General features: G+C 41.7%; 2 protein-coding genes across 3 annotated transcripts in view; one reads left to right on the forward strand and one right to left on the reverse strand.

Moving 5' to 3' along the window:
- Nucleotides 1-8,959: 8,959 nt before the first annotated feature.
- On the forward strand, nt 8,960-58,103 carry DAPP1 (dual adaptor of phosphotyrosine and 3-phosphoinositides 1). The gene is made up of 9 exons (XM_080797083.1): nt 8,960-9,167; nt 29,521-29,643; nt 33,422-33,555; nt 45,383-45,513; nt 49,855-49,902; nt 51,366-51,428; nt 52,837-52,922; nt 55,298-55,385; nt 56,339-58,103. The coding sequence occupies exons 1-9, from the start codon at nt 9,067-9,069 to the stop codon at nt 56,405-56,407; spliced, it is 843 nt and encodes a 280-aa protein (XP_080653209.1). The 5' UTR covers nt 8,960-9,066; the 3' UTR covers nt 56,408-58,103.
- Nucleotides 58,104-63,748: 5,645 nt separating this feature from the next.
- The window catches only part of LAMTOR3 (late endosomal/lysosomal adaptor, MAPK and MTOR activator 3), a 15,405-nt gene continuing 7,064 nt past the window's right edge, over nt 63,749-72,089 (reverse strand). For both annotated transcript variants that reach the window (XM_080797560.1, XM_080797559.1), the window contains exons 4-7: nt 69,560-69,618; nt 67,523-67,656; nt 66,383-66,446; nt 63,749-64,532 (exon numbers count right to left, since the gene is read on the reverse strand). In XM_080797560.1, coding sequence (XP_080653686.1) covers nt 64,459-64,532; nt 66,383-66,446; nt 67,523-67,656; nt 69,560-69,618 — 331 coding nt within the window. In that variant the 3' untranslated portion in view covers nt 63,749-64,458. The remainder of the gene's footprint in view (nt 64,533-66,382; nt 66,447-67,522; nt 67,657-69,559; nt 69,619-72,089) is intronic.

The raw sequence follows: 72,089 nt of genomic DNA on the forward strand, positions 1-72,089 counted from the left end.
CCTGTGCTGCCTGGATCTATCCCCGCCACCTGTCAGTGACCAGGTCTCTGTCATCCCCCTTCTGGACTCCGTCTTGGGGTTCCCAGCTGGGGAAGGGAGCGGCGCTGCTTCCCCTCTGCTCCAGCTCTTGCTCTCTTCTCGGGCAGGCTCTGTTTCCGGTCTCTGAAGTGGCAACGCTGCCACAGACATAGTCTCCAACCACCGACAGAAAAGGGGGTGTATTCCAGACCTCCGAGGCCCAGGGCAGCTTCAATCTGCTCTTCTGTTAGCTGGAGCCCTTGGCTATCTACTTCCTGGGCTCTAATATTCACCTCTCTTTCAAGCAAGAACATCTCCCTTCAAGTGGCCACCTCTTTTCTGGAGGGGGGGCCAGGAAGTGACAGGGTTGGGAGAAGAAAGGGGCCCCATGCAAGATGGTGAGAAGTGGTGGCCAGAGGGCAAAGCTGGTCCCCAGAGGATGCTCTGTGGAGATGGGGAAGAAGAAATTCAGCAGAGAGTCTGCTATTCCCTGTGAAGTTTCTTTCTGAGCTGTGCTATAGTAAGAACCTCCCTCCATTTCTCAAGCAAGGCTTTAGCAAAGTCTGCTGTCTCCATCTCCTTGGCAGAAGAACTGAGGTTCGGGGACCACGTCCTGCCTGCGGTCAGGTGGTGTGGTGAGAGGAGATAGTCCCTCACCCTAGAAGGCACATCAGGGGCCTGAGTGACCTCGATTTCGGGGGAAGCAAGAAGTCGAGGCCTGTAACTATGAAGTTGAGACCTGTAACTAAGCCCCCCAGATTTGTAGAGATCTTGGGGGAAAACCCTGTATTTGCCACAGAATATGGGATGGGCGAGCCTGGACAAATTACTTTTTTTAATTAAAGAATGAGTGCCCCCCGAAGGGACTTGGATCACCTAGGAAAGAGTGATACTACTGAACAGTTATACTTCCTGCCAGGACACAAAGGTTCTGGAGGGGAAGAAAGATTAGGTTGAATGGAGATCAGGAAAAACCACTGTGGGCCTGCCTGCATCCAGCCCTGAGGACCACCATTGTCAAATCTTGCTTCAACCCTTTCCCCTTGGCCCCTTCTCTGTCAGACACAAAGTATCTGTCTGAACCCGAAGTTCTAGAATCATTAGTGATATTGCATAATGCATAACCCCTAAGAAGATTCTGTCTGTGGAATGCACTTGGAGGATCTCCACAGGAACGACCACGTCCTGACACCTGCCTAGACGAGTCTCAGCTGAGCTGTGGAGACATGGCGGCAAGAGAGCTTGGGTTATCTTAGCTGGCCCTTGAAAGCATGGAAAGATCCCTGCCTTTCCTGTTTCCGGAAGATGGCCTCACTCTACCTACCCAGCGCACTGCCTGCCAGCACACACCAGAGGCCTCAAAGGAATGACCAAGCCTTCTTTGGTGCGGGAGTGTTGACTGGTGCAAACAGGTATGGTTGGGTAGGTCATGAGATGCTTGGTTGTCTTTGTTTAGTCTTGTAGCCCTCATTTCCCTAGAAGCCTGAAAAATCTATTCACACCACTCGTGGTCTGCGGGCTCTGCCTCCGTCTCCAATGGTGGTCAACCTTTGGAGGCCATAAGCATCAACTGGGGTGACTGTCAAAGATGCAGATGCCCGGGCCCTGAGCCCAGTTGGGATGTGGAGGCTGGTGGTCCGTGGACCCACGGGGAGAAGTCCTCCTCCTGTGCTTGGCCTTGGGCCATTCAGCGTGCCAACTCCAAGCTCCCCACCTTTCAGAGTCCTGAATTTCTGCTCCTCCCTGGACTGGGATGCTTAAACTCCCCTCAGGGCTAGGTTCATGCTTTTTGCTTCTGGCATATTCCTACTTTAAGAGCCACTTATTTGCCCTGCCTGGTCAGGTTCCTCTTTCTCAGTTTCTCTGACTTCTTCTCAATGTTTCCCCCTCAAATCCCTCACCTAGCTGCTTATAATTCTGCCCTTTCTGCTGCTTCCTCTCTCCACTTAACCTTCTGGAAATAATTCACTTTGGTAATAGTCCCTTTTATACAAACTGCTGAACTGACTGAAACACATTTACATTTAAAGGGAAACTTCTCTTTTCTCTCATTAACATATTTTAAATACCAAGACTCCATCTTTATTTGACTCCAGATCTATGGGCATGGAAGGAGCCCTGACAAACTTAACCTACCTCAAAATTGTTGCTGTGGCCAAATCACCAACCCCATAAGGGGGTGGGGGGTGGGTGGGAGGGGCGCCATCCATCTGCTTTCACCTTGGGAGCACCCAAAGAGGTCTCATTGTTCCCTGTCACCATTACAATGAAAGGAATAGTATCTTTTCATTGTAAATTTAGCAGTTCAATAGGGCCTACGTTCCTTATTTTAAATGAAAAAGAAAATACTTTGAAGATTTATATTTACTAAACGAGTGGAAAAAGTGCTTAAAATACATCATAATCACAGGAACAAAGAAATCATTTTTTAGGTATTAAATTGAAGTTTTAGATTCAAATCACTTTTTATTCATTCAGATTCTTTTGGTAAAGTCTCAAAGCTTTAAAGGAAAGGACGGCTTGCTGAATTAAGGATTGAACTGTTTAAAACTTAATGAGACAGATCATGAATGACATCTAAATCATTAAATAGTTTGGTTTTTAATGTATCTTCTATAAATGTGGTGTTGAGTAATACTCCGCTTTTTTTACTCAAGAGCTAAGCTGATAGGAGGAAAAAACCCAATGGAGCTAATCTCCACTCCAGAGAAAACAGTCATAGCTTCCAGAGCAGTGCGGTATGGCCGCCACCTAGTGGCAGCATATCCTCACCACAGAAGCCCTGCCTCGTGGAGGCAGAGGAGGGCTACCACAGGTGCCCAGACTGCAAGGCTAATTTACAAAGGAAAACCACCACGTGACTACAGTCGAGTGGTATTTGCCATCATGTCAACACTTAGAGCTTCTAGGGATACTTTAAGAAATATGTATTTGTTGATACAGTTTCAAAAGAAGTTTTCTAGGGACATGTAAATCAGGGTCTCCACTCTAAGAAATTTATCTTTATTTCACTGAGGCTCCAAATAGACTATATATATAGTCTATTTGGAACCATATATATATGCATATATATATATGGTTCAAATTTCTTCTCAGTTTCATTCTAGCCCAGGAAACACTTAGTGATTTAAAAAAGAAGAAGAAGAAGAAGAAGAAGAAGAAGAAGAAGAAGAAGAAGAAGAAGCAGTAAGGTTTGCTGATGTTTGTAGTATTGGAATCAGTTAAGGAAAGAATGTGAACTAAGTCAGCTTCACTTGGACCTGCTGTGGGACCTTAGGTGAGTATTTTATTACTTGTGAACCCATTTGCCCCACCTGTTAAGCAGAGGAGCTGAAATCGATTCTAAGATGCTCTCCATGAAAAGTTCCAAGACTTCTGTTTCTTAATTTCCACCCTACAGTGGACCAAAACGTTTGGAAACTTCAGCTAGGCTGCTCCGAGGGCCCTGCACCGGCTCCCACCCTCACAACCCCTGCACACACATTACTGTGGGTGATTTCAAAGCTGACCCATTTTCATAACCTGATTCTATCCCTTTTGGGAAATGAAGCATCACAGAAATATCTCAACTGGCCAGTTGGTTAAATCATCTTTGCTCCTGGTCATTTGCATCTATGGGCTTCTCAGATGAAGTTGGCTAAGAAGACAAAAGGCGTTGAATAAAGCCCACAAGATTGAAAAGCGTGTAACCCGACATAGTTTCATTTTGTGAAATGAATAGTGAGCAGCTACTTTTGCAAACTTAAAAACAAATGCTGGTGTGTTCAAGGTTTCATTTCAGTCCCCGCTTTCAGAATTCAGAAATCAGTGCCAACGATTAGGCATGACCTTTCCATACAGATGGTGCCTCCCTTCGCCGGTGCAAACAGCACCTGTCAGACCTACCCTGAAATGCAGATGTTTGCATATTTGTAAGACTAGTGTCTTAAAATGGAAAAAGGAGCGTCAGAGTCAAGGCTTTGCAGAAGGGAGCATCATATCACGTAATCTGTTCAAATGACTTGATAAGAAAGCCTCGCTGCAGTTCTAGGGAATTAGATGACATAAAATGAAGCCCTCCTCTTAAACCACATGCACGTGTGCTCTCTTAAAATTGTTGGATTCACGTACAAACCCTGCTGCGTCTTGAAGGCATGCTGATTCACTGTGAGAAGAGGTGTGTGGGAAATGTACGTGATCACCAGGCTTCAATACAAAGCAGAATGCATACTCAGAGTGCGTTGGGTAGCTTCCGCAATCCTGTATCATTGTTTCCCCAAAGTCCTAATATCTCACAGTTAAAAGGGATCTTAAAAGTTACTTCCTCCAAATTTAAGAATTCTTCACTAGTAGCTACAAGGCAGGGGTAAGGAAGGTTTGGTAGAGATCCAACCCCGAGAGTGGCCAAGAAGATTGAGAAACAAGAATAAACCTGTTGAGAAATCCATCTGTTTTTCTCACCAGTGACCCTCAAATCCAAACAATGTCAATGCTAAGATGCTGATCGAGGCAGGGGCAGACCACCTTCACTCCTCCACCCTGCCCGCCCCGCTGACTCCCAGGCTTTCTACACTCTCTGGCCTCTGACTTAATATTACGTGACTAAGACTGTACTCCTTTCTTTTTTTTTTCCAAAAGATTTTCTACTTTATACCTCCTAATTCTCAGAGTAATATTTTATAACTTAGAAGATATAAAAATGTGTCCATAATTCCCCTATCCAGAGATGCTTCCAGCCAACGAAAGGGGCTATTTCCTCCATGTCCTCCTTCCTATCGATTTTTCTTTATGTGATTTAGGTCATTTGTATATCTATAGTAAAGATCCTTTAAAAACACATTTCTCAAGCCTGCCTAATCATCCATTCTATTGGGCTGTGCTAAACCTCCTAGAACAGAGGCCCAGAGATCCCCTTCATGTACTGGATAGTGGAAGGGTCTCAGGTGTCTGGGAACAGCGTTGGCCAAGATGACTGGGGACATTCAGGGGTGCAGGGCAGTGGCTATTTAGAAACTTGGATGGAAGTATTTTAGTCTTTAAATAACCAACACTGAGTGTTTGACAAGCAGGAAGGGAGTGTGAGAGAACTGGAAGGATTGGCCAGGGGCAGAGGGGAAGCATTTTATTATGGTAGCTAAGGAAACTCCTTCTGAGAAGGTGACCTTTGAACAAAACACCTGAGTGAAGTGAAAGAGGAAACCACATGATATCTAGAGGGAGAGAAAACCAGGAAAAAGGAAAAGCAATTATAAACTCCCAAGGCAAAAATGAACCAAGTTCAAGAAGGAGCAAGGAGGATGGCAAAGCTAGGTTGAAGAGAGTGAGGAGAATGCCAAACATGTATGTCTAGGAGATACCCTATCCCTGTTTCAATAACACAGCAGCTGAAAATACTGGTAGGAATAGAGATGAAGTCCACAGCACCCATGAACTTGGTCCTTGCCCTTGGGACTTGGCTCGACCGTGGACTACAGTGGATGTGGGCACACGTATGGCCTTGGGGAAGTTCTGAAAGAATGAAGCTTTCCTGGGGGACGTACCACAGTGTGATTCCGAGGGAGCCTCTGTGCAAGACAAGGATTTCCCACCACTGCAGGGGACCCTTGATTCTCCACCTTCCCTGATGCGTTTTGTGAAGTGTCCTGCTATATTACTTCTGTACAACTTTCAAACACTGGTAGATGATATGAGGGAATGAAACCACACCACAAGCAAAAGAAACCAATATTTCACATTAGATAAAGAAGGCTGAGAACGGAGTTCAAGATTGACTATTGAAAATGAAAAGTAGGAAAGCAATAGAGAAAAGGGGAAATAAGAAAGAGGCAAGAGGAAGGGTTGGGAAGACCCGAGTAAATTTTATACCCTGAAGTTAGTGAGTTATAGCCATATCCAGACAGTCTATGCAACAAAGAACCTAGGACTGTTATAGACACGGGAAGAAAATAAAACAGGGTCTCAGTTAATTCAAGATGACCCAATTACCTAAGCCCTCGATACTGGATTAAACGATCACATAATTGTGGCAGAGAACACACAGGTGGTGGTTTCAAGCGAAACTAAATTGGCATATTTTTAAAAGCAATATGGCAGCTCTGAGCCTGATACAGAATTAAGGGAGAGCTGGAAGCCCTCCCGTTGGAGAGCTGGCCTGCAGCTGAAAAACGTGGTCAGTCCTTTCTTTCTCTGCTGTTTCTGTGCTCTAATTTAATATGAAATGGTGATTTTTTTTTTCTTTTCTTTTTCATGAGTTGGAAGAGCAGACAGTAGGAAACAGAGTAAGACTCCCTCAATCCCAAGCTATGGTTACCCCAGTCCATGGTTTCCCTTACAAAATGTATCCTTTATTTCTCACCAACATAAATGGTGAAGGGGAGATCATGTTTATTTAATAACACACTTAACTAAGGAAGCTGAAACACTGTTCCTTCTGTGAAGAGAATGAGTAGAATTGCCATTGCTAGGTAACCAGGTAAAAGCAGACATCATGATATTTAAGCTTTCTGTAGATCGCTTCTCGGCCTTTTGGCTAAGATCAAGTGTAAGCTTTCTGTAGAGAGAGAAAAAAAAAAAACAGAATAAGATCAAAAATGATCTTTAACTATATAGTCATTTTTTTAAAGTTCTCCTTAGAGTAGTCTCAAGTATTAGAAGCCTATTCTTCTAATAAAGAAATTCAAATCTAGACACAATACTTCTCCCAAATTCTCTTTATGAGACAATTAATGGTTTGGATATGATAATCATTCAAATAAAGGCCCAAGATTTCTTGACAAAGAAAAATTTTCCAACAAAGTATAAGATATTCCAGAATTGTTAAAACAGCTTGAATGTTTGTATTCATTTCTATGTTCAAAACCCATATGAAAGAATTCAGTGCTAGGAACCAGTACCACCGAAAAGAATATTGAAATAAGGGGCATCTGGGTGGCTGAGTCCTTAAGCATCTGCCTTTGGCTCAGGTCATGATCCCAGCATCCTGGGATAGAGCCCTGCATTGGGCTTCTGCTCAAGTAGGGAGTCTGCTTCCCCCTCTCCCACTTACCCTGCTTGTGCTCTCTCTCTCTCTGTCAAATAAATAAATAAAATCTTTAAAAAAAGAATATTGAAATAAGTCAAAAGTAAGTTATGTGCTATTAAATATATATATATATCATATTTGGAAGCAAAAGTTGCAGTTTCTTTAATAACATGTATGTATATGTGTATGTGTGTGTGTGTGTATACACACATATGTATATCCAAAAATATATTTATATCCAAACAATCTAATGTAAAATATATTACCAAATATTTTTATGAATACCCATCATTTTGTTGAAACCATCTTTTAACACTGCAGCAACTGGTACCACTCCAATACTGAACGTGTAGTTAGTGGAGCAGGGGGGTAGTAGGGAAGGAAGGGAGCCTGGGGAAAATGGGATAAGTGACAGAAAGAATCCTTGACCTCAAAGGAGAGGGTCACAGATGGGAAAGCAAAATGAGAAAAGGAGAAGGGCAGGAAGACTGAAAATGGGAAGAGGGTGATCTTAGCCAGTTTTGCTTCTTTCCTGAAAAAAACAAGGAGAGGTTAAGCAAAAGAAAAACCAGAATTTGCTAAAATGGGAACAAAATAGATACTGAAACACTGAACAAAACGCTCTAGAAAGAGAACAGGAAATCTCTGCCCAGCTGCTCCTATTTCTGCCGCTCGTACGCTCAGCCCCTCCCGGGCCAGGGCTGACATCTGTTTGCCAGTGGACCCTGTGCTCCTCTCCGTACAAGCTGTAGCAAAAAGAATTTTAAATGTTTCTGTACAATCGGTTACGTGTTATCAGGGCTGGAAAATCTCCCACGCAATCAGAGTAGCCCGGTCTCATAAGTCACTGACCAACAGAGAGGCTGGGAAGAACCTTAAGGAAGGTGAAATGATACCAGGTACAGATCCCCTCCTTTAGGAACAGCTCCTGTCTCTCGGTACCCTGTAAGACAGTCTCCTCAGACATTAACGGGCATGGGAGTCACCTTGGGGATCTTGTTTCAATGTGGGTGCTGGTTCCAATGGGCTGGGGCAGACATTGTGCATTGTAACAAGCCCTCGGCCATGCCAGTGCTGATGGTCTTCAGTTCCAGAGCAGCCTGGTGATCCCTGTGTGAGTGAGGGTGTGTGTGTGTGTATGTGTGTGTGAGAGAGAGAGAGAGAGAGAAGGGAAAGAATCCAGAAGCACATTCTTTCCTGCAAGAAGAGAGAATGAGAAGGCGGGAAGCTGGGCAGGTTCCTTGTTCATTCATTGCTGCCCTTTGCCCGACTCCCCAGCCTTCAGAGAGACAGCAGTTTTCCGTGAGCACTTGCAGGTGGGTGGGCTTTCTCGTGGAGCCACCCCGCAGGAAGCAGTGCCCATGTTGAGTCAGTCCAAAGAAGGATGTGGAGCTCAGAGACTCTGGGCACCGGGCTGGCCTCTCCAATCATTCCCTCCTCAGAGAAAACCGTGATTGTCTCTGAACCATGCCCATTTGAACGTTGAGAGTGTGTTGGAAAGCCTGGGTAATGGAGGCAGACATACTGATATGGTGCTAAAAACCAGACTTCAGAATCGAGGCTAGTGGTTTGACTGATTTCTTCACCCACCGTAAAGATGAACCGGATACAGAACCTTCCTCGGAGACCCTTGCATTTGGGAGACAGAAGGAGGGGGTGCTCGTGCCCTTTTCTCCAAGGCTAATAGCCCCTCGGAGAAACTGTGGTTGGCCTCGTGTAAAGAGTTGGAATGGTTAGTCCCAATCCCTGCTGGCGTGACCTCATCCTTATTTTCTTTGACAGAAACTACGTGTCATCCTCAGGGTAGCTACCTAAGTTTGCATACTTCCTGGCTGACGGAACACTCCTGCCCGTGCCTTGGGGCCAGGGTGGTGAGTGTCAGTGGGAGGAGTAACCAAGTTTCACTTCCTCGCTGGTTGGAGACTCAGCCGCAGCGGGCTCCTTTCTCAGAGGAGGAGAGAGTGAGGAGTAGTAGGACCCATCTCTCTCTCTCTCTCTGCCTCTTCCCGTAGCACCTGGCAGGGGCTCAGCAGACGTGAGGAGCGCGAATGGGCAGAGCAGAATCTCTAGAAGGGAAGATGAGCACCCAGGATCCTTCAGATCTGTGGAGCAGATCAGATGGAGAAGCTGAGCTGCTCCAGGACTTGGGGTAAGAAAGCAGGTCTTCTTTTCTTGGTATCGCTTGGGTGAGCCCTGACTGCCAACTCCCACCCAAAGGCTCGCCTTGGTTGATTTTCTTTAGCACCCTGCCATATCGGTCTTCTCTGCTTTCCGCAGCACTCATCTGAGCCCGTTAAGCATCTTATTGCTAGGGGCCAATCGCATTTCAAAAGCGTATAGTGTTTTCCCAAGGTGTGAAAACATCCAAGTGGAGAGAATGGGAAGAAAATCCAATGTTGGGTGTTCTTTTGAGCCTAGGGTCAGAATGGAGAGGTGTGAGTTGATGTTGCTTGGTTTCCTTGATATGGATCTGGTTTATGAATAAAAGCGCTGTTCAAATGTTTGGGGCTCTGAACTGTTGACAGTAAGAGGGCTGTCTTGCCAGTAAGATAAACAGCCCAGCCTACCGCTAGGGAAGGGACTTTTTCAAAAGAGAAAGAATGAGGAAGTGTCTGCCCTGTCCCATCTGGGTTTCTCTCTCCTGACACCACATTTGTGAGCTCATGTATGTATACGTCTGTATGCACAACTTTGAGCCTTTTAAATGCTAACGAATCAGGAAGAGGATAAAATTTATGCCTCAAGCAGGTTCTAAGTTTAAGTAGGTGGAGTCATCATAGTCCTGTCTTTAGTTTTTATTTTTATTTTTTCTTTTATTTTAAGGTTTTATTTATTGAGAGAGAGCGAATGAGAGAGAGCATGAGAAGGGGGAGGGTCAGAGGGAGAAGCAGACTCCCTGCTGAGTAGGGAGCCTGATGCAGGACTCGATCCTGGGACTCCAGGATCATGACCTGAGCCAAAGGCAGTTGCTTAACCAACTGAGCCACCCAGGTGTCCCGTAGTCCTGTCTTCAAGAAGGGACCAGATGAGACACCCCATCAGGGTATTTAATAAAAGAAGCAAGTATTACAGAAGAGAGGTGTAGGGGGTTTCTAGAGAAACTGGACCTTTACCCTAAAGCATCAGAAATATCCTAATGAGGCTGGCTTTGACACCTGTGCTTCACAAGGGACAAGACCAGAGCCTCTTTGTAAATAGCACTAACTCTGCAGCAACCCACGGGCATAGAAACTGTCATCTCCATCTTATAAAGGAAGAAAATGGCACCGAAGGGGTTGAAAAACTTGCCTACGTCACACATCAGCAAATGGCAAAGCTGGGATGGCAAGCTGCAAACTCCTGTGTTTACCAGAGAAAAACTGACACAGGGATGAAATCTCTGCATTAAGATGGCAGAGATTGTATCTTTTTGTGTGGTATAATTGTCAACGTTCTCAGTAAAGTCGTATCTTCAGATTTTAAAATGGAAGTCTCAGAATTCAACTCTACCTTCACAACGTAAATCAGATATAACAGCTAGAATTTTCTATAAAGTCAACTCCCCTTATTGGGAATTTGGAGTTTAGGATACCACTGTTCTTCCAGGCTGAAACTCCAAAGAGAAAGGGGCAAAATGCCCCTGAGCAGCCAAATGAGTGTCACCGATTCTGGGCACTAAAGCTAGATTTTGGGGCTCTCACTTATAGCCTTATTAAATTATCAAAGTATAAGTCTTTACGTGCTTCATTATCAATATTCCCAGCCCATGATCAGCAGGAAGCTCCAAAGGAGAAGAGAAACAAAGGAGGTATTCAATTCTGGTTCTTTAATTAAGCCATCCTGAGCCCACATTCTATGCTTGAGTGACATTGTCACCTCCTTGGATGACAAGGACAAGCTAGATGATGTCTCCTCTCTCCACCATATGCCCATAACAGGAAGTGACTGTGGGTAAAACCCACAAGGAAAACAGAATTCTGCCTTCCCTCCGTGGTCAGAGAATGGACGTTCAGTAGAACCCAGAAACATCCCAAAAAGGTGCATTTATGTCCAGACTTCTGTATTTCAGAAGGCCTGGAAATTTACTGAATATTTGAGAATGGTTTCCATAACAACAGACAAGCTACAATTAAATTGGAAAATCACTCTACAGTGGAGGTTCTCAACCTTAGCCATATACTAATATCACACAAGAAGTTTTTATTTAAAAAATTCTTTTCCAGGGGCACCTGGGTGGCTCAGTGTGTTAAGCGTCTGCCTTTGGCTCAGGTCATGATCTCAAGGTCCTGGGACCGAGCCCCACGTCGAGCCCCACATTGGGCTCCTTGCTCAGCAGGGAGTCTGTTTCTCCCTCTCTCTCTGCCTTTCTCCCCAACTTTTGCTCTCCTTTGTTCTCTCTCTCTCAAGTGAATAAATAACAATTAAAAAAAGAAATTCCTCTTCAGGCCACATGCCAGACAAATGACATTAGTATCATGGGAGTGAGCGTTTCCTTTTTACACTCCCCAAGTGATTCCAGAGAGAGACCAAGGTTTTGAGTCGCTGCATAAGGTATAAATCCAACAGAAGTGCTGAAAAAAATGAGGCTTTATTTTTCATTTATTGGATATGTCCCTGAATCCTTAAACCGTTAATAAATGTTGACATTTTATTTGTTGGTTTGGAAGCTTGCTTAACAATTTTATTGAGGTGCACTTTACAGATAAAACTCATTCATTTCAAGTGTACAAATCCACAATTTTTAGCAACTTTAAAGAGTCGTTCAAACATCACAAAAAAATCAATTTTAGAACATTTTCACCACCCCAATGAGAACCTTCAGGAGCATGGTTTTTTTTAATATAATTTTTAAAAATATAATAAGTCTATTTTTAAATATAATGGGGTGCTGATAAACCACTTGGACAAGCGGCGATTTCTAGAGTCTGCCTATTTCCCTGGTATAAACACTTCTACCGTGGGCAATTTCAAGCTGCCAACAGTTTAACAACCTAACTGTATAATTCCTGAAAATTTAATAACGCACTTGAGTGAGTACTTGCCCCTTCAGGACATGGCTGATAGACCTTTTGCAAGTGATAATATCTGAGAAAACATGAAAAGGACCAGTTGCCCCCAGCAAAATTCTGAATATAAATGAAACTTTTTCTTTGAAACTTTAAGTCACTGGTTAGGTACGATCTGTACCAAAACTTCAACCAAATTCAGTTTTTAAAAAGTGCCATAAAACCAAAATGATTTCATGTAGTTGATAAATAATAGGTGGCTGGTTTTAAAGATTTAATGTTTAAATTATTTTAAATATATCACTTGAATTGTTAGGTAGATTCTTATGTCGTATTTGGGGTAGATATAAACAGATGATGTGTTGGTTAGAATGATATCATACATCCTCGTTCTTGGGTCCCTATTTTTACTCAGGCTCTGGAATATTTGAGTTTTGAAAATTAAACCCTGAGCTTCAGCAAATTAATCTGTCACTTGCCTTTCTAGGACACACATGGCTTACTCAGAGCATCAATTTATTCTTTTCTAAAGTACCTAAATCAGGCAGCTCAGATGCATTTCTGAGTCTCATTTATAAAGCATCAATCTAAAAACACTTATTTTCTGGGGCACCTGGGTGGCTCAGTCAGCTAAGCATCTGCCTGTGCCTCAAGCCATGATCCCAGGGTCTGGGGATCCAGCCCCGCCCTGGGCTCCCTGCTCACCAGGGCTTCAGCCTCTCTCTCCCCCTCTGCCCCTCCCCATACTGGTGCTCTGTGCTTGTGTGCGTGCTCTCTCTCAAATAAATAAAATCTTTTAAAAAAATTTTTTCAAAAATAAAAACATTTATGTTCTTTAATCCTAAATGTATTAATGTGTCCAAAGCAAAGGAGAAATAACCCCATCTGTGATTGTCGCTCAGCTTTACTTACACTTTGGCGGGATGGGACTGGGGGAGGAGGTGGGCTGTGGGGAGGACAGGAGGGGCAAAGAGTGCTGAGAATGGTCAGTGATAAGGAAGAGGTGGGCTGGGAACAGTGAGGCTGTTTGTTGCTTTCAAAATGGAGCAATGGGGAAATGAAACAAATAGTGAATGCTAGAGAGGTGACCTCAATAAATAACTAGTTCTAAAATTGCTAGTTAGTTAACAATTTAAAGTTTCAGACAGTCTTTGATTATTATAACAAAGTTCGCTACAAGACAATGTAATCAATCCAACAGTAAGTCAGTAAGCAAGTTTCTAATTTCTCTACCACCGTACATATAAGAGAAGGTTAAACTAGATCAGGGGTCAGCAAGCTTTTTTTTTTTTTTTAAACAGATAATAAATTTTCCAGGCTTTGCAGGCTTTGTGATTTTGGCCACAGGTACTCACATCTGCCACTGACATGCAAAAACAGCCATAGATAACACAGAGACAAATGACCGTGACATTGCTCAGAGAAAACGTTATTTGTGGACACTGAAATTTGAATTTCATATTATCTTCATGAGTCACAAAATATTTTTCTATTTTTTTTCCTCCCATCATTTAAAAATGTAAGACCGTTCTTGTCTCTGAGTCTATACAAACTTGTACCCTGGCAGGAAATACAAAAACCTGTACCCTGGCGGGATTTGGCCCTCAGGTGGTGGTTTGCTGACTCAGGGAACAGATGATCATAACCAAAATGAGTCCTTGTTAGGAGCCAGACATTTTGCAAACACCGGCTGTGGTCTTCAGAAGGTACTAGCATTCCAACTTTATGTACAAGGAGACTCACTAGCAGCAAAATCACGTTGCCTGAAGTCCCATGGATTCTTGTGATAATTCATTTTTTACTGACCACACACTATGTGCCAGCACCGTGCCATTTCTGCCCATTATGTCACTTAGCTTTCCCAGTAACACTTTCAATGTGGTATGATTATACCCATTTCATAGAGACAGAGAGGGGCTTCAGACAAGTTCGGTGAACCGTGCAGGTTACAGAGCTCACAGTGGTGCAGCTGAGGAACACGCCTACAAGTCTACCCCAAAGCGATGCTCTTTGCACTATTTGAAGAAGCTCTGTGTTCTAATAATGGCAACAGGGAATTATTGGATGTCACTATGTGCCAGACACTGTTTTAAGTCCTTTGTATGTATGACTTATTAAATTTACGCATCACTGTGGAATAAATACTATATCATTTCCATTTACAAACAAGAAAAGTGAAGGATAGAGTTTTAGCACATGTCCAAGGTTACATGCTCAAAAACCTTTAAATCCAGGAGTTTGGCTCTGAGGCCCACATGCCTTCCCACTAATGCAACTTGCTACTTTTCATCACACATGTCTCCTCTTTTTATATTAGCACTGTTTGCTGATACTAATAAGAACTGAGAGACAAGAAGAAAGTTCTGTGATTACTACAGCCAACAAATGTTATTATCAAAAGACCTAAGTCTTGGGCGCCTGGGTGGCTCAGTGGGTTAAAGCCGCTTCCTTCAGCTCAGGTCATGATCCCAGCGTCCTGGGATCGAGCCCCACATCGGGCTCTCTGCTCAGCAGGGAGCCTGCTTCCTCCCTTCTCTCTCTGCTTACCTCTCTGCCTACTTGTGATCTGTCAAATAAATAAATAAAATCTTTAAAAAAAAAAAAAAGACCTAAGTCTTTTGTGTTCTTCACATAATATGCATGCTCATGCCTGCGAAGCCAGGCCAGTACCCTAATTAATCAAAGCTTTATTGGATTTCTTTTTTATAGATTTTATTTATTTATTTGAGTGAAGAGAGAGAGCATGAGCAGGAAGGAGTGGGAAAAGCAGACTCCCCACTGAGCAGGGAGCCCAATGTGGGTGTTGGTCCCAGGAACCTGGGACCATGACCTGAGCTGAAGGCAGACACCTAACTGACTGAGCCACGCAGGTGCCCCCCAAAAAACTTCATTGGATTTTTTGTAGATTCCATTTTTCAGAGTTAGACAAACAGAATAGGCTAAGAAAAGTGTAGTAAGGTCAAAGTTTTGCTTTTTGTTGGTTTTTTTTTGGTAGCGAGAAAGAGGGAGTGGGTAGGGAGGAGCAGAGGGGGACGGTGAGGGAGAACCCATCAGGCCCAGCATGGAGTCTGATGCGGGGCTCGATCTCACAACCCTGAGATCATGAACTGAACCAAAATTAAGAGTCAGAAGCTCAAGCCACCCAGGTGCTGCTGAAGTCAACGTTTTAAAGGAATCTGTTTACGGAGCTGTGATACCAAGTGGAGTTATAAAACTTGTTCCTCTTCTGTGCACAACTCTGTAATCTTGGATTCTGAAAATAGAAGGTGATTCTCTGGTAGCTGTATGAAAATATGTAACTGGTTTACAGTTTAATCTCTCCTTGACTCAAATGAATTTCCTCTTCGGTTGTTGTGTTTTCTGTTCCTCTATGAGTGATGGTGACTTCCTCCTACTTACGTGTGGAAATCTGTCCACAAACGTTCTTCACGTCGAGTGGGGTCACTTTGTTTCATCCATTCATAGATCCAGCTGTTCAATGATGACAAGGCAGGGTGGGGGTCACTAAAATGAAGAGGAAACGGCTGTCCCCTCAAGAGTTCACAGGGGAGAGGACAGAGAAAGCACACACATGTAGTTAGAATGCAGGGTGGAGAGACTGAAGGCCATGAGTGTATCTAGGTGAAGCGCACGGTGTATGGCAGGAAGGAAGGACACCACTGGTCGTGGACAATAGGGCTTTGGAACTGGTAGGTATTTGTCAGTTGACATCAGAAGAGATGACATTTGCTGAAGAGAAAATGGCGTGAATGAAGGAGTAGACGTGGCAAAACATGGGAGTATTCAGGAAATCAGAAGCCCACATGACTCAGCACCTCTCATCCCAGGGACCAGCAGTTAAGGAATGTGCTCGTTCAGTGGGTTCTGGGCTCTACGTCTCAGAGTGTCTGCCGGGAACCTCACTGTCTAAGAAATGTCCACCTGCTTTTCCTCTTCTAGTTTCTAGTGTCATAGCCAGAGCCTTGGCCTTTAAAAGAAGGAAAAAAGCCTGCGTTCATTTCTTGTTCCTCCCAACTCCCCTGGAGGTAAATTCCTATTCTGAGCCCACAGGCTTCTGGTTCCCTGGTACGGAACTGTCTAGAACCAGCACAGTCCACCTGGTGGACTCTTCTCCGTGTTGCTCCCTCAACTCCAGAGTCTCTGTGGGTCATACATTCTCCTTGATCACCTGCCCACTAGAGCCTGCCCGCATTACCTGTTTTCAGACTTTTTTGTTTAAAAATATCGATAACTTGGGCGCCTGGGTGGCTCAGTGGGTTAAGCCGCTGCCTTCGGCTCAGGTCATGATCTCAGGGTCCTGGGATCAAGTCCCACATCGGGCTCTCTGCTTGGCAGGGAACCTGCTTCCCCTTCTCTCTCTCTGCCTGCTTGTGATCTCTCTCTCTGTCAAATAAATAAATAAAATCTTTAAAAAAAATATTGATAACTTTAGGGGCACCTGGGTGGCTCAGTTGGTTAAGCATCAGACTCTTGATTTCAGCTCAGGTCATGATCTCAGGGTCTTGGGATTGAGCCCCATGTCAGGCTCTGCACTCAGCAAGGAGTCTGCTTGTCCCTTTTCCTCTGCCCTGCCGCCCCCCACAACGCTACCTTCTCTTTCTCTCAGATAAATAAGTAAAACCTTGTAAAAAATATTTATGACTTTAAAAACTGTAAGAGCAGTAAGTTAATTTGTTTTGATAAAAGTATGGTTAGGCAAGAGAATGTCACTTTTTAGAGATACATGCTGAACTACTTAAAGCATCATGATATCTATAATTAATTTTAAAATGTTCCTCCAAAAATATATAAAGAATATATGGCAAAAGTTTGAAAATTATTCTACCTAAAACATGGGTATTATTTAAATATGTGTATTACTTTTTCTATTACTTATGCTATTTTTCTACTTCCTGAAGTTATTCACAGTAAACAGTTAAAAATAATAACTATATGTATTAATTATTGAAAATTTGGAAAATAAAAGCACCCAAAAAGTCAGCCAGGTACAACCACCCAGAATGACATATTGTTCAACTTGTCTCCAGTCTTTTAAAAAATATTTTTCTGGGTGCACCTGGTTAAGCCTCTGACTTTGGCTCAGGTCATGATCTCAGGGTCCTGGGATCGAGCCCCACATCGGCTCTCTGCTCAGAAGGGAGCCTGCTTCCCCCTCTCTCTCTGCCTGCCTCTCTGCCTACTTGTGATCTCTCTCTGTCAAATAAATAAATAAAATCTTTAAAATATATATATATATTTTTCTGTAAATACACACACACACACGCGCGTGCACATGCTCGCAGATTGAATTATGGCCATAGCACATATACAATTTTTCTTTTGCTTTCTGGTAGGATATTTTTCCATCATCTATGTTTTAGTCTGTGTCAGAGCCTGTTCTGGGTCTGGCTTTTCCCCAGGTCAGCCTGTTTCCCTCTATTAAAGTTTGGATATTTAGGTTGGTCCAAATTCCAGAAGGCTTTATATAGATTAGGAGTTTGGACTTTGGTCAAACTCCCTTTGATAATATGGACTTACTGAATGCTTATAAGAATGTGGAATTACATGGCCATCATGTTTTGTTTTGAGATTAATCTGGTAGATGAATCTGGTAGTTGAGCACAATAAGTAACAATGGGACTAGAGCCAAGAAAGCTAATTAGTCAGGGACTTTACAGATTGGGGAATAAGGAACTAGAGTGACGACCTGGGAGAGCAAGAAAGGAACAGAGGTGGAAACCAGTCATTCCACTTCGGGAAGCACAGTAAGCGATTCACATCCAAATAAGAATGAGTTCTGCTTTCGTATGGTTCTTCAAAATAACGTCAAAGGAATTTTAAAAATCTTAATGCCATCAGTGTCTTTTAATTCATTCTTTGTTTACTTTACCATGGTGCACTTCTAAAGTTGTCTGGGGTTCATCTTATGGCTTGTAGGGTTCTGACTCACTGCCAGTACAAGTCTATGTTTTGGGTTTGATTCTCCAGATAGTAAGAATCATTTTGCAAATGTCAGTCCGAAAGCGCCAAGAGGTTTGTCCCCCTGCTCTAGGCTGAGCACAGTCAACTCCTTTCCATGGCGAGCTCCTTAGGAGCAAGACTGTAGCTTCTTCATCTCTGACTGTCCCACCCCAGACCACCACTCAGCAAAGAGCAGGTGTGCCTGAAGGTTTGAATTGCACCAAGCTAAGTCAAAGGCAAGACCAGAATTTAAGGTCCTTGACTTCAGCCCTCTACCCCACCAACCCTGACAATGTGTTTGTATGTATTACCCTCAGACTCCCTCTGTCCCCTTATACCCAAAAGTTTTTTCTGGTGGGACAAACCGATGTTGCTGAGAGGCCTCATCTGAACCATGCAACCTAGAAGAGAGAACTCAGAAAACAAGGATCTGTCTGTCTTTTTTTTTCATCCCCTAAAGTCTGGGGCTCTTTCCCATAGCTGTAAGTTGCTGAAAGTGGACCTCTCTGTCTCTGGTAGCAGACTGCAATGGCAGCTGGCCCGCAGCAAGGACGTGCCCGGGAAGCAGCATTTTAGGTGGTACAGATGACCAGAGCAATGAGAACGAGTGTGGAGGCCAGCGTGATTCCATCTGGGGATGAGTCCTCCTGAGAAAACCTCTGGTGTGGGTCTCTGCCGAGCCATTCCAGGCCTCTGCAAGTTCTTATCCATGAAGTAGTTTCACCAGTCCATCTCTGAGCTTTGGCTCTTCGTCCAAATCCAGCAGTCGCTAAGCTCCAACCCCTAGGGGACCAGTAACACTCTTGTAGTCTTGCGACCATTCCTGCCCCGTGGTGGCTGACCTGGGGACCGTATGGAAGGATCTGTGCTGGAATGAGACGCAGGTTGTCCCCCTGCCCCCCAGGCCATGGCACGGCTCCTCTGGTCTCTGCAAGTCCTTGTCTTCCCTGGTGTGTCGACCCACCTACGAGTCAGGCTCCGCAGGTCTCTATGTGTCTGTGTCCTCCTCTCTCTTTGGCTTCTCTGCCTCAGTCTCCTGAATACTGTGGGTCCCTCTGTCTCATGTGCCCTCAGCCACCGCCCCGTGTGTTTCTGCTATTTGTGTGAGCCACTGTGCCTTTCTAGCTGGCTCAGAGTTTTTCTGTCTCTCTGTCCACGGCTCTTCCCTTTTGTGTCTCTGACTCTTCGTGCCAGTCTGGGTCTCTGAATATCAGAGTCTCTGCCTCTGTCTCTGTGTGTCTTCCCTCTCACGGAATCGCGGGCCTCATTCCTCGGACTCCTTCAGGAACAGGTTTGCCCTGACCTCCAACCCCCACAGGATCCTCTGCTTCCTTTCCGTCCTGTTTGCCTTTAGCTGAGCCTTGACTCCCACCCAGAAAAAAACCTACAAACCTTGGGGCCCACCCTTAGTTCCTCGTTTGACCAGCTAGCCAGCACCCTGCCCCTGTCATCACTCAAGTATGTTTCCTAATTTCCCAGGGCCGCTGGCCTCACCATTTAGGTCCGCGATTCGCACATGGAAATGTGGGCACTCAGAATGGCAATATGAAGAGCCACAGACCAGCAGGTTCCATGACAGAAACCTCCTTACTGGAAGGACTGAGGGGAGCTGATCTTCAGCCTAACCTCAGCATCACACGTAACACCTCTCTTAGGCCTCATCTGAATGTTCAGAAACTTTGCAAAGCCCGTTTGATTCTCTCCACTGGGACAGGGCCAGTGGAAAAATACACTCACCTTTGCCAATAGGGGACTTCATGTATTTATATGGACAGCACTGTCTTATCCTAGACATTGTTGTGAGGTTAGTATAATATAAATTGCGGCACTGACAGCTCTTGAGTTGACAAGGTTTTTCCTTATCTGTAACCCACAATTTCTGATGGCGTAGAGGGCCAAGAACTTTATTTTTCACAAAACATCACAGTATTTAGGACCAACCATATGACCAGACGAGCATGAGGGAAATCAGCAGCCAAGCAGTCCTGCCGAACGACTCAAGTGCTAAGGACAGGTGAACCCAGGTTAAGATGGCTTGGAGTTGCACTGCCCTATGGTTTCATCCTCTGTTCTATCCCCATTGTGTTTGGAGGGATTCTGAGGCCCAAGTACATAACCTTAGCAAGAAAGAAAACGGATCAGTTGGTGCCATTATCCAAGGCCTTTATTTATTTTTTTATTTTTTACTTTTTATTTATTTTTATTTTTAATTAACATATAATGTATTATTTGTCCCAGGGGTACAGGTCTGTGAATCATCAATCTGACACAGTTCACAGCAATCATCATAGCATATACTCTCCCCAATATCCATGACTCAGCCACCCTTTCCCACCCCCTCCCCCAGCAACCCTCAGTTTGTTTCCTAAGAGTCTCATATGGTTTGTCTCCCTCCATCTTGTTTCATTTTTCCCTCACCCCCACGACACTCCACCCTGCCTCTCAAATTCCACATATCAGTGAGATCATATGATAATTGCCTTTCTCTGATTAACTTATTTCGCTTAGCATAATACCCTCTAGTTCCATCCACATAGATGCAAATGGCAAGATTTCAGGGGTTTTTGATGACTGCATAGTATTCCATTGGGTGTGCGTGTGTGTGTGTGTGTGTGTGTGTGTACACACACCACATCTTCTTTATCCATTCATCTGTCGATGGACATCTAGGCTATCCATGACCTTTAAAAAGGGGTATGGCATCCTCTGTTACACATTTGCTGTCTTTGGTCTAGAGGGTACAGAGAGTGAGTCCGTGTCATTCAAAAGTGAGGATAAGTTTGAAAATGAAGACAAAAAGAAAATTTTGTAAAGAGGGTTTTTATTGGCTGTTCAACTCCAAGGACTTTTAGCTGCTGTCACACAATCAGGAGTCTCTATTCTTGCTTTAGGTTGCATTATATGTTTTCTCTTATAACTCTGATGGGACCGAATGTAGGTTCTATGTCACTTCTCTTTGCCAGGAAGGGGAAGAACAAGTCATTCATTATATGAATAATCTGTTGATATGGGTTACTAAGAAATTTTCTCACCAAGGAATATATAATCTAAATGGGTGTGTGGCTCATGTTTTAACATGCAAGACCACTCCTGTGCCCACTTGTTCTTCCAGAGTTCTTTTGCATTACTCCTCAATTTAAAGCCTCTGTTTCAACTAGGCATTCTGTTTCCTATGTATCAGGCATGTGTTAACCACAGTGCCTTTGCTTATGCCATTTCTCTCATTGAAATGCTCTTTTCTCTCGCTGCTTAATGAAGCCTTTATTTATTCTTGAAGCTCCAGTTCATTATTGTCCTCCTCCATGAAGCTTTCCCTGATATGCCAGCCCCTGTGAGCTATACCATTTACTATCTGTATCACTACGATTGCAGCTATTTGGGAAATTTCTGCCCATGTTAGCTTGCAAATCCTTCTCTTATCCTCTCCGTTGGTACTTTAAAGCCATTTAGTACTTTCTTTACCCTCTGTGTACTCTTCTTTAGATGAGACACACTGTGAACTCAACTATCAAACCTACTGAAACAAATTAAAGTTTTTAGGACCAAGAGTCCTTGACCTCTGTGCTTTTCAAACTCTAAACTGCATTAACAATCATATGGGACTCTTGATGAATATAAATTATAGCTTAACAAGTGTAGGGGTCTGAAATGTCCATTTCTATCAAGATTGCCAGGCACTGAGTAGCAAGGCTTTGCACTGTTTTTCAAACACCAAGTGCAACTCATTCATGTCCATAAAGTCAGTTTAGTGGGTCACAATCAATGTTTGTCAAAAATAAGTGGAGAAAAGAAAATAGTAAATAGTAAGTATCTTATGGAAGAGCAGTGTTGTTTCTTATAATACTCTGGTGTGTGTGTGTGTGTGTGTGTGTGGAGAGAGAGAGAGAGAGATACAAATGCATTTTATACTGTGGGCTGATTCAAGAAGTTTGAAAGCCTCTCCTTTAAAGGATAGAGCAAAATGAAATATCAGTTTATATCAGTGGATTAAGTTAAGACAGTAAAACCTAATAGGGTAAAAACTGTGAAGGCTCCAGAATGCCAGGGCAATTTTCCAGAAGGTTCTAGCACCAAGGGCCACTGCCCTGGAATGGGAGAAAGGGCTGACTTGAGGACCAGCCTGCTGGATCTAGCTGGGCTGCCTTTCTCTGTGGTTGAGCTCACTTCCTGTACCTAACTGAGAGTCAACGATGAAAATTCTTTAGTGGGTGGGTGTTTCCTAATTTGTTACTATATCATGGAAGGGATAAATACCACTGTTTCCTTCAAGGTCAACTGTTGGTTTTGGTAATCTCATACCCAGTGCAAATATTCTTTTCAAGCTTGATGAGTCTCTGCTCTGTTACCTCCATTAGCCTTGAGACATATTTATAGCAATGTGTGTGGGCCTCGGGGAAAAAGAAGAATATAACATTGCTTGAATGTATGTTATAAATAGTAGTTTCTTGCTCTTTTCTACTTCTTCAGAAAAAAATGAGACCAAAAGAATTTTTTTTTAATTTTTTGTTTCAGGAAAATGAACCTTATTCCACACTATTCCCATACCTAGCACAATGCCTACCATATTTTATCTAGCATAAGATACAAGATTTGCTAAATATAAAACATATTATAAGTAGCATGTTCTCCTCTGCAAAAGTTAAAGAATCATAAAAAAAAAAAAGTTTGCAAAAGGGTGCCTGGGTGTCTCAGTCAGTTAAGTGTCCGTCTGCGGCTCTGGTTATGATCCCAGGGTCCTGGGATCCAGGCCCACCCCCACCAGTGTCAGGTTCTCTGCTCAGCGGGGAGTCTGCTTCTCCCTCTCCCTCAGCCCCTTCCCCTGCTTGCACGCTCTCCGTCTCTATCTCAAACAAAGAAATAAAATCTAAAAAAAAAAAAATAATGTTTGTAAAAGAAGACAGTGTTCCAATACATGAAAACAAAAGGGTTTTCTTACCATAGCACTATTATTAGTCACCTTGACTTCTGAGAAAACTAAAGTTGCTATTTGTGTGGGGTCACATAGCTAACAAGTAGGAAGTTGGAGCAAACAGACAAGCTAAGGAAGTGACCAGAGACAAAGGCAAGGTCCCTCCTCAGCAGAACTCTCCCTGACGTGCAGTGCTACATGGACATTTGTGATAGAAGCTCTCTGCTTCTTCACATTTCTTTTCAGTTGGCATTTCCCAGTTGTAAAAAGGTTTCTTACTGCCCTTAATTCAAAAAATGTCGGTCTCCTGATGCAGTTGGGGAAGACGTGACAGAACGGCAGAGGAAAATGACTTACTTGGGAGTTCTAATCAACCAACAGTAGGTACAGTGTAAATCCCCAGCATGATGCAATTGTCAAGAAACTAACACAATCCTGGGGTTGCCTTACTACAGACCCAGCAGTAGAATAAAGGGGATCCTTTGAGGCTTAGTTTTCCAAGTCAGAGCTTACCTTTAACATAGATTTTAAAAATTTAGAAGGTTTCAGAGGGGATAATGTCCCTTGGTGCCCATCACGAAAAGAGAAGTTGAAGGTGATAGAAAGAGAAAAGAGTACAATCTAAATGCTTCAACTGTTTGTTTAAGTATCATGTATAGAACTCCAAGAAGTAGCTCTGGGACCATCTGTGGAAAGCTAGACAGCAGGAAACAGCAATTCAATGTAGGCAAGTATGGAAAGATCTTGCCTATAGAGTAGTGAGTTCCTGTCATTGATGATATGTAGCAAAGGTTGGATGCGAGTCTTGTTAGGGTTGAGGTTTTATTTACCCACTGTACAAAAGAATTCTTGAAAAGAACTATAGGGACGCCTGGGTGGCTCAGTCCATTAAGCGGCTGCCTTCGGCTCAGGTCATGATTCCGGGGTCCTGGGATTGAGTCCCGCATCGGGCTCCTTTCTCAGCAGGGAGCCTGCTTCTCTCTCTCTGCCTCTGCCTGCCTCTCTGCCTAGTTGTGATCTCTGCCTGTCAAATAAATAAATAAAATCTTAAAAAAAAAAAAAAGAACTATAAACCAACCTGATGGTGGGGGATTATACATGGATTTTATTCCCTAAGCTAAACATTTTTTTTAAAGATCCATTTATTTATTTGAGAGAGAGAGAGGATGTGTGTGCAGGGGTGAGTCAGGTTGGGGGGCAGAGGGAGAAGGAGAGAGAGAGAGAATCTTAAGCAGACTCTCCACAGAGCCCAACATAGAGCTTGATCTCACGACCCTGAGATCATGACCTGAACTGAAAACAAGAGGCAGGTGCTTAACCAACTGAGCCACCAGATGCCCCTAAGCTAAACATTTTTAGTAGTTTAATTTTTTAGAGCTTAGAAGCATATGTAATTTTTAGAGTCACCAGTAAACTTAGAAATAAGTTTACTGGGAAGCCAATGAGGCCATAGCTTCAGGGCCCCTCCCTGGTACAGACCCTAGTCATATAGTTAATAAATGTCATCCATTCAAAGAGTATTTAAGGTTAGTCCCTATACATGCAAACGTAAAACACTCTGGAATCTTAGAACTCATATTTGAGAGAAATTTGATAGAGGTCCCAGAATTTGGCAATGATTTTAAAAACTTGATTACCCATAAGCCTGAAAATAATTTTTCTATGCTGTGAATAATTTTTAAAAAAATATTCTAGATGAAAGGCTGACTTATTATTCTAGTGTCTCTCTAGAAAACAACATTGTTGTCATGTAAAGAAATAAAGATAATACAACCAAAAATATAGAGGAAAAAAGTATAAGGGTATGTGAGGCAGTTAATGAAAATAAGTTGTCTTTCTTGGTTTTGTGATGTTTGTTAGCTTTTTAAACGTGTCTTTTTTGTGTGATTTCTCATTCTACATAATTATTTAATTTTGTATAATTTTATATCAATTTTCTTAAAGAGAATTGCAAATTTTACAAGCTTCGAGCTGTCTAAAATCTGACTCTTTGGCCTAATAATCAGAATAACAACAACAACAAAAAAATGTTTTAAACGGTTCCAGTGATAGGAATTTAGTTGGAATACAGTTCCATGCAATTAGGTCTTTCTGTAAGGAGCTGTCAAGTGTGCATATGAAGCCATAAAAATCGCTGTAGCATCAGCCAAGGACCTGTCAATCCCCAGCGCCCTCTGTCAATCGGCCAACCTCCCAGCTTCGTCACCACACCTGCCCCGAGTTGCTCACACCACCGAGTGCTGCTCTGATGCGAGACACACTTACCATTCTCTGGTTTCCAGGCCTGCTCTCCTGTCATTCCCTTCCCTGAACAGTGGTCACTCCAAATCTCACCACGCTTTACATGGAGAAAAAGTTTCTCTCTCTCCCCAGCTTTCTCCCACCCTGAGTGCTAGGTCACTTCCAGTGTTCAATAAACAGCAGCGGATAAAGGAAAGAATAAAACAAATTATTAGCAGAGCTGTCTCTGGAGGTTGGAGTAAAGAAGACCTTAACTGCTTCCCTTTTTTTCCAGTTCTGGTCTCCCGGTGGATAGATGAATCTCTTTTATTATTATTTTTTAGATCAAGCCAATCAGGAAACTGTGACGGAGCTATAGTCTTCCTTAACAACACCCTTCACCTGGGTTCCTTCCAGGATTTGAGTTTGGTGTTGTATTTTTTTCAGACTTCTATTTTATGCTTTTGCATACTTGTATATGATTATGTGTATGTGTGGTATTGTTTGGGTGGAAAGGAAAGTTGTTTTTGTTTTTTTTTTTTAAATAAGAGGTGTCATCCCGTACCTGTCACTAGTCCTCTAACTTAATAACGTGTTTTGGGATCCATCAGCTTTGATGTGTGTGTGTACACAAACATCCTCAGTGATGCCTAGTGGGGGTGCACTTGGCTTCTGAGCAAAACAATTTTCAGGTGTTTAGGACTGCATTGTTCTTTGTTGCAAGTTAAGCATTCCAGGCACCCCACCACCCCCCGACCCTCCTTTGCACAAAGTGCTCATAGCACCTGACCCCTTGCCCTCATCAACAAAATGCTCTCAATGCCTTTTCACCCTCGGTTAACTTCTTACATAATCTTCTTCTAGGAGCTCTCAACTTTATTTATCATTTTGCTGCTGGTAGATATTTAGGATGGTTCCAAATTTTTACTCTCACCAAGTCTGCAATAAACACCTTGTTCCTATTTCCTTCAGCTTACGTGTGAGTATTGCCAAGAGGCTGACTCTAGAACAGGAATCCCTGGTCACATGCCCATGTTCAGTCCACCTGTGCTAGATTCCCCTCCAGCCTTCTACCCTTACCAGCAGTGAATGGTAATACCCATGGCCCTGTATTCTTCAATACCTAATAGTGTCTAATTCTTCAATTTTAGCCATGCTGGCGAGTAAAGAAAATATCACGTTGTTGTCTTAATTTACAGTTCTCTAATTAGTATTGAGACTATTGAAATTCATATTTGTTCCTTTGTGAAAGACTCCCACTTTCTCTTCTATATGTGTACATATGATTTATAATCGGAAAAAATAATAACACTTTACAAAATAACTTACTGTCCTTCACGGCCTACTCAGATATTGGCTCATTCAAACAATGGTCTTTATCTTTCTTCCTGGAACCATTCTCTGGAACGTAGTTTGCAAAGTACTTGGCTTACTCTTCTGACTAAATTAGTGGAGACTAGACCGGGGCTTTTCCATTTCTATTCCCTTTGACCTGCCTTGTATAATGCCTTGTGTTATGTCTGGCACAGATCTGAAGCTTAATAAATGAAGAATGGAATGATAAAAGGTAGAGAAGGTTGTTATGAGAAAACTGTCAGCTTTATTTTCAACCTTTGGCTCTTTGTGGACACGGTCTTGAATGATCCTTACCGAAAGTGGACGTAGACCTAGAAAGGACATGTAATGTTATTTGGATCTAGAGTCACTTTCCCAGAAGATACGTTCATCAAAATTTCTAGGAAAGGGATACTTAGCTCAACTAAAAGAGGAAGGTCAGATGTGGAAGAGCTCTTCAGGGAATGAGGATCCCATTACCCCAGAGACATCTTGAAATGTGGGAAGCTGCCTGGTAGTCTCTGTCTTAGGTCAGCCCAGGCCCAGGACTCGATAAAACCCAACGGGATGGCAATAGTGACTCAGCCAAGCTGCCACCCAGAAACTAACCCGTGCTGAGATATTCCACATTCAGGACGGTGTGATTCTCCCTGCTTTACGCTCAAGTGTTTCTTGTATGTTTATGATACATCATTATGATTTGAAAGATGAGCATAAAAAAAATCTTAGTAAAAACTGCCATCCGGCTGTAATTACCAGAAGAATTCTGTAAATGTTTTCAACACAGACTTCAGATCTCACTGAAAAGAATCCAAAAAAATGTCCAAGCCCTTTATGTTTTAGAATTTCATTAATCAAGTTTTATCACTTCAAAGAAGTAACCTATTGGCTCAAACAGAATCTTACACCAAAGTGTTCATCCAAAAAATAATTATTGGCATGATGTATTTAAGGACTTGTGACCTTGTGGAGATTCCACCTGTCAAAAAGAATTAGAATTTTGGCTGTAGCCAAACCTGAATTTTTTATAGTTTCACTTTTAATTCCTACAATTGTCCTTTTTCTATTGAGGCATAACTGACACACAACATTGTCTTCGTTCCAGATTCCAACTGTCCTTTGAAAGCATTTTGTAATGAGAAGATTTGAACTTGTCTGAATCAGTTCAAGGAAGGGGGCTTCTTTGTGCATAAACAACTGGGTGATCTTATAGAAATGTTTCTCTTTGCCATTGCTTCCAGCCCACAAATACATTTCTAATACTGGATGGGGGCATCTGTGCCCCACAGAGGAAATATGCTAAAGAAAGATGTATTGGGAAATGCAGATTTAGAAAACAGATTGCTTGGAGACCTATGTAGAAACTTCCTTCCACAGATGGTCTTACATGGACTGTTTATTATCAGGCTAAAGTTTCATGCCAGAGGGATGTCCCAGTAGACGACAGCAGGAGCCCTCACCCTCAGAGTAGGACCCTTCCTTGAAGTTTTGTTTTGTTTTGTGTTTTTTGTTTTTGAGATTTTTATTTATTTGAAAGAGAGAGAAAGAGCACAAGTGGGGAGTGCAGAGGGAGAGGGAGAAGCAGATGCCCCGCTGAGGGGGGAGCCTGAGGCAGGGCTGGATCCCAGGACCCTGGGATCCTGACCTGAGCCAAAGCAGACACTTAACCGACTGAGCCCCCCAGGCACCGTCTTCCTTGAGGTTCTTGTACACTATCCATTCATCTTCAATAGCTCTTCAATCACTGGCATAGTTGACATCACTTGTGTAGTTGCCTGTGACCCCTTCCTCTCCGCTGCCCTGAGCTGGGGGTCCCTTGCAGGGGCGACTATCCCCTGTACCTAGCTTCCCATTTTCCAAAATAAACTCAAGGTAATAAAAAAATTATATTTGAGGCCCAAGAAAATCACATTGATGAGGATGTAGCACAAGTTAGGTTTTGTGGGTCTCAGTGGTTTCATGTAACCACTACCGTGTCCTGAGTTCTGACGTTTGCCAGGCCTGTTTCGGCCATTTCATGTGTGTTAATGTGAGGGGTACTCACAACTGCCCATGGGATATGGCTAGTGTGAATCCTGTTTTAGAAGTGAGAAAGCTGAGGTTCTGACTGGTTACAGAACTTGCCCAGGGTTGTGCAGCTGGTGGAGGTGTTTATCACCTGGATAGGACTCGAGTGAACGAACTCCAGGGGCCACAATCCCATCTTACCACACTGGACCGCCTCTAGCGAGTCACTAAAAAAATGTGTAAGATCTATGGGGAAAGGAGCAGATCAGTGTGCCTAGAATTCTCTTATTTCCACAAAGTTAGGAGGTGGGGGGTCGTACTAGAATGCCTTCAGATACATAGCTCTCTCTGAGGGGGAAACGTGGGAAAATGGCTGACATTGGTGTCCTCTGGAAAGAAAACAGGGGAGCTGGGGATTCAGGGTGAGAACAAGGTTTTTACCGAGTCTTCTTTTTGAGCCACTTGAGGTTTTTTTCTTCTACCATGGATCTATGTTACCTTTTCTAAAACAAACTTTTTAAAAAACATATAGATTGATTTGAATCTCCTTGGGACTTCTCTGGCTCCTCGGATACTTGTCAGTTTGAAACATGATCTGATGGGGTTTACGTGTCAGTATAAAACATCGGAATTCCTTGTGTTCAACTTCATCTCACTGGTGACCGTGGACTTCAGTATAGTAGCTCAGAGGTTTGCCAACACTGCAAAAGGCAGGACCATATTTGCAAAAGAGCGTGTGAGAGAGAGATCAAGAGAAAGAAAATCGGCCAAATCTTATTCTTAACGGTTATTTTTGACTTGGACTTTGAAAAAAGTCTTGCTAAAGGTAAGACCTTATCTCCAAATAAGGTCACATGTTGAAGTACTGGGATTCAGGATTTCAACATACGAATTATCAGGACACAGTTCAACCCATAACCTTGCTTTTCGCCAGTTCTCTCTACTCTCCCCTCAGCCCGGCCCAGAGAGTTCCTTGTCCTGATGTTTGGTCTCTGGGCTACCTGTCGTGGAGAACATTGCTGAGGTCATCTCTGAGAGGAAAACCCAGTGAAGGAAGAGTCGCCTGTGGTGAGTCCCAAGTGAAAGTGTGGTTCTCTCCTTCCTAGGTGGTATCATGGCAACCTCACACGCCACGCGGCCGAGGCTCTTCTCCTCTCAAACGGATGTGACGGCAGCTACCTTCTGAGGGACAGCAATGAAAGGACGGGGCTGTACTCTCTCTCTGTGAGGTAGGACGCTGATGAACTCTATGAATTCAACATTGTTCCAACTCTTCCTTACACAGGCATTGACTTTATCATCACACTCACATTGCCAGGTAACAACATTCTCACATTGCCAGAAAAAAACTCTCTTGACTCCTGGGAGACCTGCAGCTCTAAGGATTCCAAGGCCTGAATGGTGGACGGAGAACCGTTCTTTCTCCTTCCCTCAGCAGGAAAGGAAATGGGAGGGCCTAAGGACACTTTATGAATTGTTTAGTGTCTTACTTACCTGATGGAGAAACTGAAACCCAAAGTGCTAAATTGTCTTTGCACCCCATAAATCAATGATAGAAACAGCACCGGAATCCAAATCCCTGAAACCTGGCCCAGCGTCCTCTTAAGAGTTCTTGCTAGCCCTGGAAAATCAGAATGATTTGTGACTGTGCAACATTCATAATCACAAACTCAAGCAGGCAATAAGGCAAATTTTAAGGTTTTTTTTCTTTCTTTAAATGGATTGACCTTTCTCCAAGCTCCACTTCCTCTGAGTGTTAATGGAATTAATCTGGTCCCTACACAGCCCTAACCCGTGATGGTCCAGTCCTTCCAGGGTCTCTCTCCTCCCCTGCTTCCTCCCAGCTGGCCTCTTGATCAGGGAAGCTGACCTCGCCCGGTGATAATCGTGGGGAGGCATTGGTTTTCGGTCAGCATCTGTCACCTTGGCCTCTGCGGGCGTGTAGCAAGGCTTTCCGGGTTTATGGGGAGTTGCCTTCTGCTTAGACTCGGGATGTGAGGATCCATGAAATTGACAACCTCAAACTGTTACTGTTTTTTTGCTGTTCTAATAGCACCTCCATATGCTCCTGAAAAGAGTCCCTTGGGGGGCTTCTGAGTGGCTCAGTTGGTTAATCGACTGCCTTCAGCTCATGTTATAATCTTGGGGTCCTGGGATGGAGCCCCAGGCCAGACTCTGCTCCTCGGGGAGCCTGCTGCTTCTCCCTCTCCCCCTGCTTGTGCTCTCTCTGTCGAATAATTGAATAAAATCTTTAAAAAAAAATAAAAGTGTCCCTTGATGTCGCACCCCTCACGCTGATCTGACATGAGGTTTTCTCTATTCTTTTCTGCCCCACGTGGTCTAGGCCTCCTTGTCACTAACTCAGTAGCAACATCTATACTCCTTTCCCTCTGAATCCTTTTTCATCCAGTTTAGAGACCGTTTTTTTGTTGTTGTTGTTCTGTTTTATTTTTTTAAATCTCCTCTCCCTCTGATAGGGGCAAAGACTGGCTTCAAAAGTATTTCCCGAAATAATTGATGGCAGGTTTCTATGAGCTCAAAAGCCAAGAATTAATTTTCTTTTCTGCTCTTTGTGCTTCGGGACTTCCGTATTTTCTGTGCCCATAACGAGTTACCCCAAACTCAGTGGCTTTAAACAACTCCATTGATCATCTCATGGTCTCTGTGTGTCGCAAGCCCAGGTGGTTTCTCCAGTTTCTCTGCTGGGGCTCCTACCAGGCCGAAACCAAGGTGCTGGCTGACAGTGTGGTTCAGCGGGGCCTCAGAGTCCTCTTCCTTCAGTCTCTTCTTTTTTGCTTCATTCCTTTTCATTCGTTTCCTTGCTGCTGTAGGACTGAGCTCCATCTTTTCCATGTAGCTATTGGCCAGGGACCAGGGTCAGCCTCTGGAATCCACACATAGTTAGTTCCCTGCCAAGTGGCGCCCACAGGCAGTTCACAGCACGGATGTTTGCTTCCTTCTAGAATAGTCTCTCTGATCTCCTCTCCTGTGACCAGCCAGAAAGAACTCTTTGCTTTTACCAGGACTCTCATATGATTAGGTCAGGCCCACCCACACCATCTCCCTGTTTCTGGTCAGCTAATGCGGGGCCTGAATTATCTGCAAAATCCCTTCATAGTAGCATCTACACTAGCACTTTATTGGATAAATGGAAAAGATTTATGTAGTCCAGGGACTGAGAATCAGGGTCGCGATAGCTAGCTGCCTGCCACATCGTGGGAGGGTGAGGGGATAAATAAGAGGTCACGGAGAAAACACATACACACGCACACACACACATGCACATTCATTAACGTTTTTCGTGTTACTCTGCTATATTTTGCTTAGAATTTTTCTAGATAACATTTTTGGGAAAAGTATCCATCAGACATGAAATTCTGCTCAGGTAGAAGCATGAATGGTGCTTTCTCTGATGGACAGCTACAGGTGAAAATCTCATCAGGTCATTAGGCTGCGAATCCTTTAATGCATAGATCTCTCCCAGATCACTTAACAAACCTGCGGGAGTATTGGATCAAAGAATGTTAACTTTTCACCTGTAGATGTCTCATGTGAGCAATTAGATCAGAAGCTTCTTACAAATAGGTGGTGCATATATATCCCATCTGTATAAAAATGTAAAATTCAATTCACCAATTTCCAAGGCAAACACTTGGAAATGCTTTCAGAAAAAGAAATAACCACCAGCAGAGGTGAGAGGAACCATAGACTGGCTCAGAAGACTGGCTGATTTGACTCGTTCCCTGGTTCACTCCCTTAATAATCAGTGTTTGAGAGCATCCGCTCTATGCCGACCATGGTGGTGAGTGTTGAGAAGGTTCAGACTTCGCTCTGAGGAAGTATAGCCTCATGGGGTGTGGGACGCTGCACAGGTAGCTGTCTACAAGGTAGAATGCAGTAACCCACGGGAAAGAAAGCAAGATCTGTGCTTGGAGGGTTGAGGAGAGCAAAGCAAGTAACTTAAGATGGAAGGATCATGCAATGACTGACAGAGTAGGTGGTATTTGAACTGATGCTTGATCAGAAACAAAGGGGATGCTGTTGCAGGTGAAGGGGGCTGGGGGCTGTAAGAGCTAAGGGACAACAGCAGAAACCTCTAGGAGAACTGTAAGTCCACTTGGCTTAGAGCAGCCGTTCTCAGGGTGTGGTCCCCAGACCAGCAGCATCACCGAGAACATGTTAGGGGTGTAAATTCCCAGGCTCCACACCTTGGAAGTACTGAGTCAGGAATCCAGGGGATAGGACTCAGAAATCTGGGTTTTAACAAGCCCTCCTGGTGGTTCTGATTTCTGATGCATGCTAAAGTTGGAGCAGACCATTCATAGAGAAGAGAAGAATAGTGGGAGTCAAATAATGTATCTCTATGTAAGACATATATAATTTATATATATTATGTGTAATATAGAATTTATATATGCTTTCTATTTATATATATTATTTATATTATAAATAATACCTAATTTATATATTTATGTATAACTATATATACTTACAATTTATAATTTATTTAGTGCTCTGCCTTATTCCAAAAGTGAGGTGACAAATGACATTGTAGGAAATTGGGTATTTTATTCAGTAGGCAGTGGAACCAGCATGGCAAAAAAGGACAAATTAAGTGACAGAAACAGAATTCAGATGGATTCCCAAACAAGTAAGAGAGAAGAGCCAAAAAGAGGAGAACTTGGGGAGGGTGTGACCTGCCATTTCTATCATTCCCTATTCTCTGCTGGTCTTAAATACTGAAGGGGGTTACGGGTCAAGGATGACTTTGGGTAAGTCAGAGAATGCACGGGGAGAATCTCCTCTTGTCTTCTATTGCAGTGAAAAACTGGGAAGAGCTCTGCCAAAAAAGCACTAGTACTTTAAAAATGCCAGTGGTTTCAATAGTTGGGTTGTAAGTCTCAGCTTTTAGAAGGGTTTAATGGTGATGCTAATACCTAAGGTTATATTTCTCTTCTTCTTCTTCAAAACCTTAAATAACCTTAAGCATTTCTTTTTCCCTTTCAGAGCCAAAGACTCTGTCAAACACTTTCATGTTGAATATACTGGATATTCATTTAAATTTGGCTTTAATGAATTCTCATCTTTGAAGGATTTTGTCAAGCATTTTGCAAATCAGCCTTTGATTGGAAGTGAGACAGGTAAGCAATGAACAGATAGAGACTTCACCTAGGAGACATTGTTTCAGGATAGAGGAGGGACAGGGAGGATTTCATTAAATAGTTGTACTTCTGTTGAATTGTGTGCTTATGATACACAATTAGGTATGTTTAGAAACAATTTTTTCAATGATTGTAACATATGTTACATTAATAAACTATTTAGTTTATTAACATATATTAATATACAATATACACATTATATATGCATACATATATACATCTATGTGTATATATGCTTATGTTTATATCAGTATTATCTTTGGGAAAAAACAATGTGCTTCGTACAAAGTAGATAGTTTTCTTAGAATGAGTTATTTAATGGATTGACTTAAAATACATGATTTTTAAAAAATAGTCTTTTCATTTTATAACAATAAATATAATCAACAAAGAAAGAAGAAAGGCTGGAACAACTTTCTGATTCCTCATAATTTTAGGTATGGGCTGTTTGCCCATATTGGGGAGACCCATATAAGATAATTTTGAGCATTTAAAAAAATAAAATTCTTACTTAAATTTCCACAAACATCACTGAATGTTGCAAGTATTGACTAGAAATTGCTCTCTTGAGCAAGGCCTTTATTCACCATAAAGTTCTGTTTCTCTTATCTTGGCTTTTTAAGTTTTACACTACACTTTACACTAGATGGATAGAAAATTTTGAATTTCCCCATTTGAGTGGTTAAAGTCAAACTAGAATATTGAAGTTCAAAAACAAAAAACACGCAACCTTGGTATTTGAATTATCTGACATGGTTTTCTGTACCAGTTCCATAAAGTAAGCAGAAGATCACCCCTGTATTTGTGATACAGAATCACAATATTATGTGACCTGAGTGATGGTAACTCTCAGTTAATCAAAAGCTGGGCAATTCCGGAACTTGTGGCAGAGGAGGAACTCAAGACTTAGCAGCACCACTGTTTTACCATGAACTTGTACATACTCATTTTCTGGGTAAACATGGCCAGTGGGCTTTCTGTTAACTTCACTGTGGTGGGGAGAGATGCCACCACTGGTTTTTCCTTTTCTGCTGTTTCTGTGGCCTGGATAGACCCTGAGATGAATCATACGGTATCAAGTGTAGACGAAAAGCACAGTGGAAACCACAAAATAGTTGCCTTACTTTATACTCACTGCACAAGGCCTGTAATAGAATATTCCAAACTATAAACTTGAAGCTATAATTTTTTTTTTTCTGGTGGAAATTCTTCCAGTTGGCCCTGGACGTTACCTCATCATTTAACCAGCAATAGTTCTCATCACCCATGGCAGGTGGGCATGTATTATTTATTTCCATCGCTCCCAGTGTTGGCAAGCTTTTCAGTGTCTCAAATCCCTTTACTTCGGACTGACTTCTTGTTTCCAGCCCTCAGTTTTATTCACTTCTTGGTCACTAGAACTTGAGAAGAGACTTTTTGAAGCAAAAGACTTTGTTTTATCTGCCTCTACTTGTGTCCTTCTCCACGTCCCCCAGGTCCTGATATGGTGCATGACACTTCAGGTGAATGAATGGATGAGTGGGTGGAAAACAGTGAGTGAGAACTCTGTGTCGCCTCAAAGCCATGAAAAGTGTTATCTTGCAGCCTTCTTTCTTCCTCCAAGCAACATCAGTGTCCTTCTTTTAAACGCTCCTCCTAGCTATTTTTAACCCCTTGGATCATTCTCAGCGCTCCTTCCTGAACTTTCTCCAAGTTAGAGAAAAGGTGCACATTCTTACCTATCAAAATGTTTCAAAAAAAAAAAAAAAACAACAAAACAAACTTCAAGACCAAAGTGCATGTAGTGGTTTTTGGTTGAACCTTTCTGGCACAGGTCCAATCTCCAGCCAAGAGGATCACCTAAGATTTCACTGAAGTATAGACTCGTTGACATTGAATTCAGGACAATGAAATTTCCTGTAAATACATTAAGTTTCCCTGTAAATATGTCAGTCTGACTAAAGAAGGCTTACCATTAATCCATTAGGGATTATTAAAAAAAAAGTATAATCCTGACTGCTGGGGTAGTTTTATCCAAAGCTAGTATTATTAACATTAACCATAACTACTTTATGTATTGCACTGAAACTCAGGAGACTAAGATTTTTATCCTCTGCTGCACCTTCTCTGTTCCATCATCCAACAGGGAATTTGATATTATTTGAACCCCTGTCACAGGCTCTTGATGCTTATGAGTATGTACTTGGCTTACTAACTTCCAGCCCTTGAGTTAGATTCCACTGACTGAAATATTCCTCTTATCTGTCCCTACCAGATGAAGGCAAAGCCAGTGAGGCTGGGAACAAGGGGGAAAACCCATGACAAGTGAGTGTTCTAGTTTTGCCCCTCTGAGAGTAATAGGCCTCAGGAAACAAGATAACGTGCTGAAGTCATGATGACTCTTAAGCCCAGCAGATTTTCAGAAGCCACAGTCAGCACCGTGACCTGTGAATAACAGTGAATGGAAACCAGGATGCCACCTTCCAAAAATAGGTCTCTTCTTATTCATTTGAGTATTGGCTCCTGGTGTTTACCCACAGTGATGGGGGAAACCTCCAGGCTGATGATTTCTTGTTCAGCATCAGAGGAAGGGCAAATTCCTAAAGTTTTCATTCAGTTAAAGATTACCAGGGGAGGTATTTGCCTGCACGATGGATGAGGCTTGCAAGGGTTCTCACCTCCAGATCCTAGGAATGGAAATGACTCGAACTGGGTATGTCAGCCCACTCCTTTTAGCCCAGACCCCCATCAGGCCAGCATCGCCCTGCAGTGCATGGGGAGTGAATTTAAGAGAGACTCCCCCACACTTAATCTTGGACACATTACCTCCTAGGGCAGTGAGGGGCTGTGAGGGGGAGAGAGGGGGAACCTCCAAAATAACCAATAGCCTTACACTTCACCTTACAGTCATACATAATATAGTGGGGATCCCAGGTTTTCCTTAGGCTCTGGGTCTTAAGAAAATCTTTGAATTGAGGAGGCATAAAAGTGTTAACCTCAAGGGAAGAATACTATTTTGAGATACCCTTTTTTCTATTCTATTCCTATTCTCCACTCTTTAAACTCTAAGGATTTCTGTTTCCTCATTGGAAGAGTGAAAATTTCCTAAGCAAGATCTAAGCCTCCTGACAGCCTCAGTATTCTATTATTATAATTTCCCTTGCTATAATCTGCATTTAACCTTTCCAATCTCCATGAAAGTTTTTGTTCCCTCTAATTTCTTCTTATTGACACCCATAAATACTCTTAAGGTATTTCTGACTGTCAAATCCCAGTCATTTCCTAAGTATATCAGAGAGACATCTGACATGTTCTCTCCCGTTACTTTCCTCGGTGGCTCTTTCTGTTCTAACATATTGCATAATTCACTTAAGAAAAAAATCTTTGCAAAAAAAGTTTTAAAAAATCTTTGCATTACTGTATAAATCTTATGGGAAGAGAGATTTTTGTCAGTTTCGTACCCTGATCCTTCGTCCCAGTACATAAAAGAATAAATGCTGCTAATTATCCACATTTCATCATTTCATGTTGGTTTCCCATTCATCCATTGCCCAAGGCTGCATTGCAACGTGCATGGCAACACTGTAACCAACAAACTTCCCACAATTAACTTTTACTTCCAAAGTTTATGCGGAGCATCATTTGAAATGATGCTTTATGTTGCATGTATGGTCAGTAATGATTAAATTCAGAATTTGATTTTCATTTGTAATCATAAGCTTCTATGTAAAACTTCCTTCATATGTGTACATGGCTTCTAAATTCAATTCAAATTAGACTTGGAAATTTGAGACTTTTTCATTAGCATGGATATGTTTGGTCCATTATCAATTTTTACTGTATCCTCTTGTAATTAGCTAAGTTTCATATATATAATCTTGAAAATTTAGACAGCATTTATTTTATTTTATCTTATTTGAGAGAGAGCACATGCATGCACAAAGGAGCAGGGGAAGGTGGAGGGAGAGGTGGAGGGTAGAGGAAGAGAGAAAGGGAGAAGGGGAGAATCAGACTCCCCACTGAATGTGGGTGCACAAGCCAATGCAGGACTGGATACCAGGATGCTGAGATCATAACCTGAGCCCAAGTCAGACGCTTAACTGACTGAAACACCCAAGTGGCCCTAGAGAGCATTTACTTTTATCCATAAATATCCAAATATTATTAGAACAAAAATTACCTTTCCTATTACCTTTTGTTTCTATTAGAATACTTCTGTGTATGAAATAGTCATAGACAATGTATTATAGGAATTACTGTGCTGGGATTTTAATCACCTACCCAGCGTGATACAAGTCAAGTGCTATGTTTGTGCTTACCCTGTATAATAATTGGTTCTCAGTTTTGAAGATCCTATCTGGTTCTTTCTTAAATGTCAAATTTCCACTTCTCTTTTTGTCTTGATGTGGGGATTCCCAACCTCTTGATAACTGCTATAGTTATTATTATTTTATTTTGTAACCCCCAACCTTTTTACCCAGGTGGCATTGAAGAATAATGAAGTTAAAATTAATTGTAGTTTGAGACTTGTGTGACATTTCTGAAAATTATTGGTGACAACTCAGAATTCTGCCAAACCACAACCAAGAATCACTTCTTTAGCGTATGCTCACCAAAAAAGGAAATTTTCTTAGTTTGTGATGAGGTGTGTTCAAAAAAGGAAAAAGCAGGCAGGGAAGGGAAGGGAAGCAACATTTGTGGAGTGCTCATTGAGTTCCTAGCGTTCTATCAGATGTTTTCACATATATCAAATTCTTTTTGACTCTTCTGTACCACCCACCATAAATGTGAAAGTGGTCCCATTTTCAGATGAGGCGATCAAAACTTAGGCATTCTGAGTTATTTGGCCAGGGGGCACCACTGGCAGGCATCAGAGCTGCCAGTGGAATCCAGGCCAGCCTTGCTCTGAAGCACAGGGGCTTTCCATTCACATCACGTCTCCTGGTCTGCCAGTGAGCTGGCAGCACGCCATTGCCACGGCAGTGTGACCCCGAGTGGGTCTGGATGGGAAGACTCCCTGCGACAGTGGCCTAAGAGAATGTCTGTAGGACATGGTGGGGCTCTCCCCCACTCTCTTCTTTAAGGTCTGTAACGATATTTTTGGTATGTGATGTAAAGAATGTGAATCAGTTTGAGCCTCTGTCTTTGTATTTACTGCTGTTCTCATTTTATTTACATGAATGGCCTTTTAAGAAATGATACTTTCTCAAGAGGATATCAAGATATCAAGAGGATATCTTAAAACAGAAAAAGGTCAACTAGAAAACATACAGAGGCCCATCTTATTTATGTCCCTCCAGAAAGGATACCAAACAGCCTCTGTAAATACAGTCAGGTAAAATGAAATGTAAAGTTTGAATGGGAAGGTGGAAGAAAGGGAAACTGAGGCACAAAGACACAATGGCCCCAGGAGGACAGTACTTCAAATGGATAGCGTACATTTACAGGAAACAGGACACACCTCTGGTCACTCAGTGTCCTCGTACTTCTTGCCCTGCCCCGGGCCTGGGTGTTCAACTGGATTTATAGGCTATTAGAATGGGAAGGGAGCCCACACACCATCTCATTTTTCCTCTACAAACAAAGAAACTGAGGCCTGGTGAGAAATGTTGAGGCAAAACTCACATCTCCATTCCTCAAGCTGCCTCTTAACCCATTTCTCCGAACTTTGATCCCTGTATGTGTTGTCTTGTCCACCACGGAGCATATTTCACAGGCTGTAGAGAGTTTCCATGGGGTGGCCACCATGGCTGAGAATAATATAGTAAAATGAGTACACACATGAACTCCCCGTTCAACTGCTCACCAGCTGGATGTCCTTGGGCAAATTACGTAACCTCTCTGAGATTCAGTTTCATCATCTTATAAATTAGAGCCGATGATCTAATAGTTCATGACTTACTGGTGAAGATTGGATGGGATTAGGTGTGTAAGGCTATAAAAATAATTTTTAACATGTCTTTCCATGAAGCATTTTATGGTGATTCACTCCGTCGTATTATATGCAAGAGCTCTACCTTCTTTGGTAGATCATGAAGCGTTAGTGAGGGATGATTGAATTTATGTTTATCAAATGTTTATGTCCTCTCCAAATTTTAAGCCAGTTCCACAGTGGATTCAAATGAAAGGTCAGATCAAGTGGCCGCTCCAAAGAGAGTGACCTGACTTGACGTGGGTATTTTAACAGAATCTTCTGACCTGGCTGACTGACCTGCCTCTCATTCCTCTGTGTAGTTCTGTGTAGTTCTCCCTGGGAGACTGGACAAGGGAACGTAAAGCTCCTATATATGTAAATGAACACAGTTTCCCCAGCACCATTTTATGATGGGTTCAAGTTCATCTGCAGAGCAGGTTGCAAAGACAAAAGGAGAAAGATCTCGAATATTCCTGTCAGTCCCTCTGGAAAGCTCCTTCCCACCAGCAGGAGGTGACAGAGGAAACTGCCATAGATATGCCAGTTGCCAAGCTTGTTTTCTGAACCCGAGGGCAAGAACAAAACACGGATGGATGTGGTCTTATTTTAATTGAGCAAATAGGTATTGAGCACCAACTATGAGCCGCACTATGACGCTACTGACAGTAGAGTGATGAATCAGACATCATTCTCACCCTCAATCATCTTACAGTCTGGCGGAGAAACCTGGTGGGTAAGCAGGTGCTTTAGTGCATAAAAGAAATCCTCTGAATAAAAGTTTCTCTTTTAAGATTGAAGGAAACTTTGGTGGTTCTTAGGCACTTTCAGGAGGAGAAGCTTACAGGTAATTAACGCTGCTCCAGGAAAGTGGAGTCTTTCTCTCTGCTTCCTTTTCTCCTGTTGATCCTGAAAATACATTCGCAACACAACACAATGGCAAGCTCCTAGGATTAAAGGGAGGCCCCTGTTCTGCTCCCATGAAGTAACTTTCAATTCAAAAAAAAAAAAAAGAAAAAAGTTTCCCTTTTAGGAGCTATGTGTGCTCTTGAGCTACTCTCTGTTGCAGAGATCACCCCAGTGCCTGGGCTCCAGGCTGCTCCTCCCATGTCCCTGAGGTCCCGCGAGGTCTTGTGGGGTCCTGTGGGGTCCCGCGGGAATACAAGCCAGGGCGCGCTTCTGTGCAGTGTCACGGGGGCGCAGTCAGAGTGGGCGTCCTGTAAGTTAACAGTGCAGCCACGGGAAACTGAACAGCCTCCCCTGGTCCTGCTCTGATCACCTCAAAAACGTACCTCCACGGAGCACTTCTGAAACCAGGTTTCACGTCAAAGGCAGGAAACGACAATCTCCTTCATGTAGCTCAGAAACTGAACTGAAACTTGCAGCCAGGTTTCCCAGACCTGTGGTCGTAGAGCTTCCTCTCTCCTCCCTCTACCAGCCCCTGCGTCCTGTTGCTTTGTAGCTGAATTCTCCGAACAAATCCTGGAGTTCATTGGGCGTATCACTCACCGGGAGTTCCTCCTTTAAGGGACCAGGGACCTACCTTGAACCTTAGGTGGAAATATAATGAGTTTGTGGTGGCTACATTTTCTAAGTTTCTTTTGATCGCAAATGACAGAAACCCACCTTGGCTAGATGAATTTAAAAAACAAAACAAAACTGACAAAAAAAAACCCAACAAAACAAAAAAGGCGGGGGAGGGGAGTACAGTGAGAGAAGTGGATTTTTTTTTTTTTGTAAGGATATTAGTATTTTTTTCCAGAATATAAAGGCAGGATGAACACCAAGAGCCAATAAAGAATCAGCCCCATGATCACGGCAAGTCTGAGGCTTTCAGCAAACCGAAAAGCCTCCCTTGGCCTTGCTCTGATCACCTCAAAAATGTACCTCTGAGACATTTCTGAGACCAGGTTTTATGTGAAAGGCAGGAAAGAACAGTCTCCTTCATGTAGCTCAGAAACTGAAGATGGCGGGCCTTTTCTCTGGTAGATCCCTGGGAAGTGAGTCCCGTAAGTGCACCGGGGGGAGGCGTTTGTGGGGGACACCCAAGGTCTGTGGGGATCTACCCTGGTGTACAAGTAGGGGACAGTCTCTGCAGAAGGGGAAATCATCGTAAGCCCAGCAGCCGAGTCAAGGAGTCTATGTATTGTTTTCTCCTTGACCAGAGCCATCAGCTAGGAAGACCTCAGCAGGTGGGATTACCAGTGGGAGCTATCATTTTATAAGTAGATTGTCATTTTCTTCATTCCACCATTCAGTCTAGCCTCATTCATGGTCTTACTAGCTAAAATCAATCTAAACTCAATTCTGCTTTCCTGTTGACTCATTTTCATTTCTCTCAGTTTAGCGTTTGTTGGTTAAAGTTTAGAAGAGGTTTTTGGAATAGAATATGGTTCCCCCCAGTGGAGATGTGGACAGCTGTACTTGACGTTGTGGTCCCGTCCTTATCCTTATCCTGGCGCAGGGTGATCATGACCCTGGGAGGTTGGCTCCTCCCAGGCTCTTCTCTGACTTGACCCTGACCTGCTATGGCATTCATATATCCCCTCACTGATCAAGCCTTCATTATGTCAGCGTCTCTACTGGGAGGCGGGGACACAAATATAAATTTGGCACCATACCTGCTATGAAGGGACTCTCAGGGTTGGGAATTGCACCTATTGAAAAGACAATGGGTTTATAATACCAAGTGGTTATAGCGTTGTGGCTCAGGCAGCACCCCTGCCCAGAGGTCCTTATACTGTAACACAGCGGGCCCCCAAGGCTGTGCTTATCTTCCAGGAACTGGTGACCCCCCAAAGATGCCCACCTCTCTCCCTGCACCTGTGAATATGTTACGTTCTGTAGCAGGAGGGAATTAAGTTTGTAGATGGAATAAGACTACCCGTCAGCTGACTTTGGATGGGGAGGTTACTCTGGATTTTCCAGGTGGGCACACTGTAATCATAAGGGTCCTTGTAAGTAAAAGATGGAGGCGGTAGAGGGAGACGCAGAGACATGGCAGTGTGGGCAGGCCTCACACGCACTGTTGCTGGCTTTGAAGATGGAGGAATGGGGCCACCAGGGAAGGGATGGTGGCAGCTTCTAGAAGTTAGAAAAGACGGAATGGATTCTTCCCTAGAGCCTTTCCAGAAAGAGAGCATCCCTGCCAATCCCTTGATTTTTAGATTAATGGGACCCATTTCAGACTTCTGACCTCCAGAACGTAAGATAAGAAATCGGAGTTGTTTTAAGCCCTATGGTGGTGGTGATTCATCACAGAAGCAAAGGGAAGTCACTACAGGTAGTATGCTTGGTTATGTGCAAAACCGGAATTGACTCGGTGTGTCTTTCCAGCACATCATTTAAGAAATTATTTTCATAATAAACATAGGGAAAAGGATGAAAATCTAGCATCCTCTTGGAAGAGAAAGCACGAGATTTCACATTTTTTCTAACTTGAAAACTGCTTTGAGCCTTGGGCTCCGGGCCCCTCTCCTCCACTGTCAGATGGAAGGTTTAAGAGGGGCCCGTGCGGCTTAAGAAAGGCCGTCGGCAGCTACTAGTCTCTGCCATTTTCATTCTTGGCAGAATGTCACACATGGGGCTTTTTTAACTCGACATTTAAAAATGCATGTTCCAGAGATGCAATCATTGGGTTTTCATTTAAGAATTTAAAAATATTCTATATCAAAGCGTAATAACATCTCACATTTTCATAATCCTTTCACAAACACTTTTTATTCAGTGCTTCAGACAGCCTTGTGAAGAAAGGTCATTATTCTCACGTGTCCGAGGAGGAAACAGAAGCTAGAATGATTGTCCAGGGTCCACGGGAACAGAGTGGCAGTGGTGGCTCTTTCCATGATGCCATGGTGACCGTCGGGCACATCATTGGAGGGAGGGGCATCTTTGCGGGGGGCACCTTGGAGCCAGGCCCACATTCACGAGCACCTGGCACGTTACGATAGGGTAACACGGCCCCCAAGCCCGCGCAATGTCTGCTCTTGATTTAGGTGTCTCTGCTTTCATTATGACTCTAAAATTGTAAACCTGTCGCTGGCCCCTTGTCCTGATATGACTGGATCTGTTCTCATGAAAGGATCACGTTGACAAGAGAGCGCTGACAATGCGCAAGCATGGGATGGGGCCTGCGGGTCCCTGTGAAAGCCATTTTTCATTGTGATCCCAATGCTTCAGGTGTGACCTGGATGCAGAAGGAGGAGGCCAGGGTCTCATTCTTCTCTGGGGCCCAGGTCAGAGACCCTCTCCTGGCTTTTCTCGGTGATTCTTGTCAAGGGACAGGAGGGGGTCCCATGGGTTTGTCGTCAGAGGCCACAGGTGTTTCTTGCAATTGGTAGGTCACGCATACTCGAGCACCGAGCACCAGCACTATAATCGGCTGGCTTTGTTTGTAGGTGTATTATTATTGTAATGTAGTTTTTACCTGCAGAGGTGGTCTCTGTCCTCATTGTCTCTCTTACACCAGTTCAAGTTCCATACTTTCGTTTTCTTTTTTTCCCCCTCCATTTATTTGAGAGAGAGAAAGAGCATGAGCAGGAGGGAAGGGCAGAGGCCAAGGGAGAAGCAGGCTCCCCGCTGAGCAGGGACCGTGATGCGGGGCTCAATCCCAGGATCCTGGGATCATGACCTGAGCCGAAGGCAGACGCTTAATCCACTGAGCCACCCAGTGCCCAAGGTCCATACTTTCTATAATCTTTCGAAGTACTTTTCCAAAGGAGCCTTCTCACCACCCTTATGGGATAACACCCTCTCCCTGACGCCACCCTCATCACCTGCTATGCCTTTATCTTGTTCTGTTGGGGTTTTTAGAACACTGCTCTCTCCTGACATATTGTATTTCTTTTCATTTTTTTTTCTGGCTCTAAAACCAGAGAAGCAGGTGCTGTATCTTCTTTGTTTGCTGTTGTATTCACTGGCTGGATGAGTGTCTGGCACATAGGAGAGCCCAGTAAATATTTGTTGAATGTATTATTGAGTTCTTTACATCTCCCCGAATGGTACAATCTCGGGCCTGCCTTTACAAGACCCCAGTGAAATAAAAAGCAAGAAACCATAGCAAGGGGGAAGAAACCCTTAACTTACTCTTTTTGTAAAGTGTCTAGTTTCTGATCAGCTGATTAACTGGGGGAAGATCAAAAGTGTTGAGTCAGAAGTGCTCTCAGGCTTGGAGGGGCACACCGAAGCCCCCCAAAACTGGCCCCTGTTGGAGCCCTTTTTCTGCTTGACCCCCTCCTCCAGGTCGAAGTGAGGGCAATCATGCATAAGCCAGTTCAGGTCACGTTCACTTGAGCAAAGCTAATTTTCATGTAGCTTATTTTGTTAATTGGGTGGTAGGAGACAGTAGGGATAATGCAACGAGTCCACTTTTTCTGAGACCACTGATCTGTTACAAGTTTGTTCTGAAACTAGTGAGCAATGAGGACTGTGGAATAAATCCTCTCATACCCCAGTGCATTTGTTCGCTTTTACTCTCGTGGCTTTTATAAAGCCTTCCTGTAAGTTTCCCGTTACAGCTTAAGGTCTGGATCCATGTGGCCCCCTCCACGAAAGTTTTTCCGAAGTGTTCCATGGAAGGGGTCTTTGGGGTCCCCGGGAGCCCCCAGCATGCGTCATCCTCATCTCTGACCCTGGTCTTATCACCCTGTTCATTTAAATGGCAACCCGTTAAGTAATATCCATTGCTAGTTCTGTCTGAGCACTGGGAGGACAGAAATCATCTCCTCATGCTTTCTATATCTAGTGTCCACCTGAAGTGCCTGGCACATGGGTGGGACTCAAGAAATGTCGAGAAAATGAACAAGTGAAAAGATGTTAACATAAAAGACTAAAATCTAGCCATGGTTCTCTGATCGTTAGCCTGTGGGCCTTCTTTCTGGGGCTGCTCTCTGACGATGTTCTTTTGTCTTCACTCAGGCACCCTGATTGTCCTGAAACACCCCTACCCGAGAAAAGTGGAAGAACCTTCCATTTATGAGTCTGTCCGGGTTCACACGGCAATGCAGACGGGCAGAACGGAAAGTGACCTCGTGCCTACCGCACCTTCTGTAAGTGGCTGGCCGTGGTGCCCTCGCAAACGTGCAAGGAAGTGTTAAGATACTTTTAGAAGTACGTTTGTTCACATGAAAATTCTACCTTGGGAACTAAAACCTGGAAAGGAACATCCAGCGTGAAGCCCGTGACTCAGTTTCTCTGATCCAGGGTAAAACATTAAAAAAAAAAAAATACAATGCCATAGCGATAAATAGGATTCTAAATACTTTGAAAACACCGCTTAAATTCCTGTCCTTACTTAGAAGGGGAGAGATGTTGATGTTCACACAGTTGGCTACACTGTTACTCTTCCACGAGTTTCTTCTATTAAGAATTTTTTTTTTTAACATTTCAATTGTCTGTGAAGGATAAATATTCCCCACTTTGACGATAAAACCTCAGGATGTTGTCTTCTCCTATTCTTTCTCTCCCTCACTGAAGGGAGGGTACAGACAGAACACATTTGTGCTTCTTGGCAGCACGGACCATTGTTCAGTTTCTGTGCAGCCCGAGCATTCATTGTTCCTCAGGAGCCCGTCTCTGTTTGTTCTGTGAGCTGTGACCCCGCAAACATGCCTCCCGGCACGGCTTCCTCTCTCCCCTGCACTGTGCGGAGGGTTCTCCCTTTCTTCCTCTCTTCCTTGTTTGCCGAATACTCCTGGTGTAAGACATCAGGATTTGTGTATGTAATAAAGAAGACAACATACAGAGGAAATACAAAGAACCAATTCTAGACAGCGACCTTGAAAAAAAAAAATCATGCCTTGAAGATACTCAGCTACAGGTGACATTTGTAAATGCATGGTGTTCCTGTTACGTTTTCCTATCCTGCCAACACAGAGATCTTTCTTAAAAAGCAAATGGGTCACATGACCTCCCTGCTCAACCTTTGGCAGTGTTCGCTCTCTTCCCGGCCCACCTGGCCCTGCTCTCTCTCTGGCCTCACCTGTGCTCCTCCCATGCTCACACCAACGTGCGTTCCCCTGACTGGGCTCCTTCTCCCCTACCCCGTCCCTGACATGTGCCAACATGGCGGCTGTCCCTTCATCAGCCTTGAAGACGGATGTCAGAGACCAGTGTCTCTCAGGATAACCTCCTGGGCCCCTCCTAGCGTTCTTTAAAATGGCCCTCTTTTGTGTTCCCAGCACCCTCTGCTTGCCTTTACCCTGCAGTCCTCATGGGGCAGGGCAGAAGGGCATTGCTAACACCTGTGCATGTCTGCTCACCCCCTTCCCCACCCTCCTGTGGGCCTAACACTTCTGGGGACAAGAATCATAACTTGTCTTTGTGGCTTTTTGGAGCCTAGCCTGGTTCACGGCGCACATTACATTTTTGTTTCTGTGCTCCATCGACTCAAAAATAAAAATCCTGGAAATGGTTGAAGGAGGTAGTTTATTTAGCTTTGTTAGAGTTGGAGGAGGAAGCATCCAACCCCAGAACTAGCAAAACTGAGGAAAGCAAGACCATAAATAGTCCCAAGTCAAAACAGACCAAAGGACAAATCAAGCCTTACGTCCTAATTGATCCTTCGATTTCCAGCCAACCCACCCCTCCCTGACTTTCCTCTTTATCCACCCTGCTTCCCATCCCCCGCCCACCAGTCACCTCAACATCTCTTTCATCTGTCCTCTCCATGTAACTTCATACTCTCCTCGGTTACCCTTCCCTTAAAGATCCCCACCCAGGGTCAGTTGTACCATATACCCTACTATGTGTGCTCTTTATCAACAGTAAAATGTAGGACCTAATCTGTAGACCTGGTGTGAGCAGGAGAGCTAGCATCCTTAGGTAGAGACAGACCTCTTGAAACCAAATTCTGCAAGCCTCATTGCCTACCTTCTTTGCACACCCCAAGGATCTGACAGGTTCTCCTGCCCGAGTATCTCAGTATGCCTGTGCACAGAAGGTTCTGTATAATGGAGTTTTTAAAACAATATTGAGGGATTGGTGGGGCGTGGCTGCACCCACACTGTATGATGACAAATCCATGGAGTTTATTGTGCATTAATACAGGCAGAAGACGATCAACATTTTCTAGTGTTGCAGGGAGAGAGAACAGTGCAGATCAACATTTTCTAGTGTTGCAGGGAGAGAGAACAGTGCAGAACAGTGCAGAACAGTGCAGAAGCCCGAGGTGGGAACTGAATTGAGGTGTTTTGAAGATTAGCAAGAAGATCATAATGCTTGGCATGAAGTGGGGAGAGGCAATGTGGTAGGAGATGAGGTTGTTGAGGGAAGGAGGGGTCAGTCACGTCAGGCGGTGGTTTTCTCAAAGGGTCCACCCCTCAGCTGAATGCTGGGAAATTCACAGTGCTTTGGGGCGCTGCTGGCATTAGCGGGTGTCAGGAGCTATGAAGAGCCTGACACTTTAGCCTGCTTGCACACTAATAGAGCTGCACGGCGTCACAGCAGACTGCTGGTTGGCTGCCATTTCCTCTGGAAGGAGACACTGTTTCCATCTTCTAAGGTTGTTTGCCCTAAGAACATGCTTTAAAAATGGGTCTGTGGGGCGCCTGGGTGGCTCAGTCATATAAGCATCTGCTTTCAGCTCAGGTCATGATCCCAGACTCCTGGGATCGAGCCTTACATCAGGCTCCCTGCTCAGCACAGAGTCTGTTTCCCCCTCTCCCCCTCTCCTCTGCTCATGTACTCTCTATTTCTCAAATAAAATACTGTTTCTCAAATAAATAAAAAAACCTTAAAAAAAATAAAAATGGGTCTGGAATAAAGGGCTATTAGTGCCTTGCTTATAAGACACACAGAGACATGAGAGCCCTGGAGAATTGTTTCCCAGCAATGGGCAGGGGCCATGAAGGCTAAATATGCCACCACACATGGGGAAGAATTCTCCTGTCCAAAATGTCAGCTGTGTCGCCTTTAAACAACATGAAAGGCCTTGTAAGACAAGATAAAGGATTTATTTTTGTTTTAAGTGTCCAGGAGAAATTATAAGAGTTCAGAGCAACATAATTTAAGTCTTAAAATTTTTAAAAAGCTCATTGTCCCTGCTAAGTGGAAAATGGAATGTGGCCGAAGTTGGAGGAAGGACACCGGTGAGGGGCTGTTGTAGCAGTCCAGTGAGAGATGGTGGTAGTTAAAACTACACAGGCAGTGGGGTAAGAACTGGTGAACTTCAGGGTGTGCTGTGAGGTAGAAGAGACGAGACTTAGGACAGATTGAATGTGAGATGTGCAAGAGAGTCTCACAGTGGTCCTCCTGCTATTTACCAAGATGGCGGAGGTGGGTTTGGGGGATGGGAATGAGCAGTTCTGTTTTGGACCCAGGAAACGTGAAATACCAGTTGGTTGTGTTGGTGGAGATTGAGATAACCTGATTCGCAAACCTGACATGGAATAGGTCCCAATCTAAATTGTCAGTTTCCTTAGCTTCCCTGTTGTGAGATTTCTATTCCCTTCACTTCTACAACATTTTTCTCTTTGTTCTGTTATTCTACTGGTGTAAGATACAGTGTAACACTATAGTAAAACAAAATGTCCTACGGTTTCTTTGGGAATTTATGAAGTTCTAAATTTCTTTATCTTAGGGTCCTTATTTTATGCATATTTCTATTTGCACGGTCCTCTACCATTCCTTACATTTTATAGGCGCTAGCTACGTGTGTGATGTTATTACCCTTGAATTAATGCTATGTGAGTTAAGAAATGACTCATTGTCACTTCAGATCCCCTTTGGATAAATCAAGTGTAAATAAATCTGCATTCCTGGAAGTCTTTTCCACAGAATAGAGGTCTCAAGAGACGGTCTCTGAAAAAAAAGGTGGTGGTGGGGGGCTGGAATGGGGGAGGTTCATGTGATAAAATAAATATTGGATATGATATTTCTCATGTCCCCTCTTAAAATTCACAAGGCATACTGGCAGAATACATTCTCTGGGAAGTAAAGAAATCCCTCTACTTCGTCCAAAGTTTTCCAAATGTATTGACCCAATGTCAGTGTGTGTGTGTGTGACCCAATGTCAAAGTGTGCACACACTTGGGCATGCATTTGTGCATAATATCCCTGCAACAATTTAAGCAGCTGGGTTTTACATGACACACTCTGCCCAAGGCTTTTAGAAGTGATGGGATGTGGCTTATTGTTTGCAAATTGCTAACTCAAGTTAGAAGAGTCTTTCAGTTTTTGCCTCTTGCTACAGAACTCCCCCCCAACGACCCAGTCTGAAAACAGTCTCTCACAACACAGGGAGGATTTTCAAGTGTCTCGGTGAAGAATGTAGGGCGATTATTTAAAGATCAAAGGCAAACCGGTGTTTCATTTTAAAATGGGACAGGAATAGAACGACAAATCATGTGGCCATAGTTCTGGGCTTCACTTGGTGCTTCTTTCTTTTTCAGCTGGGCACCAAAGAAGGTTACCTCACCAAACAGGGGGGCCTGGTCAAGGTAAGGAAACATGTCTCTGCTAGCCCCGGCCACACAGAGAGACAGCTCCTGTAGACTCAATTCTCGCTTTGACATTTTTAAAAAGCACAATTGCCTATTTTGAGCTGCTGCACTATTTTTCTGTTTCAAAAGCCGATCTTTATGACTAGTATTAGTCAAAATTCTGGAAAATCACTTGACTTTTCTTTGGTAAAGTCGAATGTGTGAGAGTAGTCTACCATTAAGACCTCCCAAAACGTACAGTCCTTTAAATGGAACAAGCCAGGATGAAAAGTAGCAAGTGAACTCTAGAATATTTCTTTTCTTTTCTTTTCTTTTCTTTTTAAACTAAGAAGTCGTCAAAATTGCATAAAATGTTAACTTAAAAGTAGGCCAAAACGTCACTGGCATTAATGTAATTCTGTTATAAAATCCTAAAGAAAACACAAAACTTTACTAGTCTGGGGTATCCAACTGTCCCTCCATTGATGTAATTGTATTTTTTAAGTTATGATGCCTCATTTTAATATTCAAGAAGGCCTTCATGGAATATGTCTACTCCTCCCTATTTTTTTTTTAAGATTTTTTTTATTTATTTGACAGACAGAGATCACAAGTAGGCAGAGAGGCAGGCAGAGAGAGAGGAGAAAGCAGGCTCTCCATGGAGCAGAGAGCCCGATGCGGGGCTCGATCCCAGGACCCTGGGATCATGACCTGAGCCGAAGGCAGAGGCTTTAACTCACTGAGCCACCCAGGCGCCCCTCCTTTCTATTTTAAGAGTCATGGCACTTAACCTCTCTCCTGGGTACTGGCCCACTTGAATTCAACCTAAATATTTGGTTATTTGTGTCCCTACTAGACTGGATGCTCCGCAAGGATAGGAAGTATTTATATTAGTGGCATATTTATTTTTAAGTTCTCTGTTACTTCTTTTAACTGGATACATTGCCGCCCAAGGTAATGGGAGGGTTCTATTAGTACATAAGAGATGGAAGGTGGGGAACAACAGTTCCCACCACCAATACCCTGGAACTCTTAGGCAAGTCCTAGAAAATCCTGTGGTTTGAGGTTCCCGAACTTCAGTTGGTATATTTGTGAAGCGAGACTATTTGGCATTGTATAAAGATTGGCTAGATAGTATCTAGCCCATAGTAGGTGCCCACAAAATGGTATCTGTTCTTATTATAGAGTTAATAAGACAGATATCTAGTGGTTTGTTATAAACCACCTTGCATATTTATGATAGGCTATTTCTTCTTATTTATTTAAATATGTCAATATCTCTGCCTTCATTATGAACTTCATGCATGGAATCATTTTAGTTTTTGTAGCTATTTTGAAACTTCTCTTCAGAAATGACTTACCACACAATATTTTATTGTATCTAATCTTTTAGATACTTTTCAAATGAAAGGAAATCGTCCAGTTCAATATTGTCTTCCTCAATCCAAAACCTACATGTTTTAATTGTTTTTTTTCCTCAGACCTGGAAAACAAGATGGTTCACGTTGCACAGGAATGAACTGAAATACTTCAAAGACCAGATGGTGAGAAATATGATAACACATTTTCCCTTTAAAAATCAGCTCTAACTAATAAACACAATAACAACAACAAAAAAAATCAGCTTTCTAGATGCAAGGAACATCTGCCTTTGAAATCTCTGAAATTTTCCTTATGAGCTCCTGAAACACCAATAAATGACTGGAAATGTGAATTCTTGATTCCTGATTGGGGCAGAGTTTTTTCTTTTTAAGTAAGCTTTACACCCAACGTGGGGCTCGAACTCATGCCCCAAGATCAAGAGCAACATGCTTTGCCAGTCAGCCAGGAACCTCGAGCAGAGTGCTTTTGCAAGGATGAGATGTGTGTCCCAGAAACTGGCTAAACTAGCTCCCCAGGGTACATCATCCCCTTGTTTAGGGCAATGGGGTTATTCTCTTGTCATGATGTATGAGCTCTCTCTGCTGCAGTTTCTCCTTTTACCAAAAACAAGTCCCCAGGACGCGTGGGTGGCTCAGTCGGTTAAGCATCTGCCTTTGGCTCAGGTCATGACCCCAGTGTCCTGGGATGGAGCCCCACATTGGGTTCCCTGCTCCTTGGGGAGTCTGCTTCTCCCTCTCCCTTTGCTGGTCCCCCTGCTTGTGCTCTCTCTCTGACAAATAAATAAATAAAATATTTAAAAAATAAAAAAAAAATGTCCATTTCTGGGATGCCTGGGTGGCTCAGTCGGTTAAGCATACCCCTGTTGATCTCAGCTCAGGTCTTAATTTTAGGGTGGTGAGTTCAAGCCCTGCACTGGGCTCCACGCTGGGAATGGAGCCTACTCAAAACAAAACAAAACAAAACCCAAAAAACCCATGTCCATTTCCCACGCCCATTTCATTAAGCCAATTAGAAATTATTTTATTTCTTCTCACTTTCCCTATGCCAAATTTCTGAGAAAGCAGAAGTTTAAAAACATAAAAGAAAAATATGACTCCCTTCCATGTTTAAAATACCTCCACTAAATTTATTTTTATTTTTTTTTTTAAAGATTTTATTCATTTATCCAACAGACAGAGATCACAAGCAGGCAGAGAGGCAGGCAGAGAGAAAGGAAGGGAAGCAGGCTCCCCGCTGAGCAGAGAGCCCGATGTGGGGCTCGATCCCAGGACCCCGGGATCATGACCCGAGCCGAAGGCAGAGGCTTTAACCCACTGAACCACCCAGGCGCCCCCCTCCACTAAATTTAAATTGATAAAGACAATCTTCCCAACATCCAGTCTCATGAATAGCCAACCCCCAAACCGGGGGTTATAACTATTCTGAGTAAGCGTCTCTATGATCAATCCCCTTAGTGAAAGTAAAATTGACAGGTGCACACAGTGGAAGACTTTTAGGGGACTAAGGGATGAACAAATTTGTGTGTTTTTTTTGTGATGACATAGGTTGCTTTTTTTTTTTTTTTTTAAGTCACCAGAACCAATTCGGATCCTAGACTTGACAGAATGTTCGGCTGTGCAATTTGATTATTCACAGGAAAGAGTAAACTGTTTTTGGTAAGTTGTTTTGTAAAGAAAATAATTTTAAAAGTCTTCTTGCCAATTATTTTAGCTGGGGAATTAAAGAAAAACCTGTATATCTTAATGTAAATGAGTGTCTTGATCTGAGGGGCATGGATTTAACTAGCACACAGGGCATGTATATCAGCAGTGCTTCCAGCTGACTATGACATAATATCTCATTTGAAGTGACTTAGACTGGGAGGTGCCTGGGGGCTCAGTTGGTTAAGGGTCTGCCTTCAGCTCAGGTCATGATCTCAGGGTCCTGGGATGGAGCCCCACATCAGGCTCCCTGCTCAGTGGGGAGTCTGCTTCTCCCTCTCTCTGCCCCTCCCCCTCCCCCTGCTCATGCTTTCTCTCAAATAAATAAACAAAATCCTTAAAAATAAATAAAGTGACTTAAATAGGCAGGCCCAGTGGCTACAGCTGTTTATGTTGTATGCCACATAAGTATATACATAACAGGATTCCATTCATGTTTTATTCCTTTTAAGTTTTTTACTCAATTTTAATTTCAACTTTGACTCCAACAGTGGGTGATTTATATTATTATGACAATTTTTGGCAGATGGCAGAAAAGTGTTTTTGTTTAACCTCATTAGTAGATCATGACAATTTTCTAACTAGGAGAAGTAGTGTCTTGCAAAAGGAGTGTCTTATTTCCTACAAAGTTTTATTTTAATGTTTTTCAAATGTACAAATGCTGAAAGATTTACATACCCATATACCTTTCAGCTACATGCATCATTAATGTTTTGTTGTACCTGCTTTATCTTTGATTCGCTTTTTTCCTAAACCAGTTGAGAGTAAGTTGGAGGTACAATGGCACTTCACCCCTATATACCTGAGTATGCACTTCCTAAGAATAAAAATGCCACATTACATACTCCCCCAAATTAATTAATTAATTAACATTAACCTTAACCAATAATGGATATCTTTTTAAAATTCACATAAATGTACCACACAAGCCAGTGGGGCGGGTTATTTCTTATATAACAAAATAGGAGGACACAGACAGCTAGCTTGACAAGATGGGCACCAGCGTCTCTACAGTTCTCTTGGGCTTTAGCAGTTCACTTTCTACTTTATTGTCCAAGAGAGCTACTCTAGCTTTAGCCCTCACATTTCCAGGTCAGTCACAAAGAAGGATGTAGGGACGGTATCAGCCATGTCTGTCCCTTTTTATCAGGAAGGCAGACATTTTCTCAGAAATCTTCTATTGGGTTTTCCCTCCCATCTCATTGGCCATGGCTAGGTCCCATGGCCATTGCTAGCATCAGGGGAAGCTAGAAAACTAGTAAGATCATAATTGGCTCCAACTAATTATCATTTATTGCCTGGGGCTCTGTTAGCAAGAAGAAAGGGAAAATTATCTGCATTAATAGGCGATTAATAATGTCTCTCACAGGGAGTACTGAGCAATGACAATTCCAGAAAGCAGTTTTGTACAATGTGACAGGTTAACAGCACCCCAGTCCCAGTGTCCCCTCACTGCCCAACACGACCTCATGTCAAGGTTTATCTTCTACACCCAGGGACTTAGGTCTTCTCTATTCAACACTAATTAGACACGAATAAGATATGCTGCTTTGGTTCTAGAATATAGAAACCCTCCTGAATTTCAGTTCGAAGCTTTTTTTTTTTCCCCCGCCATGAGAGGCAGGGAAAAAGGATTTGAAGTGTTTTGCATCTCAGCTGTAAGGACAGGAAGTATGGGCAAGATGTAAGTTAGGGCTGACCTTATTAGTCAAAAGATTTGCCTATAGAGCCAAAGAGAGTCAATGAAGAGTTACCATAGTTCTAGAATAAGTTGTTCATGCCAGTAGGAGAGTCTGTCTTCTTCCAGCAGAGAGTAACTCATTACAGAGTAGGCAAAAAGAATTGTTGATGAGATTTATTATCTTTTTTTCCCTGTCCCAGATAGTCAAAACTGCTTACATCCACGGAGGATAGCTTATTTCTCATGGAATCAAGCCAACACAAATGAGTTTCTTAAGGAAATTCTTATCTGTCCTGCTTATTCTTTGACTCCTGGTACAGGTTCTGAGTCATTTAACACATCAGCTGAATAAGCACACAAGTTTATTCAGTCAAAGACGTCAGTGACAAAAGGATCTGGGGGTGTTCTGGACATGTTTTCTTTTTTGAATTTTCATTCGAAAATACAAATCTGGCCAGTGATAATAATATGAGTCTCCAGCTTCCTCAACATTTCTGCCGTTTGCTGGAGGGGAATCACTCTGTATCTACCAAGTCTTCAAGTCGCTTTTTGTTGATTCTTTTTTTCTGTTGAATAGTCTAGTATCTGTTCAACTAATATGTTCAACGAATCACCTGGAATATCTTAAGTTTTTCTTTTGTCTTATCAGCTTGGTGTTTCCATTCAGGACATTTTATCTCTGTGCAAAGACAGGAGTAGAAGCTGATGAGTGGATCAAGATACTAGGTTGGAAACTGGTGAGTTACACAAATCCTCTGGATGCCTAGTACTCAGAAGTAACATAGTAATGATTTCAAACATATTGCTACTAAAACTGTCGGACTATCCCCAAGAGTCAATGGGATGTCCACTGGCAGGTTTATGGAATAGTCTGTTCATTCCTGAGAGACAAAGAAGGCATGCAGACTGGGGGTGAAAGAGAAAGGACAGAGCTGCACTGGGATCTCAGCCCCAGAGCCTTAGCCTCAAGTCCTCAAGTACATTAGTCTTAGTGAGTCGTTAGTCCTATATATGTTTCTTAATCTGTTTTTATGTAATTAGCTGACACATAGAAACTTGTTGAGTATTCTTTTCTAGATGCTGGCACTTTTGCTTTGGTTATGTTTTCAGTTTGAAATCCAAATAAATACACCACTCATTTTGAGATAGTCTCAGAGTATTTGATATTGAGTGGAGAAATACTTTGGCACATGAAATATTTGCTCAGATATGAATGAACTTTTTATTCTTCGTATGCTGTAATTATGCAAGTGACACATCATTAGAGAAAAATTAAGGCAAAAATAGATCAGATTCACATACTTGTAGACTTCTCCCTATACAAATAAATATTCAAAAACAAAAAATTAATCATTCATTAGTGTTCTTTACCTGTGCTCTCCATTGATGATGTATAATAAACAATATTCCCTATCAATAAATTTAGACCCAAGTATTCATTTTGATTCATTGAGTAGTACTGCCTTTAATGAATTACCTAAGTCTTAGGCCAATTCCCAGTTTGTATGTTTTAGCAGTGACTTTACAATATTTATCCTGAGAAAAATAAGAAAACCATACTGAAAATTGTCACATGTTGATTTAGTTGATTTAGTGTCCTTAGTAACAGCATGTCTTATTTAATATGTTAAGTTCGTTATCTTAAAATTGCTCAATAATCAATACGCATTATGTGTTTGCTTTATTAAAGTCTCAAATAAGAAAGCAGCTCGACCAAAGGGAAGGCACAGTCCGATCTCGGTCATTCATCTTTAAATAGACCTTTCCTGACCCAGGATGCCCTGATCCAGGACCAGGGCGGCATGGTCCCTGATGCTGTGATCTGCAGCAGGCTTCAGAGGAAGGCTAAGGATTTTTCTTTCGAAACAAAGTGAACGCAGATGCGGGTTCGGACCTTTCAGAACCCCCGACATTTGCAAACTCATGGGTCACTGTTTGCCCTTCAAGATGTTGTCGTCTCTTTGAGAATACCAAAGCATCACCGTTCTGATGGGAACTGATGACACCACCAACCCAGGCGTGCTCACTCTTAGAATTCGTGAGAGAAGATCAAGGGTTTTTGTTTTCCCTCACTGCGGTCCCCGAGCTGGTTGACATTAGTTGCCTGGGGTCTCATTCTGCATCATGGTCAGCTCATCTGACATCTGGGTTGTGCTGTCCACCAGGAAGGGAACAGCTGTGTCCTCTGATGCTTCTACAGAAAGTGTATGCAACTAGCAAACACCAAAGACTTGGGGGGGGGGGGTGTGCGTGCATTCTTTTTGCCTTTTTTTTCTTTATACAGAAAACAAAACATTTCCAAAACTAAAATGGGAAATGTTTGCGGTTATTTATTTTCTCTTCGTTAAAGGCTCAGAAATCTAGTGGGTGCTGCCTTCCCTTCTAATGATAAATCTGTGTGAACTAAATGTCTTGTAGCACATCAGGTAGGATGAGAAAGATAAAGGGAGGTAAAACCTAAAAAACATCTCTTAATCGTTTGGCAGAGTGTGGTGCGGGGAGGGGACGGTATTAAAGAGTTAAGAAAACATAAATGGAAGAAAGGGAATAAAATAGTAGATAACTTGTAGTTAGTTTAATAACAATAATCGGCATGATTACTATTAGCACTATAACAATAATAGAGCACTTGGAAGCACCAAGTTGTCTCCATCCAACATTTCTGCACATAGACGGAGAGACTTCTCAGGCAGAGAAGAGGGTGCTATGCCAGTCTCTCCCCCAGGGTGAGCGGTCCCTGTTGGCTGAAGGGAAGTAAGAAGCCCCTTAGCACTGAGATCGCTGAGCACCCTGAGCCCTTCCTCAAGAGCAGACTTCTGTGGTCGGTTGAAGGAGCAACACTAAATCCACATGAATTATACGATGACGTGTTACACCGTATTTGCAAGCTAGAATAAGGGGGTTGAAATCAGGAAATAAGATGCTGGCATCCAGAGCTCACAGATTCTAACCCCTTCTCTTACCTTTATTAATACTGCTTTTTTAGGTAGACGTTTGAAGAGAGATAAAAGTGGAGGGAGGGCCCAGAATAATGAGTATGGCTCAGAGCTCTGCTACGACACTGTTTTTGCAGTCCAAGTGCATAACTTGATTGTTACGTTTCTTATTATTTAAACATCTGGGTCTCTGAAGTTACATTTTTGTTTATTTCCACAAGGTTTTTAATGAGTTTTGTTATGTGTGTATCACATGAGATAAAGCAAATGTCGAGTTAAAATGTATTCTGTCAGGTTCGCCAAGTAAGGAGTTGCAAATGAATCCTTACTGAGATGAACGGTTCAGGTTTTGTTTTCGTAGAACCCAGAGTTTTTCTTTGTGCAGGTAATATTACTGTCCTTACTTTTTGTAAAATATGCCATGTTTATTTATATTCTTTGGCTGAGTTTATTAAAACAAGCATTTTGCTGTGCCTGTAACATTTTGCTAATAAAATGTATTTTTAATATCTGTAATTTAAAAAGAAATACGACTGATTAATGTCATAAATGGCCATGAAGAACCCACTTCCACTAGACTGTGTGCTACGGAGAATTTGGGGTTAAGAGCCAGTCCCGGTCCTGAAGGAGTTCTTAGTTCAATATGGAAAAAGAGACTACATATATGATAACATATCAAAGTAAATAAGACAAATTCTGCACGTGAGGCACTTGGAGCTCTGTGATGGAGAGAGTACACCTCAGCAGGGATATAGTCACTTTTGGAGGCGTTCTGACATGAAGAGGTCAAGCTAACTTATAATATAATGTACCATGTACTACGTAAGTCACCGAAACTGCCTCAACCGGGAAGACAGTAAGCCAGAAGCAATACCACACTTCTGGAAGGGGCTCGGAGCTTGGTGTCACCATCAACGACTTGCAGGATGCAGGGCAGGTGATTTCCCACCACATCCTCATGCAGCCCACCCATCTGGCCCGTGCGAAAAATAGATGGATCTTGGAGAATGACAGTGGATTATCAATCAGGTGGCAACGCCAACTGCAGCTACAGTTCTAGATACGATTCTGTTGCTTTAGGAGGTTAACACATCCCCTGGTCCCTGACATGCAGCTATTGATCTCCTGACATGCAGCTATTGATCTGGCAAATTATTTTTTTTCTATTGGTAAAGACTACCAGAGGCAGCTGGCTTTATCTGGCAAGGTCAGCATCCACCTTTCGCTATCCTGTCTCGGAGGTTTATCCTACTTCAGTTCAGCCCTATGCCATCATTTAGTCCACACCGACCTTGATCACATTTCTTGTAACATTGCGTGGGTCCACTGCATTGATGATGACATGATGCTGATTGGGCCTAAGGAGCAAGAAGTAGCAACTGTTCTAGATTTAGTGGTAAGATCATGTGTTTGAGCGTGGGAGATAAATTAAGCAAAAACTCAGGAGCTTTCGACCTCACTGAGATTCTTGGGGTCCGGTGGCATGGGACAGGTCAAGAGAGCTTTTCTGGGATAAAGGGGAACTTGTTGCATCTGGCCCCTTTCACAATAAAAAAAGAGGCACAATACCTACTGGGCCTCCTTGGATTTTGGAAGTAACAGATTTCTCATATTGCTCATGGAATTTGTTGGTTTTACCACGTTCCTTATCATCCTGAAGCAGCAGGCCCAACAGAATGGTGGAATGGCCTTTTGAAGATTCAGTTACAGCACTCCCTGGGTGGCAATGCTTGGCTGGGCAGGGGCAGTATCCCCAGGTTCTTAGGCTGTGCTAGTCTAGGGGTTCTTGTTCCAAAGGAAGGAATGCTTCCTTCCACCAGGAGAATAACAATGATCTATCTATTCAACTGGACATTAAGACTGCTACCAGCATTGGGCTCCTATCTGTGATTCAACAGGTAAGGGAGGGAATGGCTATACTGGTGGGTGTGACTGAGCCTCATTACCATGGGGAAACTGGGCTGTGACTGCACCATGGAGGGAAGAATATGTTCACACAGGACATCTAGGGGATCTCAGTGCCACTGAGTCCTGTGACTAAAGTCAGTGGAAAACTATAATTCAATTCAGGCAGGACAACCCATGGCTTGGATTCTTCAGGAATAAAGGCTTGGGCCACCCCACAGGCAGAGCCGTGACCAGCTGAGGGGCTTGCTGAGGGCACAGGGAGTATGGGGTGGGGTAATGGGAAACAATTATAAACACCAGCTACAATTCCACACTCAGTTGAGAGACAAGGACTGTGATGATTACATTTCTTCCTTGTTTTGTTATGAATGTGTGTACATAAATTATTATAAATACACACATATTTAGCAAATTTTTCTTTCCTCTTGTACCCTCTTATCATCTAACATAAGACGTATTAAAAATGGTTAACCTTACATCACAGCATTTAAACTGTAATACAGGAAGGAGAAAAGTGAACATTACCGAAGAACTCGGCATCCTCTTCTGGGGAGAGTGAACATGTCCTCCGTATGTGGGTTAGTTGTTTGATGTTTGATGACAGAAACACAACTTGGTTACTGACTTTATTTGGAGGTTAAGTGTGCTTTAGGAAGATGTCTATGATGCCAAGCTAACAAGTGTAGACTGTGAAGGTTAGTTTTAGGTATCAACTTAGCAAGGCTGCAGTACTCTGTTATTCAACAAACCATGAATCTACATGTGGCAGTGTTATTTTATAGATGTGCTTAGCACCCATCTACCGTCCACCGAATCTAAATAAGAGATTATCTTCCCTAATATGAGCAGGCCTCATTGAGTCAGTTGAAAGGCCAATCTTAAGAGCAAAACGGAGGTTTCCATGAGGAAATCAGAAGCCTTCTGCCTGAAGGCTGCAGCCGCAGCTCCCTCCTGAGGTTGTCCAAACTTTGGGCCTGCCCTATGGATTTTGGACCACTCACTTCCCACAATCACAAAAACCAGCTCCTTGAAATACATTTAATACCTATCTATCCTCCTGCTTCTGTTTCTTTGGCAATCCTTGCCTGATAGAATTTTCTTCTCCAAATACCCTATCATCATATTTTTATAAATTTTGTTTGCTGGAATATTTTATGATTTTTGAAGTGAAAAATTAAAAAACCACCAATGTGGTTTACACTGAAAAGGCTCATTTCCGGGATCCCTGTGCCCCAGGTTCTAGCTCCACTCCTTGGAGGCTACCAGTATGACCATGTCCTCCTTTCATACACAATCAAACATGAATGTGCACGTATATTTTTTCTTCTTATATATATATTGCAGTACACCATGCAATTTCACACTCTGCTTTTTTCTTTGAACATCATGTCTTGGATTTCTATCTCCGTAACTAAAGCACTTCTCCATTCTTTTCCCCACTGGGCAAATGTAGTAATTTATTTAACCAGTCCTCTATGATTAGGGTGACTAAGTAGTTTCTTATCTAAAGAGGACTCTTGGGGCGCCTGGGTGGCTCAGTGGGTTAAAGCCTCTGCCTTCGGCTCAGGTCATGATCCCAAGGTCCTGGGATCGAGCCCCACATCGGGCTCTCTGTTCAGCAGGGAGCCTGCTTCCTCCTCTGTCTGCCTGCCTCTCTGCCTACTTGTGATCTCTGTCAAATAAATAAAATCTTTTTAAAAAAAAAAAAAAAAAGAGGACTCTTAAGAGTTGAAAGGAACATTTGACAGGGCTGCGAGGGTGGCTCAGTCAGCTGAGTGACCCACTCTTGGTTTTGGCTCAGGTCAGGGTCATGGGATAGAGCCCATGGCAGGCTTGGCACAGAGTCTGTTCGGGATTTTCCCCCCTCTGTCTCCCTCCCCCTCTCCCTAAAATAAAAATCTTAAAAAAAAAAAAAAGAGAGAGAGAGAAAAGGAGCATTAATAATTACACAAAAAATAGCAGGTATAATCTGGTACTGTTAGGAAGCGCAGAATATAGGGCTCAACCTATCTCTGATGCGATATTTAGGTTTTGTTTTTTTTTTAAGATTTTATTTATTTGACAGAGAGATCACAAGTAGGCAGAGAGGCAGGCAGAGAGAAAGGGGGAAGCAGTCTCCTCAGTGAGCAGAGAGCTCAACACGGGCTTGATCCCAGGACCCTGAGATCATGACCCAAGCTGAAGGCAGAGGCCTAACCCACTGAGCCACCCAGGCTCCCCTACTTAGGTTGTTCTCATTCCTGATATCACCAAGTTGCAACAAATATACCTACAAATATATAATTTTGCACATGTCCATTTGCATCAGTAGAAATTTCTAGAAGTGGAATTGCTGGGTATGGTGACTTTTTATCAACAATTGGCCACAAGGTGCCCAAATCAACATTATTTCAGGTCTGTGGGGATGTTCCTCTAGCATTCAAGCTATGGACAAGTGGATTGCCCTCTATGGTGGGGGTGGGCATCATCCAATCTACTGAAACCCCGACTAAAACAAAAGCTGGAGCAAGAAGGAATTTGCCCCTTTTGTTTGCCTTGAGCCGGGAAATCTCATCTGGCCTCACTGGAATTCACACCACTGGCTCCCCTGGTTCTCCCACTTACAGATGGCAGACCATGGCAGGTCTCGGCTTCCAGGAATTATGAGAGCCAATTCCTCACAATAAGTCTTTTACATTTGTGTGACATATATAATATATACTTGTATATAATAAAAAATGTGTATCCTACTGGGTCTGTTGCCCTAGAGAATCCTAATACACTAGGCCAAAGTTCTGTGCATTTGCAAGTTTCAGAGAGACTGGCAAACAGTCCTATATAAAGGGTATATAACAATATACACTTCTACCAGCAAGGCATAAAGAATGCCTGTCCTACTTACTGAATAATATTTCGCACGCACTTAAGTCCTCCTCAAAATGTTTTAAGTCCTCATGTATCTACCAAAATCTGTTTCTGGCTAAGTCTGTTCCACTGATCTAATTATGAAGTTTATATTCATTTATATAATTATGAATAATATATTATTATTTAAAATAAATAAATAAAAGTAGTTCATCTAGTTTTGCATTAGCTTTGCAAACATTCCTTAGTGATCTTCATCTATCTATTTTCCCACATAAACTGTTGAGCAACTTATCTACTCCTTCAAACAGAAATTTTAACAGTAGCAGTATTCACCATGCAAAGGTAGTGCTCACCATGCAAAGGTTAAATGTACCTCCATTTAGGATAGTTTCCTTTTCTGGGATTTTTAGGTATACAATAATTATTCCCTGAAATTAAAGTTCTATATTACACATTAGCAATGATATCCTGAACACTATTCAATAATCCTGATAATGGGAAGTCTAGATTTCATTTTATTTGGGGGGATAATTCTAGATTGTAATGGGTGTAGAGCGTGCATTATTAGGTTTTCTGAACTATTTCTAGCTCCCTGCAGGTCAGACATGCCCTCCTGCCTCTCTGTCCACACAGAGGCTGTCTCTCCTGCCAATTTAAATGCCCCCCTTCTGGATCTCTACAGCGTGACAGCTGCAGAGTTTTTATCACAGTACTTCCTCTACCTGTCTTTATTTACCGAGCTCTGAGTTCTTTAAAGGAAGGAACCACAATTTAGTTTCATATTTGCATAGAAAGGAAACAGAGAGAGGGGAAGGGATGGAGGGAGGGAGGAAGGAGCAAGCACGAACCGTGCTGGCTGACTCCTCACTGTACAACTCCAGGGACAGCATTCACACCTTGCCCACGAGAGGCCCTGGAGCCCGGAAACAGGATGTGAATTATACTCCTCAGAACCCTGCAATGTGGCCGCTCTGGTACACAACACACCTAGGCGCTCAATGCACATGCACTGAACTCCTCCCGTGACTAAGTCTGATTGTCAAAGAACCTAGGAGGAAACCAACAACTCTGAATGATGGACTGCCTTCCTGAATATAAAGGGCATATTCTAGAACCAAGATACTTCTTTCGTAGAGATTAAATGAAGCTCATGGATAAGGTTTGTTTTCCAACTGACACCAGGTAAATCTGTCTCCAAACCAGTATCTATAAGCAACACTCACTGCTTATGCACATAGTTGAAAGTGAATTCAGTTAATTATAGTCTTTAAACTTTTGAAAGAAGCCAGGAAAGAAACCTATTTAGTGTTCACAGTATACTTAAAAAATACTATTTTATTTATACTTATGTATGAAAAAAAAATGGCTTTACTACCATGTTTACATAAATACCAATACTGGAAGCAGAATTCAATTATGAATCACTTCTAAATTTTATAAAGAACACACAACCATTAAAACACTGACTGGTTATAGAAAGCAGAGTGGAGAAAAAAAAAACATTAGCTATCATTTTCAATTTAATTAAAGAGCAGCACAGCACCCTCTGAGAAGAATCAAATCAATTAGTAATATTCATCTATATTGAAAAATAATATATACATAGAAAAGTTAGTGATTGTACTGATTTTATTACTTTTACTAAGCCATTTTATCTTCCTCACACTCAATGCAAAGAAATAAAACAATATAAAGAAAAATATGTCCTCATTATTATTCACAATAAAAAGGGTCTGCCTCATTCTGCAGGCCTGGGCATACTATATAATAGGGAGCACTTAATGGCTCAAGTGGATCAAAGTACCATTTTGATTCTGACCCACTGAATAGAATCTCATGCATATTTGTGACTGGATTAACTCCATGGGAGCTGTGATGTACTGAACCAACTCTGTGGTAACCCCAGATCTCACTACATCAAGAAAAGACCCTACACAAGAAAAGATAACAATCAGTCTGTCCATAAATTGTTTCTATGGGCTCTTTCTTTAGTGTCAGGTGGGAAAAGGGACCCTTTCTTGAGTACACGGATATAAGGACTGTTGTGGTCTAAAGATTGCTGGATTGATATTTTGTTGGTTATAATGAAAATAAAGTGTACATCAAAACCACTGCCAGATTAAGAAACTTCCACAACTTGTCTCAATTCTTCAAATAACGGAGCAAGTTCCTTTTCTAGGCTGACAATGAGTCCTAAAACAGAGATTAAGAAAATTAGAACATCAGAGAAATGTTCCTAAAAAAGTTTTTGACTTAGGTTTCCTCCTGTTAAAATTTAGTTACTAAAAAGCAAACAAGATCTAGTTTATTCCCCATAAAGCAAAATACTATAATTCTAACTAATCAAACACCTTTTCATTATGAAGTTTATTTTCTTCATCTATTATTAAAGTAAATAAGTGAAAAATATTTATATGTATTAGAAGGTATAAAATGAATTATATGCACTATAATTTTGTTAGTTTTGAAAGGAAAACTTTAAATTTATACTCCACTGTTTCGAAATCTGTACTCATTCAGAAATGATACGAGATTTTTACTTAAAAAGGTACACTTTTTTCCTGAACAAATTTTAATGGACTTTATCAAAACAGAGGAAGACACCTGCTTCAACCTTGAACAAAGAAATATTATGTTTATTTTATAAATTTGGTAAAGCTAAAGCATAAATAGGCCTTTCAAGTAAAAAAATTAATTTTAAAGATGAATGGTAGGAGCATAAAATATAAACTTCCGGGTTTAAAATTCAGTGCTGAATCTGGGAGACAAAGTAGTCTAAAAATGAGCATATCTAGCTTCTCCTTAGTTTACCAGAGTGAAAAACTATATATCTTATATATCTTAGACACTGGTTTAATGCTCAAAGATCTTCCTTAAAAAATTCTGAAAATTATTCTAGATACTAAACTGTAATTCTATTATATTATCAAAATTTATAACAAGTGTTGATTTAGTACATGATGGTGACTTATCACAGTTAAGAAAATCTAGAAAATTATTCTAGATACTAAAATATAATTCTATTATATTATCAAAATTTATAACAAATGATGATTTAGTACATGATGGTGACATCACAATTAAGGTTTAGTATATTTTAAATGTCAACACCACTACTATCCTACATAATTAACAAAGCGTTTTCACACAGAGCATTTTACAGCTTCAAAACATTTAGAAATGGAAGAGACCTTCTAGATCATCAAATCTAAACCCCTCACTTTAAAGATGAGGAATCTAAGGAACACGTCTCAGTGACATAGCTGGAAAGAGATTTGGTCAAACAACTTGGAAAGAAAAAAAACAGAAAATGAATGCATAATAGTTCCAAATGGCAGCCAAATCTAAAGAAGACAATACTTTAAAAAAAAAAAAAATCCCACTTTATCCAAAAGGGAGCATGTTAATTATAGAATACAGTCATTATTTTAAACATAAATATCCAGTGAGGACTGTTGAATATAATGGGATCTTATGATCTGCCATAGAAAGTACAGCTTCCTGGTGTTTGTTCTCAAATTCTTCGAACCTCAGGAAGAACAGATGTTTAAGTTCATCCTAGTCATGCTCTTAGAATTCTCAATCACATTAATGTTGCCCACTATCATTCAAGATTTTACCAACTAATAGATGGGTCTACATAGAATTGAACTCATCCTTGACCATTTTATGTGTGTGGGTATCTACCTTACTCTTTTTGTGTTTTCTTAAGCTGCTTTAATGTGAGCAAGAAGTAGCATTCAAGGGGTGAAGATAATTTAATTTTCCTTTCTATCTTAAAGGATCACCTACCCATACGATGTCTCATTTGAACTAGAAAATAACCCCATGAGACAGAGAAAGCATATATTAGCTCCATTATACAGCCAGGGAAAACAGAAGTCACAGAAGTTAAACTTTTCTGGAGACCAAGGAATAGATGGTGGAGGTAGGTCATGAATTCAGCTTTTTTTACTCTAAATCTACTATTCCGATCATATTAGACTATTCAGATATGGTGTTATAAGAAATTAAAAGCTGTATTTAAGGTAGTTAAAACACACCTGTATTGGCATTGCTGCTGGCTATGAAACTCACCACCAAAGGTAAACGATTGAATTGAACCACCTAAAAAGAAAGTTAAGATCTAAATAATGTTATTCAAAGGAAATACCTTAATCTTTCAAAACTTTTATTTAAATGGCCAATGTGTAAGATACTACCTACCCCATTATGTAATATGAAAGAGCTGAAAATAAGTATTTCTATTCAACACTTACTGAGTATCTCTTAGAGCCATTATCATTACTCAGCCTGGAGAGATCTAAAGGTGGGACTATGCCACCTTCACCTCTTTACCTCCCAAAGACCAGTAGTGTGTCAATTATTACATGGCAGGGGCTCCACAAACACTTGATAATTAAATGGCTGAAGTCAGTATTTCTCATTCAAGTAATTATACCTTCATGATTTCCCTGCCTCCTGTGTACCACTATTAATTTAAATTTAAGTTAACTTCAAATCAACTATCTTTTAAAAAAACTTAGCTTCAAACTAATCCTTATTGATGAAATTGAAGGTCAAAAGGGTTGATTATCTTCTGTCTAGTACACATGAAAACATGAAGTTTTAAAATAAAAATATAACGTGTAACATCAGCAGTACATGAATCAAACTCTGGGAAACACTGCTCTAAAGCAGAAGCAATTAATTTATTCTAAATAAGAAAATGCAGCTGGGGACCAAGAGGTATGTAGCAATGAAATTCCTTCATGATAACCTCACTGAAAATATATCTTCCAAACCAAATGAAGGAATTAGCAGCAGTAACAAATTTCAATAACTTATCATAACTGTCAAGGGAAAATTTTTTATTTGTCACAACGAAAAAAAGTGTGTTATTTGAGAAATCACATTTGTTAAGCTAAGGGCACCATCTACTGGAGGTAATAGTGACCTGACTTCCCTTTTTAGAATAACACATTTTATTAATGAATCTTTTGACTACTTTTCAACATTAATTAATTCCTGGTACAAAATGTGAAGACAATTACTACAATTCAACACAACCAATTTGAAGGCTAAAATTTTAAAATGTCATCCACGTTTCAAAACTAAAATTTAGAATAAAAACATAAGCTATTTTGTATAGAAGGCATAACAACAGTTGAAAACAGCAAACTGCTCTATAATTATGAACCTACCTGGTAGGTGTTATAGTAACAGATGATACTTTTATTTTTTGAAAGTCCAAGTTTGCTCCCTTGGTCTGTTGCAAGGGCAAAAGTAGATAAGAAACCAGGTCTCAAAGCATGCTCTGGGGCATTATCATTGGCCACTGGAAATACAAATGATTTAAAAAAAAAAATCATGCAGTGGATATGACAGAGAGAAGCTTACCGCATTTTTTTTTTAAACATAAATCAGTGAAAATATTGAGAGAAGGGCTATTATGCTTCACAATACTGAAAATCATATCACTAACTGGGTCTCATCAATTTAGGTGAGAAAAATTGCTTCACCAGAAATTGAGTGATCATAACTAAGGAAAGAAATACTGGTTCTCACAATTTTTTTTTAAAGAATACTAAATGTTTAATTTTCTTAATATCTACTTTAAAACACAAATTAATCAGTATGTTTAATAAACTGAATATTCTGGTTAACTGAGAGCCAAGCTAGAATAATGAAAAAAGCGTCCAGAAAATTTTTCTCTCATAAAACCTATAGCAGCATTACTTAGAGATATTAATAAATTTGGAGGTGGCCATCTGTTTTAAGTTTCTTTCACTCATTAAAAGGCCTAAATGGAGTTAGTTGTACCAAGAGCTTTAACACAGAGCTCCTAAGAAAGAAAATTAGAGCTGCAGATTATTTTAATTTTGTTCAGAACTGAGTAAAGTCAAAAAGGTAGGCGACTTACCTGCCCACAGCTATCTATGTTTTATGGTGGGTTAAAACGCACACTGAACTACACGTCAGAAGATAATGGGTTCTATTATAATTATATTTATAGTATTTTGTTTCTAATATATTTGTTATATTATAATATATAATATATTTATAATACACATAATATATTATATATATTCTATTATTAACTTGTCACTGACTCATGTGCAACTTTGTACTAACAATGCACTCTTTGCACTTGACCATCTCTGTTTACAAAATGAAAGAACTAAATTAGGTGATTTCTAAACTTCCTTTTAATTCTAAGGTCTAAAATTATCTGACATATATGATAACCTCGGGTGGAAAATTGTAAACAAAATGTAAAGAAAATCATTTCATCTTTCTTTGATAAAGCTATTATAGCATCCCTATAGAACTATGAACATTCATGTGATAATGCCTTAAGACACAAGTATTAAAAATGGTCTTAATACACAGTCACTCAGTGACATCATATATACTTAAAGACTAAAGCTCAGGGGTGCCTGGGTAGCTCAGTTGACTCAGCGACCAACTCTTGATTTCAGCTCATGTCACGACCTCAGGGCTCAGGGATAGAGCCCCACATTGGGATCTGTGCTCCAGTTCTAGCCAGAGTCTGCTTGTCCCTCTCCCCCTGCTTGCATAAACACATGCACACACACACTCTCTCTCTCAAATAACTAACTAAAATCTAAAAAAAAAAAACAAAAATAAAACCCTCCTGAAAATCAGGCAAAAATTTTTTTTCTTTTTTTAGGTTAAAAAGCTCTTCTTTAGGTAAGAAAGTCTTGTTAGAGTCTGGTTAACTAAAGTAATTGTGAAGTTAAAAGTTTAAAAAAAAATCTTATTTCCAGTAAAGAAGGAGAAAATCAATAAAGATTCAGCAAAACAATCAATATGTTAATTCAAATGTATGAAAGTTTATCTCCAAACCACTAGCAGTACTAATTAAAAAACAGATGTCAGGGGAAGTCTGTGTGTACAATATATGTAGCTACATACAGTCCCAGTCCCAGCACTGACATTTACTCTTGACATTACACCACTAATGTCTTTCATGAAAAACTGGGCTTGTGATAAATCCATGCTTAAACTCTCAACGGTGACACAATCATTCAACATGTAGTAAGTTATAAGCTCCAACGAAGCCTTCCACATACAAAAGCAAACATCTCCCCCCAAACTAAGACCATCTCCTGGATTTATTGAAGCAGCTTTTACATGCTTGCCTTCTGCACTACTCAGACTTAAATATGTTTTTATTCAAAAGCAAACATGACACTGGCAGGCAGGCACAGTTTTACCTTTAATAACGGGGACTCCATCTCTGTCTGACACAACGATAGCATGGAGCCCTTCAACACTAGAAGGAAAAAAAGAAGTTAAAATATTATGAAGCATTTCATTTTCTCAAAATATGTACCTCAAAGTCATTCTGGGGATTTTCATGTACATTTCTGAAAAACTATGTCAACTCAGTTACTGACCTCAAAAGTTCCTAGATGTCTGCCAAAACTTCTAGAAATTGAATAAACATGTGTATTACTGTCATGCTTATAATCTTCATAAATTTATGCTATTGATAAAGATCTAAAACATGCATAATTCTCCATTATAATTGTTAATTATCTTTCCTTTATTTATGCAAGTGTGACAGGTTATCAGCAGCAGCTACAATGACAATGGTATCAGGTGCCATCAAGATCACTGTGGGTTATGAAAATCTATAAAGAGGTGGTTGATCTACACCAAGTGGGTCAAGGAAGGCTTCCCTGAGACAGTGACAGCTAAGCTGAGATGTTATAGCACTGGTCAAGAGAAGAGGGGCAGAAAGACTGATCTAGGCTGAAGGAACAGAATGGAAAGAATGAAGGTCATGTAGCAATCTCTTCAGCTATGCCTACATAAGAAGCAGTGAGCGGAATGGTCAAGACTGTAATCATCTAGTCCAGCCTAGCGTACTATTTACACTACCCTGGGCCAATTATGAAAACTCTGTAAGCCTCCATTAACAATATGAAAATAGGAATAACTGTATTTATGTAATTATTATAAAATTTAATAAAATAATAATGTAGAGGCTGGTACATAGTTAAAATTTAAAAATATTAATTATTAGTAATTAGCATCAGACTGTCATCTGCACACACTGACAATTTATTAGTGCAGTTTAAGTATTAACTCATAATAGAATTTTTAGAGCTACAAAACTGAAGTGCTAAAAATTAGAATGGGAAAACATTCTCAAACTTTCAGTTCCATGATTTCGTGATATCCAAGATTGCTACTCAGAAATACGTTCAATGTTCCTACTCTAACTCAGATTATCCATTCCTTATTGTGTTAACCTTAACGTTTTAAGTTAGAAATAAGGAATAGTCATATTATACACTGAAATTAAATTTTAAAGATCTCAGTGGCAAAACTTTTAAGTCTTTTTTTTTTTGAGACTGCAATTTTACTTTTATTTATTTATTTTCCCCCCCTTTTATTAAATTTTTAAAATATTTTTATAAACATATAATGTATTTTTATCCCCATGGGTACAGATCTGTGAATCGTCAACTTTTAAGTCTTTTAAGAGAAACTTTTAAGAGAAGTGTTATTAAATTTTGAGAAAATGGGGACGCCTGGGTAGCTCAGTGGGTTAAATCCTTTGCCTTCAGCTCAGGTCATGGTCTCAGGGTCCTGGGATTGAGCCCCGCATGGGGCTCTCTGCTCAGCGAGGAGCCTGCTTCCCCCATCTCTCTGCCTGCCTCTCTGCCTACTTGTGGTCTCTGTCTGTCAAATAAACAAAAATTCTTAAAAAAAAAAAATTTTTTTGAGAAAATGTTATGAACACTACCATTTATGAACCTCACGTTAAAAGTAAAAATGATGAAATAACCTGTATAAACATTTACTGGTATTATTATCATTCAATCCTGGAATTATCTATACATTAAAATGTGCTCCTCTAAGGTTAATTTATAAAACAAATTCTTCTTAATTAAAAACTAGGTTATATAAAAGCATATCCTACTGATACTTGCACACACAGAAACTACTTTGTACAGTTATCAACAGCAACATCACTTGAAATAGGAAAAAACTAGAAACCTGCCTATCAAGAAGAACGAGTCCAATGAATTATAACACACATACACAATGGAATACTCTGCAGCCATTAAAAACAAAGAAACAGCTCTTTGTATGTACTGGGAAGGACTGATCTCAAAAGTAAATTGTGAAGCGAAAACAAGTTTTGAATAGTATGTATAGGAAGCAAAACTTACATAATAACAAGGGTAGGCACATGTATGTATATGTTGTGATGGATTGAATGATTATGTCAGCCCGCAAAATTCATGTTGAAACCTAAATCCCACTGTGATGGTATCTGGAGGTGGGGCCTTTGGGAGGTCATCAGAATGGGGGGCGGTGAAGCCCTCAGATATCATATAGTGCCCTTACTTAAGGCTAGAGAGATAGCTAGCTCTCCTTCTACCATATGAAGATATGGGAAGTCTGCAATCTGCAATTCAGAATCATGCTGGCACCTTGATCTTGGAGTTCCAGCCTCTAGAACTGTAAGAAATAAATTTTGGTTATTTATAGGAAATCTAATCTATGGTATTTTGTTTTAACAGTCTCAACTATGACCTATGTGTGTTTATATACATGCTTGTTTGCAGGTGTGTAAAGTATCTTTGAAGGTACTGGGTATCCCTGAGAAGGGAACTGTGTGGCTGGGGGAAAGGATAGGAAACTTTTCACTATTGTCCTTCAGTTACCTTCTGAATCTTGAACTTTATGAATGTACTGCCTACTCAAAAGATAAACAAATTAAAAAGC

Source organism: Martes martes (genome assembly GCF_963455335.1).
Source record: "Martes martes genome assembly, chromosome: 2".
Lineage (NCBI taxonomy): Eukaryota > Metazoa > Chordata > Mammalia > Carnivora > Mustelidae > Martes > Martes martes.

What these genes read in the sequence shown, in the direction of transcription:
- DAPP1 (XM_080797083.1), top strand. Translation starts at nt 9,067, where the DNA reads ATGGGCAGAGCAGAATCTCTAGAAGGGAAGATGAGCACCCAGGATCCT. An exon ending in TTTGATTGGAAGTGAGACAG is followed by an intron (nt 33,556 to 45,382) that starts GTAAGCAATGAA and finishes GTCTTCACTCAG; the next exon opens with GCACCCTGATTGTCCTGAAA. An exon ending in AGATACTAGGTTGGAAACTG is followed by an intron (nt 55,386 to 56,338) that starts GTGAGTTACACA and finishes GCTTTATTAAAG; the next exon opens with TCTCAAATAAGAAAGCAGCT.